Source organism: Oreochromis niloticus, linkage group LG20 (assembly GCF_001858045.2).
Source record: "Oreochromis niloticus isolate F11D_XX linkage group LG20, O_niloticus_UMD_NMBU, whole genome shotgun sequence".
Lineage (NCBI taxonomy): Eukaryota > Metazoa > Chordata > Actinopteri > Cichliformes > Cichlidae > Oreochromis > Oreochromis niloticus.
The window spans coordinates 27581861-27648145 of record NC_031984.2 but is presented as its reverse complement, the minus strand read 5'-3'; the positions used below and the strand labels follow the sequence as shown (position 1 = coordinate 27648145).

Below are 66285 nucleotides of genomic sequence, written 5' to 3'. Positions count from 1 at the left end.
TTGGCGCTGTATAAATAAAATTGAATTGAATTGTGTCAAGTCATGATTCTGTTCCCACATTCAGTTATTTCCTGTTTTATTCGGTAGCCCGTGTCTCCTGTGTCTAGTGTTTAATTACACTCAGCATTTTTTGTTATCGGATTTAGTTCAGCTGTGTGTTTTTCCTCAGCTGTCTCCACTCTGCCTACATGTATTTAACCCTCATGCTGTTTGTCCTGTTCTCCTGGAGTCCTGCTTCAGTCTGTTTTGTTTCTGTCCTGCTCTGATGTTGTTTTGGTTTACTGATGGCCAAATAAAGCTTTCTGAAGCTTTTACTGAAAAAGGTTTCATTACTTGAAACTTTTCAACACAGTTGTCTTTGGTGACATCTGGTGGCCTGAAATATGAAGAGCAGGTTGAATCACAACTTAAACTGCTTCATTATGATCGCTCACTCTACAGAGCCTGTTGCCAGTTTCTGTTTAATATCATGTGACGGTGCTGTGTGATATCGTTCTACCACTGTGGTGCTTTGAACAGGTCTATTTGATTAATAACTAGTTTTGATGAATAAACATTCCTTGTTTAAACATTGTCATGGTGTGGTCTCTCTTTGCTTGTGACTTCTTGACGTTAAACATTTAGTGAACTTTATGAGTTTATTTCTGCCTTCTGTGTCCTGCATCTGAGTCCACACTCTACCTGCCACACAGCAGACCACGACGGCTGTAACTAGAGAGCGTCGAGGAATCTGGCTGTTTATTTGAAGCAGCTACTGCAGTCCATGGAAACTGGTACAGTTAGCAAGTGGGATCAGTGTGATTAGAGGAGTGAAATCATTGAACAAAGTGAGGAAGCTGATCCACTTTGACTTCTGTTGTGGAAGTTTTCCACTTAAATAAAGCTGCGATGAGCGTAGCTAACATCTTTATCAAAGCACACACAGAACATGCACCAAGCTTGATGGAGAGCCTACTGACCATGGGGCAGGGTCAGCAGGTCTCACTGGCCTAGCATGGCTCTCAGTTAAATACCTTCCACAGGAACAAAAGGCAGTACACAGCTGTTTCACACCTTAAGGTTCACACTCCCTTGCTACCTCCAGAGTCCTCGAAGAGACAAAGACTCTCCCTCCTGTGGAGTGTCTGCTTCCCCCAACTCCTAATGACCCCACCATTTGTCTTACAGTATGAGTGTCAGACATGTTAAATCACCAGGCATTACAATAACGTGTTAATACATAAGGAAAGAATTCCATTACATCCCACCTTTGATTCTTAAATCAAGAATCACATTAATACCAGAATTCTTTCCTGACATTCTGTATATCACATCAACATTATGTACACTTAAGGAGTTTCACACTGTGTATCCTCACTCACTGTTCTCCACCACCCTTTGTTCATCTTTAATCCTCCCCACAATCTAAGCTCTCACATGCAAATGGCAACAACAATATACAGAGGAAAGGTCTTCTCCATAGTGTCAGAGTACTTTGCATGGCAAGTGAAACATCCTTAGGTGGTCATTCCCAGTCACAGTCATGGCTCCTGGTGTCTGTGCCATTACAGAGTCATAATTCCAACGTTTGTCTCCCTCTGTGCTGTCACTTTTGAGCTTGGCATGCTCTCTCATCCCTCGATTTCTGTTCCAACGCGGGTGTAGATTTAAGGCAGAGCACGTCGTACACCTTAGTTGTCTTCCTCAACGTCAACGTAGAAACTTTCATTTTATTTAAGATTTGCTGTTCAAAATCTCCTCGTGACAATCCTTTGGAAGCCCAGTGGTGCAGCCCACTGTTGTTTGTCTGCTGTCCTGCAGATGGTCCCTGCTTCTCACTGGTCCTGGTGAAGCATTCTCTCCTGGCATGGTCTGTATCTGCACCTCAGTCAATCCTTCATATCTCTCATGTCACGGTCCCTGAAATTAAAATGAAGCTTCCACGAAAACCCTCTTTTGCCCTATGTCAGCTTAGCACAATTAGACATGCACAATGAAGTTGTGCATTGTCTCTTAAAATTCACAGGGCTTCTCCCTGGAGTAGTTTCACTCCAGGCCCTGTCATAATGAAAAAAAAAAACATTAGCAGTGGTGTGTCCTGCTGTAATCATGTGATTAGATCCCACGATTAACCCTTTGCTGTGGAAAATAGATGTTATGCACACTTTCTCACAGTGACCTCTGCACTGCAACATACAAGGTCATGAATAACACCCGCTGGTAAATTCAAAGACATAGAAAGTGGCAATTAAAAGGTTAAATCAGCACGGCCTAAAAGCCCATGCAACCTGTTGCTGTCATCTTTCTGCTCCTGTAAAAGAAACATACATACATACATCCACCCTTTTGTCAGGTCAAGGTTTTGTCAGTCCAGTCAGTCCCATTTTATTGCTGACAGTGAACCTCGTGACGCAATAAGTTTCTACTGCCAGCAATGACGTCATTTCAAAAAAGAAAAAAGAATTAGACTGGATTACCTCGCTGAATCCTTTTGGCAGGACTTGTTTTCTGGTGTCCAAATAAGTGGCTTTCTCCCGAGCCCATTTTAATTTTTTGGAGAAACTCACTTGCGATTGTTCAACATGTTGTGTAGCGCTTTCGATCCCGATCTTGCAGGCCTGCTTCAAAAGAGAAATTGCCAAACAAAAATCTCAGTGCACTGTTAAAATCAGGCCTCTTTTAGAAGTTGTCTAAGCATGCTCTTAGAATGATAGATCAAACAAACTGATTGGCAGTTTCAAAGTGGTACCAAAGGAAAATGCAAAATCCCCAAACTTCATCCACCAGTCACACACCTCACACAACAATTCTATTAGATAATGAGTTTTGTTTTCCCCCATGTACCAGATGTGTGCCATGATAAGACCTCCCCCACCATCAGAAACAAGAAACTCAAGAATCTATAGTCCCACTCATCTGACCCCCCTGCAGCATTCTGTTCACCCTGCAATAATTCAATCATCCTTCCCAAATAATACTAGTTCACTAGTCTATGTATCACTTCTAACCCACTAAGTGAACCGGACAAGATGATGGTAACAGCAATGCATGCTTAAAATACTATTTGGTCTTCATGAGCTTCATTGCATGTGTGTTTGTGTTAGTAGGATCAATGCATTTTCTGTTTGTGTATTTTGTGTACCTCTCCTCTTTGCGGTGCTCCAGACACTTTTCAATTCTCCACGCAAGGCAGTCGTTTTTCTTCCAGTTTCCTAAACCCAAATTTCATTTCCCACACTAAACAGCCATGTTCTCCCTGCTCCTTCCACTGTGGTCTCATCTCATCTCTCCCCCTTGCAGCAGTCCAGTGAGAGTCAGTTGTCTTTCAGCTTTGTCCTGTGTTTTCCACTGTCTCATCTTGCCATTTTGTTCCAAAGTGGCAAATGTCCAACTCAGTCAAGTCTTTTCAAAGGTCCATTCACACACAGTGAAGTTGCAGCTCGTTCTAAATGCACATCCATCCATCCAGTCATGATGATGCCATTTTCTCCTTGCTGTCGCTGTCTTGCACAGCTGCTGCTGCTGCTGGACCTCACTGCTCAGGACACTGCTGTGAGCTCTTGATATCCATCTCGTTGTTCTGGAACTGCATTTCTTGTCTTCAGGGAGAGATTCTTGGAGCTTGTTTTCTCAGGTGACAACACATGGAAGTTAAGCTGTAAACAATTCAGCCAAACTTGGCTGAGTGTTTCTAATGATGTTAACCTATAATTTCTTCCGACTGCTGCACGTGGAAAATTGATCCGGGTCTGTTCCTCACCTGCAAGTGACACACTGAGACATTTGATCATTGTTCTCATTGCTTAAAGAAACACGTCTCCCCTCTCTGGTTCTGAAGTCCCTTTCTTAAAACCCAGAGAGATTGTAGTTGTTCTACATTGAAAATCACCAAACCCTCTTCCTATTTTTTTACTTATTTCATCAACAATTCTGCTAAAAGAAATTTTTGTGTGTCCACACTAGGGGAGCTGGTGGTCTGCAGGACCACCACCTTCCGCTAGTTGGAGACGAGACGACTTTTACACTCCTCTTTTTCTTTCTTGTTTTTGTTCCCCATTTTCAACATTTGAACCCAATTTTCACTGTTTTTTTTTTTTTTTTTTACACACACATCAACTTTTCCCACACAACCATTCTCTGCAATCTTACACACCACACATTTACTCAGTTCTTACCATACAGTCACACATTGAGTTTTGTCCCTGGCCGCCTGGTGAAACGTCTGCCGCTCTACTGGATCTAGATCCCATTTTACTACACGAGGCGTCCCCCGTGAGGCCCTTGCCTTCTACGGACCAAGGAACGAACACCACCACTCCGTGCACTATAGTATGCAGAAATGGACTCCGACAGCGTACCCGAACCGCTGTCCTGTGGCGTACTTGGATCGAACACAGGTCTGGCCGGCTTCTCCCCAACAGCGCGCTCGAGCCAATGTCCTTGTGATGGACCGTACCCAACACAAGCCTGGGGCCTCAAACCACCAGGATTTCCTCCCGGAGACTCGAACTCCGGGGCAACCAGCGTACTATTCAAAGAGGAATAGCAGATCACATGCGCTCACAGTGATCTGCACTGCCAGCAGTCCCTCACCTGCATCTTTGCCATCAATGTTGAACTTCACTGGCAGAGAGCTGGGCACTCCAGTGGTTTAAGGCCGGATCCACTTGCACGCACCTGCTGGCATCATGGGTGGGCAGCACCTTCACCTTGTAAGGGTGGACAAAAGGGAAGAGAAGAACAACACGCTCACAAATGAAAGGAGCCTCATTTACAGAACCCAGTAAACCACACAAAGACTTTCCATTTTAAAGCTGGCCAGAGTGCAACACTGTAACATGTAACACCTAGAAGGTTCAGATGGTTGCAGTACTTTGCTCATTTGGATCAAAAGTTTGGGGGAAAATCTTTCATTAAATCAAGTGATTGTAATGCTCTTGCTTCCGTGTGTAGTTAACCATCTATCATTTTAGATGTTTCATTAGCAGCCTGATGAAATTAGCTGTGTCGTTAGCCCACTTCAGCCATCCAAACAGATGACCATCTAAGGTGAATTATGCAGATCACTAGCACAGTACACAGATTACCACTTCTATTCCAGCCAGACTTGTGTTACTTCATTCTAATCATGCAGGAACAACAAAGATTATTCCTACTGGCTTTTAAAATGTGCTTCTCTATTCTAGAAAAACAAAACATGTTATCACAGGCTTTTGTTTTTTTCAATGACATCTGTGTTGGCTGTGTCAGTTGCAGGCAAACATTTATCATAATGGTTAGATATTAGGAAATAGCTTAAAATTAGTGCATATTTAACTTGTTACACTGCCTTGATGTTACCTGCATGGGATCTCCTCATCAGCATATGACTGTACCCTGGATGATGATATGTGAGAGCTTGAACTTGATTCGCTAACAGAAACTAGCTAGCTTAGCGCACATGTCTTGTGGCAAGATATATGCACCTAAATGATTTAAGTCATTGGCTGTTCTGCCAAATTGCCACCAACCTGCAACTTTGTGAGCTGACTGTTTCGGGATTTTTGTGTTTACACAACAAAAGAAAAGAAAAGATCTACAGATTCAGGCATTTCCTTACCTGTGGTAGTCGCGTAGAATGACGTCACTGACAATGGTTTAAGATGAAAACAAACTTTCTCAAACAAAAAAAAATTTAAAAAAACAAAAAAGAAGAAGTGAGTCGGCGTGTCATCTTTACCGAGCACCATACATGTTTTGCCTCACATTAAAATTATTATTTTTCCTTTTCAAAATAATTCGTGTTCAGAGAAGTCAAATATACCACATTTGCACTAATTCCACGGCCTGGCAGGTGGCGCAGAGCACTTGTCGCCGGCCCTGGCACCTTGAAGTACAGACGGGCGATGGTTCGAGTCTCACTCATGCCGAGTCCTGTCTAGAGCTTCGGTCTGCTAGGGGATTCCCGGTCTGCGCCGGAATCCCGACCTTTTTTGCCTTTTCTGTTTTCTTTTTTGTGGGTGTTGGGGCCTTTATTTACAAAGCTGGGACTATCTCCGTTGTCATGGCTACCAACAACAACGCCAGCTTGGGGGAGACCGGAGACCCGATAAGCACAGACTCATTCATCCTTTATCCACTTTCTTTTCACTGCTGCTGCTGCTGCTGCTGCTGTGGGAAACGCTGGGACTTGTGTGGCTATGCAGTTTTTGCCTTGTTGGGACCAGTCTTGAATTTTACACATTTGATAAGTGAAGACTGGATGTTTAGTGACCAGAGCTGGATAATCTGGACACAATCTGCAGCCTGCATCTCCAAATCACAAATGGCTTTAGATCTGATCTAAGATCTAGCAGACAGGCATGCATGTCTCAGGGTGATTACACACTAACACATTGTGATTAATCACACACATTTGTATACATTTATTCACAAGATTTTAAAAACAAACAAACAAAAAAAACCAAACTCAGGAGGGAGAGCCTGAAACCATTTACCGAAGTCACATTAGCAGCAGTGTTCAGCCTAAAAAATACACAAGTTACAAGTCGTGCATTTGAGTCATGCAGCCATATTATTTCTTAATTTATTCAATTATTTTCGAGACACTGTTAGTTGTTAGAAGCCAGTGTTTTAATGATAGGACATATATGACAGTAATGAGACAAAAACACAGATAGAATCGCAGAAAGCTTGTTTCTCTCCCGTTAGGCTATAGGCCCAGTTACCTTTGACTTTTCTGTGGTCAGTAGCCCTTCATGTCATATTCTGTCTCTATGTACAATATAGCATTACTAATACAATAACCTGTACGTCAATGAACTTCATTGTGTAATTGATGGCAGTTCTGAAAGTACTAGTCACTTAAAGGTTAAATTTCACATCTCAATTCTCATCTTTGAGTAACTAGAACTCCGAGCTATGAAATAAATGTAGTGAGGTTAAAGTATCAAATCAAAGTATCAAATTCTCTGTTATACTTGACATTTATTTTCTAAAAAAACACTTTGCTCTGCTGCCAAAATAATTTCCTCCTATAAAGGAGCAAAGTGAGTGTTAAGTGTCGTTAGCTGTGGTACTTTATCTCTTCTATGATGTTGCTGCAGGCTCTGGTGGAGGCCCAACCAGCCTCATGGTTTCTGATGAGACTGCCGTCAGCATGGTGATCAGTTGGGTACTCCCAATGCTCATGTCCTCCAGTATCACGTGTCCTACACAGCATTGACTGGAGCTGATAGCCAGGATCACACTGCGAGTGGGTCGTAGTCATCACATCTTCACCTCTTCTGGGCTTCAGCCGGCTGTCATGTGTCAGAATTCCAGAAATTCCATAAGTCCCAAAACTTGAAATGAGTTCTGACTGTGTTGGGATGATAGTGTTGTTTGTTGTCTGCAGGTGCTGGTCCCTGGTGGAGAGAAGCAGGTGATGCTGGAGTCACTGCAGCCAGATGCACGTTACAGCATCTTGGTCACCGCTGAGTACCACAACAGAGAAGGAGGCAGCGGTTCAGCTCAGGGCAAAAGTGGTGAGTCAAACAAGGGAAAGATGCCAAGACAGCTCAAGTGCAACTTCCAGTTAAGACCGACAGGCTTACATGCAAAAAGTGCAAATGTCCCATTACTTTACCCTTACAGGAGGATATGCATACTTGAAGGTTTCCACATATAGAAACATCAAGGTTTGTGGGCAGTATTGTTTCTACAGCACTACACGTACAGTCATTTTGGTCCAGAGACACAGATTCCTTTCTCTCAGACCACTCCAGTATCTGTGTGTCATGGAGACCAGTATCTGCCGTTGATGGATATCCTATTGTAATCCAGGATGTAAAAGGTATTCTGTAATCACGTCTACAGTGATGTGAAAAGGTGTTTGCCCCCTTCCTGGTTTCCTAGTGTTTTGCATATTTATCACACTTACATGTTTCAGATCATCATCACCTACAGTACTGTAGGTTTAAGTTTATTTATAGTTATTGTGTGTATATGTTGAGTTTAAAATTGCATTTTAACAGCATGCTGCAGCTACCAACAATGGAAATGCTGTTTTGTGTTAAAATGATGTCTTTCGTGTGTTATTGCTTTGCAGGGAAGCTGAGAGTGGACAGAGCTGCACAGAGGACCAACGATCCACTCTCAGCACTTCATACCTGACTGGCCACAGCACCACCCCTCCTCCCCCAGGGTGAGGGGGTCCTGACCCCGCCTGCACAGAGGGAGTTGTGAACATGCACTTCTGTGTCGGTGGGTTTAGGAGCCTCCTCACACACACACGGATGAAGCCTGTCACTGGAAGATGTCTCCATTGCATCAGCAGGACGTAAGCATTTGTACAATATTGCAGTTTGTGATGTTTTATACATGTTTTTATTGCTTCATTTCAAACTAGGAGATATAAAATAAACCAGTTTTCATAATATTTTCTGTGCATTTAGTTGTTTTCTTAATAAGTTATTCAGAACATCATTGCAACCTGTCAGCTTTTTATTGAGGATGTAGAAAGTTGCTGGTGGCCCGAGTGTGTACAGTGGGGTGTTGTGTTTGTCACATGGTGAAAGTGACCTCATGGGGAGCAAAAAGAACAACTGAACAATTTGGGGATTCACGGACTTTGGTAATCGTTAAAAAATGAAGAAAATTGTTCTGTGTGAACAAGAAGCTCAAATATAAACCATCCTGACACACTGACACAAATGATCTGCTATCAGTGTTTTCATGAGCCTGGGTGAAGCTAATTTGCACGAGTTTAACCTCCCTGTCAAAAACTTGCATGACTCTGCAGTACTGTAGCTTTCTCCTGTTTATTTATTCATTTGCTTATTGTAGAAGATTAATACGTTCAACAACCGATTCTTACTTGGCCTGAATGTTTGAATGTTTGCAGTTTCAGGTCCTACTGATCAGTTTTAAGTACTGTAGAAAGTGAGCAGCAATTTAATCAAATCCTGGGATGAAATGGGACAAAAGGGTAATGTGACAGCCACATTAGTTCCCTTCCCTCGTTTAACAATGTGTAAGCAGACTGCTTTAACCTGCAATTTACTGCATGTTGTTAGGCTGCATGGTGCAACCACAGTCTGCTAACCACCCGTGGTGATCGAAGGTTTTGAGCTCTTGCTCGAGCTACTGATGAAGCTTTGTCAATGCTTGTTAAGTTTCCCAACCACATTTCATCCCGATGGTCCAAGGCTTACATCTTTATGCTCACAAACGTACTTCTGTAATTAATCAGTAACCAATCTATTACTTTAAGTTACAGTTTGAGGGGCATTAACGAGCATAAATTAGATTTAACTGGATTATGTGTTTAAGAGACACAGACCTTCATCTTTAAGAGGCTCTTCTTAAATGTCTGATCATGTTTGTGTTTGTCTGCAGCATCACTGCAGCAGAGAGGGTATAACACAAGGCCACAGTCATGTGGTATTCTGTCCTGCTATTAAGTGAATAAAATACTGAAAAAAACATCTAGACACTAAATACAGTCACTGGCCACTTCATTAGTTACACCTTGCCAGTACTGTTTGGACCTTCTTTCACCTTCAGAACTGCCTTAATTCTTTGTGGCACAGATTCAACAAAGACCTGGAAAGATTCCTCGCAGATTTAGTTTCACATTGACATGATAGCATCACACAGTTGCTTCAGATTTGTCGGCTTTGCATCCATGTTGCAAATCTCCTGATCCACCACATACCAAAGATAATCTGCTGGATTGACATCCGTTATAAGATGAGTATACTGTGGTCATAAAACGATGGACATGGTCAGCAGCACAGCTCAGGGAGGTTGTACCTCTGGAGAGGCCTCTTCCTACACCTGAAGTTTTACCAGTGAAAAGAACAGAGGTTTCCTCATACAGTGTTTCATCAACAGAGGAGAATTGTTCCTCAGACTGTGCAAAAATTGCATTCATGGTTATCCTGCTGCGAGGGTGAGCTCTGAGATGGGCCCAAGCCATGCTTCCTCCTCAGCAGTCTTTATTTAACCTGATATGTCAAACCCAATTATTGTGGAAGACTCCTCTGACTCTGGAGAAGCAGTTCTGCTTCTTTCTTTTTTTAATGAGCAGTAATGATACTTGTAATAAATGTAGCCTTTCTGCAGCTCTGGAGGCCTGGATTGCTGAATTGGACACTGGAAATCCCACCCTTGAAAACCCGTAGCTGGTCAGGCCCCTGTAGCCGGAGCAGTGGAAGGTGGCGTAGGCCCTGCTAACTGTCTCCCAGCAGGTAATCCTGAGCAGACGGGAAAACATGATGGCTGGGTGACGGTCAGGAGGAAGCATAAACAGAAGCCCTGATGCGCCACCAACCTGTTCATGTGTCTAACTGTTTTCCCACTCAGCGACACACCCGCCAGGGATCAAACTCTGGTAATTGGTGATTCTTTTCTGAGACACGTGAAGACAGCAGCAACCATAGTCAATTGTCTTCCAGGGCCAGAGCAGGCGACACTGAGGGAAATTTAAAACTGCTGGCTGACGGTAAACCTGAATTCAGTAAAAATATAATTCACATCAGCAATAATGACACCCGGTTACATCAATCAGAGGTCACTAAAATCAATATTGAATCAGTGTGTAACTTTGCAAACACAATGTCAGACTCTGTAGTCCCCTCCCCAATCAGACCAGGAGTGACATGTTTAGCTGCATGTTCTCCTTAAATTGCTGGCTGTCTGACTAGTGTCCAAGAAATGATGTGGGCTTGATAGATAATTGGGAAACTTTCTGGAGGAAACCTGGTCTGGTTGGGAGACAATCCCACTTTGGATGAAGCAGCTCTTATTTCTAGAAATCTGGCAAATTTATGAATCCCCTGAAACATGATTATCCAGCGTTGGGACATGTAAGCAGAGTTGCAGTCTCACACACCTCTGCAGCTTCTCTCCTACTGTTATCCCCCTAAAACCCATCTCCATAGAGACTGTGTCAGCTCCCAAACAGACAAAAACTAACTAAAAACCAGCAAAAAAAAAAGACTTAAATGTAAAAAAATAAAATAAGAAAGAACAATACAGTATCCTCAACAGCACCAAGAGTTATTACATGACTTAATAATGGATCAACAAATCGATTTACTCTGCCTTACTGAAATCTGGTTACAGCAGGATGATTATGTAAGTTTCAATGAATTAACACCCCTGAGTCATACTAACTATCAGAGCCTTTGAAGCACAGGCCGAGGAGGCGGTGTGGCAGCAATCTTCCACACCAGCTTATTAATTAAACAAAGATCAATACAGAGTTTAATTTATTTGAAAGCCTGATGTTTAGCCTTGTCCATCCCAGCTGGAAATTTAGATCAAAACTTTAAAAAGCCCCCCGTAAGCTAGAACATCTTACTATTCATCACTGATTGAAGAAAGTAAGAACAACCCTAAGTTTCTCTTCAGCACTGCAGCCAGGCTGACAAAGAGTCAGAGCACTGTTGAGCCAACGATTCTTTTAACTTTAACTAGTAATGACGTCATGAACTTCTTCACAAATAAAATTTTAACCATTAGAGAAAAAAAATGACTCATGATCATTTCACAGATGTAACATTATCTGCAGCTACTTTGAGTATCATTGATATTGAGTCTTTTTCTCCAACTGATCTTTCTGAGTTATGGCTTATTGGCTTATTTGAAGAGTTTCAGCCAGTTTGTCCTAAAAAACACCTTGAAAAGACTTCAGTTAATCCAAAATGTTGCAGCAAGAGTACTGACAGGGACTAGAAAGAGAGAGGTGATGGCGATGGCGTTCATTTCGCTTTCCTTGAAGCTTGGTGCGAAATTCTGGCAGTAGACTGGAGCGAAGCAAAGAGTATGTAAAGGGACAATAAGAGGAAATGATGAAAGGAAGAAGAAAAATAAAAATGGTGGAAAAAAGGATCAGAGCCTAAATTCTAAAGCTGCAGCTTTGCATACTGGCAGCTCCAAGATCTCACTGACATGTAATCATAGACTGTATATAAACATAGGCCAGTGTGATGTTATTGATTTGTAGACTTTAATTTTGAACAAGGGCAACCTCTGGGTGCACTTCATCATGCTATTTATTAATCTCTGGCTCTCACAGCATGTCTTTTGTTCTGTCTTCCTTCTCTCAACTGGTCCCAGCAGATGGCTGCCCTCCCTGAGCCTGGTTCTGCTGGAGGTTTCTTTCTGTTAAAAGGAGTTTTTCCTTCCCACTGTTGCCAAGTGGTTGCTCATAAGGGTCATATGATTGTTGGGTTTTTCTCTGTATGTATTTGTAGAATGCACTCCACACACACACGGCTCGATACAGCGAGATGTTACGTTATTTCTGACTTTTTTGTGACAGTTCAGTCTAGACAGCACCCGTCTCAGCTTTTTACAGCCCCTCTCTCCTCTCCCGTCTCACTAAAAGGGGGAAAGAAGACTGTCATCAGACCAAACGCCACCAGCTGTTTTCTCACCTGCCTCCCCAGCACCACTCCTCCCCTGCAGCCGAACCACGGACCACACCTCCGCCACAGTATTGTTGTAGGGTCTACCTTACAATATAAAGCACCTTGAGGCGATTGTTGTTGTGATTTGGCGCTGTATAAATAAATTGAATTGAATTGTGTCAAGTCCATGATTCTGTTCCCACATTCAGTTATTTCCTGTTTTATTCTGGTAGCCCGTGTCTCCTGTGTCTAGTGTTTAATTACACCTCAGCATTTTTGTATCGGATTTAGTTCAGCTGTGTGTTTTTCCTCAGCTGTCTCCACTCTGCCTACATGTATTTAACCCCTCATTGCTGTTTTGTCCTGTTCTCCTGGAGTCCTGCTTCAGTCTGTTTTGTTTCTGTCCTGCTCTGATGTTGTTTTGTTTACTGATGGCCAATAAAGCTTTCTGAAGCTTTTACTGAAAAGGTTTCATTACTTGAAACTTTCAACACAGTTGTCTTTGGTGACATCTGGTGGCCTGAAATATGAAGAGCAGGTTGAATCACAACTTAAACTGCTTCATTATGATCGCTCACTCTACAGAGCCCTGTTGCCAGTTCTGTTTAATATCATGTGACGGTGCTGTGTGATATCGTTCTACCACTGTGGTGCTTTGAACAGGTCTATTTGATTAATAACTAGTTTTGATGAATAAACATTCCTTGTTTAAACATGTGTCATGGTGTGGTCTCTCTTTGCTTGTGACTTCTTGACGTTTGTAAACATTTAGTGAACTTTATGAGTTATTTCTGCCTTCTGTGTCCTGCATCTGAGTCCACACTCTACCTGCCACACAGCAGACCACGACGGCTGTAACTAGAGAGCGGTCGAGGAATCTGGCTGTTATTTGAAGCAGCTACTGCAGTCCATGGAAACTGGTACAGTTAGCAAAGTGGGATCAGTGTGATTTAGAGGAGTGAAATCATTGAACAAAGTGAGGAAGCTGATCCACTTTGACTTCTGTTGTGGAAGTTTCCACTTAAATAAAGCCTGCAGATGAGCGGTAGCTAACATTCTTTAATCAAAGCACACACAGAACATGCAACCAAGCTTGATGGAGAGCCTGCATGACCATGGGGCAGGGTCAGCAGAGTCTCACTGAGCCTAGCATGGCTCTCAGTTAAATACTTCCACAGGAACAAAAGGCAGTACACAGCTGTTTCACACCTTAAGGTTCACACTCCCTTGCTACCTCCAGAGTCCTCGAAGAGACAAAAGACTCTCCTCCTGTGGAGTTGTCTGCTTCCCCCAACTTCCTAAATAGACCCCACCATTGTCTTACAGTATGAGTGTCAGACATGTTAAATCACCAAGGCATTACAATAACGTGATTATACATAAGTGAAAGAAATTCCATTACAATCCCACCCTTTGATTCTAAATCAAGAATCACATTAATACCAGAATTCTTTCCTGACATTCTGTATATCACATCAACATTATTGTACACTTAAAGGAGTTCACACTGTGTATCCTCACTTCACTGTTCTCCCACCACCCTTTGTTCATCTTTAATCCTCCCCACAATCTAAGCTCTCACATGCAAATGGCAACAACAATTATACAGAGGAAAGGTCTTCTCCATAGTGTCAGAGTACTTTGCATGGCAAAGTGAAACATCCTTAGGTGGTCATTCCAGTCACAGTCATGGCTCCTGGTGTCTGTGCCATTTACAGAGTCATAATTCCAACGTTTGTCTCCCTCTGTGCTGTCACTTTTTGAGCTTGGCATGCTCTCTTCATCCCTCGATTTCTGTTCCAACGCGGGTGTAGATTTAAGGCAGAGCACGTCGTACACCTTAGTTGTCTTCCTCAACGTCAACGTAGAAACTTTTCATTTTATTTTAAGATTTTGCTGTTCAAAATCTCCTCGTGACAATCCTTTGGAAGCCCAGTGGTGCAGCCCACTGTTGTTTGTCTGCTGTCTGCAGATGGTCCTGCTTCTCACTGGTCCTGGTGAAGCATTCTCTCCTGGTCATGGTCTGTATCTGCACCTCAGTCAATCCTTCCATATCTCTCATGTCACGGTCCCTGAAATTTAAAAATGAAGCTTCCACGGAAAACCCTCTTTTGCCCTATGTCAGCTTAGCACAATTAGACATGCACAATGAAGTTGTGCATTGTCTCTTAAAAATTCACAGGGCTTCTCCCCTGGAGTAGTTTCACTCCAGGCCCTGTCATAATGAAAAAAAAAAACATTAGCCAGTGGTGTGTCCTGCTGTAAATCATGTGATTAGATCCCACGATTAACCTTTGCTGTGGAAAATAGATGTTATGCACACTTTCTCACAGTGACCTCTGCACTGCAAACAATACAAGGTCATGAATAACACACCGCTGGTAAATTCAAAGACATAGAAAGTGGCAATTAAAAGGTTAAATCAGCACGGCCTAAAAGCCCATGCAACCTGTTGCTGTCATCTTTCTGCTCCTGTAAAAGAAACATACATACATACATCCACCTTTTGTCAGGTCAAGGTTTTGTCAGTCCAGTCAGTCCCCATTTTTATTTGCTGACAGTAGAACCTCGTGACGCAATAAGTTTCTACTGCCAGCAATGACGTCATTTCAAAAAGAAAAAAGAATTTAGACTGGATTACCTCGCTGAATCCTTTTGGCAGGGACTTGTTTTCTGGTTGTCCAAATAAGTGGCTTTCTCCCGAGCCCATTTTAATTTTTTGGAGAAACTCACTTGCGATTGTTCAACATGTTGTGTAGCGCTTTCGATCCCGATCTTGCAGGCCTGCTTCAAAGAGAAAATTGCCAAACAAAAATCTCAGTGCACTGTTAAAAATCAGGCCTCTTTTTAGAAGTTGTCTAAGCATGCTCTTAGAATGATAGATCAAAACAAACTGATTGGCAGTTTCAAAGTGGTACCAAAGGAAATGCAAAATCCCCAAAACTTTCATCCACCAGTCACACACCTCACACAACAACATTCTATTAGATAATGAGTTTTGTTTTCCCCATGTACCCAGATGTGTGCCATGATAAGACCTCCCCCACACATCAGAAACAAGAAACTCAAGAATCTATTAGTCCCCACTCATCTGACCCCTGCAGCATTCTGTTCACCCTTGCAATAATTCAATCATCCTTCCCCAAAATAATACTAGTTCACTAGTCTATGTATCACTTCTTAACCCACTAAGTGAACCGACAAGATGATGGTACAGCAATGCATGCTTAAATACTATTTGGTCTTCATGAGCTTCATTGCATGGTGTTGTGTTAGTAGGATCAATGCATTTTTCTGTTTGTGTAATTTTGTGTACCTCTCCTCTTTGCGGTGCTCCAGACACTTTTCAATTCTCCACGCAAGGCAGTCGTTTTCTTCCCAGTTTCCTAACCCAAATTTCATTTCCCACACTAAAACAGCCATGTTCTCCCCTGCTCCTTCCACTGTGGTCTCATCTCATCTCTCCCCTTGCAGCAGTCCAGTGAGAGTCAGTTGTCTTTCAGCTTTGTCCTGTGTTTTCCACTGTCTCATCTTGCCATTTTGTTCCAAAAGTGGCAATGTCCAACTCAGTCAAGTCTTTTCAAAGGTCCATTCACACACAGTGAAGTTGCAGCTCGTTCTAAATGCACATCCATCCATCCAGTCATGATGATGCCATTTTTCTCCTTGCTGTCGCTGTCTTGCACAGCTGCTGCTGCTGCTGGACCTTCACTGCTCAGGACACTGCTGTGAGCTCTTGATATCCATCTCGTTGTTCTGGAACTGCATTTCTTGTCTTCAGGAGAGATTCTTGGAGCTTGTTTCTCAGGGTGACAAACACATGGAAGTTAAGCTGTAAAACAATTCAGCCAAAACTTGGCTTGAGTGTTTCTAATGATGTTAACCTATATTTTCTTCCGACTGCTGCACGTGGAAAATTGATCCGGGTCTGTTCCTCACCTGCAAGTGACACACTGAGACATTTTGATCATTGTTCTCATTGCTTAAAGAAACACGTCTCCCCTCTCTGGTTCTGAAGTCCCCTTTCTTAAAAACCCAGAGAGATTGTAGTTGTTCTACATTGAAAATCACCAAACCCTTCCTATTTTTTTTACTTATTTCATCAACAATTCTGCTAAAAAGAAATTTTTTGTGTGTCCACACTAGGGGAGCTGGTGGTCTGCAGGACCACCACCTTCCGCTAGTTGGAGACGAGACGACTTTACACTCCTCTTTTTTCTTTCTTGTTTTTTGTTCCCCATTTCAACATTTTGAACCCAATTTTTCACTGTTTTTTTTTTTTTTTTTTTTACACACACATCAACTTTTCCCACACAACCATTCTCTGCAATCTTACACACCACACATTTACTCAGTTCTTACATACAGTCACACATTGAGTTTTGTCCCTGCCGCCTGGTGAAACGTCTGCCGCTCTACTGGATCTAGATCCCATTTTACTACACGAGGCGTCCCCCGTGAGGCCCTTGCCTTCTACGGACCAAGGAACGAACACCACCACTCCGTGCACTATAGTATGCAGAAATGGACTCCGACAGCGTACCCGAACCGCTGTCCCTGTGGCGTACTTGGATCGAACACAGGTCTGGGCCGGCTTCTCCCCAACAGCGCGCTCGAGCCAATGTCCTTGTGATGGACCGTACCCAACACAAGCCTGGGCCTCAAACCACCAGGATTTCCTCCCGGAGACTCGAACTCCGGGGGCAACCAGCGTACTATTCAAAGAGGAATAGCAGATCACATGCGCTCACAGTGATCTGCACTGCCAGCAGTCCCTCACCTGCATCTTTGCCATCAATGTTGAACTTCACTGGCAGAGAGCTGGGCACTCCAGTGGTTTTAAGGCCGGATCCACTTGCACGCACCTTGCTGGCATCATGGGTGGGCAGCACCTTCACCTTGTAAGGGTGGACAAAAGGGAAGAGAAGAACAACACGCTCACAAATGAAAGGAGCCTCATTTACAGAACCCAGTAAACCACACAAAGACTTTCCATTTTTAAAGCTGGCAGAGTGCAACACTGTAACATGTAACACCTAGAAGGTTCAGATGGTTGCAGTACTTTGCTCATTTGGATCAAAAGTTTGGGGAAAATCTTTCATTAAATCAAGTGATTGTAATGCTCTTGCTTCCGTTGTGTAGTTAACCATCTATCATTTAGATGTTTCATTAGCAGCCTGATGAAATTAGCTGTGTCGTTAGCCCACTTCAGCCATCCAAACAGATGACATCTAAGGTGAATTATGCAGATCACTAGCACAGTACACAGATTACCACTTCTTATTCCAGCCAGACTTGTTGTTACTTCATTCTAATCATGCAGGAACAACAAAGATTTATTCCTACTGGCTTTTTAAAATGTGCTTCTTCTATTCTAGAAAAACAAAAACATGTTATCACAGGCTTTTGTTTTTTTCAATGACATCTGTGTTGGCTGTGTCAGTTGCAGGCAAACATTTATCATAATGGTTAGATATTAGGAAATAGCTTAAAATAGTGCATATTTAACTTGTTACACTGCCTTGATGTTACCTGCATGGGATCTCCTCATCAGCATATGACTGTACCCTGGATGATGATATGTGAGAGCTTGAACTTGATTCGCTAACAGAAACTAGCTAGCTTAGCGCACATGTCTTGTGGCAAGATATATGCACCTAAATGATTTAAGTCATTGGCTGTTCTGCCAAATTGCCACCAACCTGCAACTTTGTGAGCTGACTGTTCGGGATTTTGTGTTTTACACAACAAAAAGAAAGAAAAGATCTACAGATTCAGGCATTTCCTTACCTGTGGTAGTCGCGTAGAATGACGTCACTGACAATGGTTTAAGATGAAAACAACTTTCTCAAACAAAAAAAAATTTAAAAAAACAAAAAAAGAAGAAGTGAGTCGGCGTGTCATCTTTACCGAGCACCATACATGTTTTGCCTCACATTAAATTATTATTTTCCTTTTCAAAATAATTCGTGTTCAGAGAAGTCAATATACCACATTTGCACTAATTCCACGCCTGGCAGGTGGCGCAGAGCACTTGTCGCCGGCCCTGGCACCTTGAAGTACAGACGGGCGATGGTTCGAGTCTCACTCATGCCGAGTCCTGTCTAGAGCTTCGGTCTGCTAGGGGATTCCCGGTCTGCGCCGGGAATCCCGACCTTTTTTTGCCTTTCTGTTTTCTTTTTTGTGGGTGTTGGGGCCTTATTTACAAAGCTGGGACTATCTCCGTTGTCATGGCTACCAACAACAACGCCAGCTTGGGGGAGACCGGAGACCCGATAAGCACAGACTCATTCATCCTTTATCCACTTCTTTTCACTGCTGCTGCTGCTGCTGCTGCTGTGGGAAACGCTGGGACTGTGTGGCTATGCAGTTTTGCCTTGTTGGGACCAGTCTTGAATTTTACACATTGATAAGTGAAGACTGGAGTTTAGTGACCAAGCTGGGATAATCGGACACAATCTGCAGCCTGCATCTCCAAATCACAAATGGCTTTAGATCTGATCTAAGATCTAGCAGACAGGCATGCATGTCTCAGGGTGATTACACACTAACACATTGTGATAATCACACACATTGTATACATTTATTCACAAGATTTAAAAAACAACAAACAAAAAACCAAACTCAGGAGGGGAGAGCTGAAACCATTACGAAGTCACATTAGCAGCAGTGTTCAGCCTAAAAATACACAAGTTACAAGTCGTGCATTTGAGTCATGCAGCCATATATTCTTAATTATTCAATTATTTTCGAGACACTGTTAGTTGTTAGAAGCCAGTGTTTTAATGATAGGACATATATGACAGTAATGAGACAAAACACAGATAGATCGCAGAAAGCTTGTTTCTCTCCCGTTAGGCTATAGGCCCAGTTACCTTTGACTTTTCTGTGGTCAGTAGCCTTCATGTCATATTCTGTCTCTATGTACAATATAGCATTACTAATACAATAACCTGTACGTCAATGAACTTCATTGTGTAATTGATGGCAGTTCTGAAAGTACTAGTCACTTAAAGGTTAATTTCACATCTCAATTCTCATCTTGAGTAACTAGAACTCCGAGCTATGAAATAATGTAGTGAGGTTAAAGTATCAAATCAAGTATCAATTCTCTGTTATACTTGACATTATTTCTAAAAAACACTTTGCTCTGCTGCCAAATAATTCCTCCTATAAAGGAGCAAGTGAGTGTTAAGTGTCGTTAGCTGTGTACTTTATCTCTTCTATGATGTTGCTGCAGGCTCTGGTGGGCCCAACCAGCCTCATGGTTTCTGATGAGACTGCCGTCAGCATGGTGATCAGTTGGGTACCTCCCATGCTCATGTCCTCCAGTATCACGTGTCCTACACAGCATTGACTGGAGCTGATAGCCAGGATCACACTGCGAGTGGGTCGTAGTCATCACATCTTCACCTCTTCTGGGCTTCAGCCGGCTGTCATGTGTCAGAATTCCAGAAATTCCATAAGTCCCAAAACTTGAAATGAGTTCTGACTGTGTTGGATGATAGTGTTGTTGTTGTCTGCAGGTGCTGGTCCTGGTGGAGAGAAGCAGGTGATGCTGGAGTCACTGCAGCCAGATGCACGTTACAGCATCTTGGTCACCGCTGAGTACCACAACAGAGAAGGAGGCAGCGGTTCAGCTCAGGGCAAAAGTGGTGAGTCAAACAAGGGAAAGATGCCAAGACAGCTCAAGTGCAACTTCCAGTTAAGACCGACAGGCTTACATGCAAAAGTGCAAATGTCCATTACTTACCCTTACAGGAGGATATGCATACTTGAAGGTTTCCACATATAGAAACATCAAGGTTTGTGGGCAGTATTATTTCTACAGCACTACACGTACAGTCATTTTGGTCCAGAGACACAGATTCCTTTCTCTCAGACCACTCCAGTATCTGTGTGTCATGGAGACCAGTATCTGCCGTTGATGGATATCCTATTGTATCCAGGATGTAAAAGGTATTCTGTAATCACGTCTACAGTGATGTGAAAGGTGTTTGCCCCTCCTGGTTTCCTAGTGTTTTGCATATTTATCACACTACATGTTTCAGATCATCATCACCTACAGTACTGTAGGTTTAAGTTTATTTATAGTTATTGTGTGTATATGTTGAGTTTAAATTGCATTTTAACAGCATGCTGCAGCTACCAACAATGGAAATGCTGTTTGTGTTAAATGATGTCTTTCGTGTGTTATTGCTTTGCAGGGAAGCTGAGAGTGGACAGAGCTGCACAGAGGACCAACGATCCACTCTCAGCACTTCATACCTGACTGGCCACAGCACCACCCTCCTCCCCCAGGGTGAGGGGGTCCTGACCCGCCTGCACAGAGGGAGTTGTGAACATGCACTTCTGTGTCGGTGGGTTTAGGAGCCTCCTCACACACACACGGATGAAGCCTGTCACTGGAAGATGTCTCCATTGCATCAGCAGGACGTAAGCATTTGTACAATATTGCAGTTTGTGATGTTTATACATGTTTTTATTGCTTCATTTCAAACTAGGAGATATAAATAAACCAGTTTTCATAATATTTTCTGTGCATTTAGTTGTTTTCTTAATAAGTTATTCAGAACATCATTGCAACCTGTCAGCTTTTTATTGAGGATGTAGAAAGTTGCTGGTGGCCCGAGTGTGTACAGTGGGGTGTTGTGTTTGTCACATGGTGAAGTGACCTCATGGGAGCAAAAGAACAACTGAACAATTGGGGATTCACGGACTTTGGTAATCGTTAAAAATGAAGAAAATTGTTCGTGTGAACAAGAAGCTCAAATATAAACCATCCTGACACACTGACACAAATGATCTGCTATCAGTGTTTTCATGAGCCTGGGTGAAGCTAATTTGCACGAGTTTAACCTCCCTGTCAAAAACTTGCATGACTCTGCAGTACTGTAGCTTTCCTGTTTATTATTCATTTGCTTATTGTAGAAGATTAATACGTTCAACAACCGATTCTTACTTGGCCTGAATGTTGAATGTTTGCAGTTTCAGGTCCTACTGATCAGTTTTAGTACTGTAGAAAGTGAGCAGCAATTTATCAAATCCTGGATGAAATGGACAAAGGGTAATGTGACAGCCACATTAGTTCCCTTCCCTCGTTTAACAATGTGTAAGCAGACTGCTTTAACCTGCAATTTACTGCATGTTGTTAGGCTGCATGGTGCAACCACAGTCTGCTAACCACCCGTGGTGATCGAAGGTTTTGAGCTCTTGCTCGAGCTACTGATGAAGCTTTGTCAATGCTTGTTAAGTTTCCCAACCACATTTCATCCCGATGGTCCAAGGCTTACATCTTTATGCTCACAAACGTACTTCTGTAATTAATCAGTAACCAATCTATTACTTAAGTTACAGTTTGAGGGCATTAACGAGCATAAATTAGATTTAACTGGATTATGTGTTTAAGAGACACAGACCTTCATCTTTAAGAGGCTCTTCTTAAATGTCTGATCATGTTTGTGTTTGTCTGCAGCATCACTGCAGCAGAGAGGGTATAACACAAGGCCACAGTCATGTGGTATTCTGTCCTGCTATTAAGTGAATAAAATACTGAAAAAAAACATCTAGACACTAAATACAGTCACTGGCCACTTCATTAGTTACACCTTGCCAGTACTGTTTTGGACCTTCTTTCACCTTCAGAACTGCCTAATTCTTTGTGGCACAGATTCAACAAAGACCTGGAAAGATTCCTCGCAGATTTAGTTTCACATTGACATGATAGCATCACACAGTTGCTTCAGATTTGTCGGCTTTGCATCCATGTTGCAAATCTCCTGATCCACCACATACCAAAGATAATCTGCTGGATTGACATCCGTTATAAGATGAGTATACTGTGGTCATAAAACGATGGACATGGTCAGCAGCACAGCTCAGGGAGGTTGTACCTCTGGAGAGGCCTCTTCCTACACCTGAAGTTTTTACCAGTGAAAAGAACAGAGGTTTCCTCATACAGTGTTTCATCAACAGAGGAGAATTTGTTCCTCAGACTGTGCAAAAATTGCATTCATGGTTATCCTGCTGCGAGGGTGAGCTCTGAGATGGGCCCAAGCCATGCTTCCTCCTCAGCAGTCTTTATTTAACCTGATATGTCAAACCCAATTATTGTGGAAGACTCCTCTGACTCTGGAGAAGCAGTTCTGCTTCTTTCTTTTTTAATGAGCAGTAATGATACTTGTAATAAATGTAGCCTTTCTGCAGCTCTGGAGGCCTGGATTGCTGAATTGGACACTGGAAATCCCACCCTTGAAAACCCGTAGCTGGTCAGCCCCTGTAGCCGGAGCAGTGGAAGGTGGCGTAGGCCCTGCTAACTGTCTCCCAGCAGGTAATCCTGAGCAGACGGGAAAACATGATGGCTGGGTGACGGTCAGGAGGAAGCATAAACAGAAGCCCTGATGCGCCACCAACCTGTTCATGTGTCTAACTGTTTCCCCACTCAGCGACACACCCGCCAGGGATCAAACTCTGGTAATTGGTGATTCTTTTCTGAGACACGTGAAGACAGCAGCAACCATAGTCAATTGTCTTCCAGGGCCAGAGCAGGCGACACTGAGGGAAATTTAAAACTGCTGGCTGACGGTAAACCTGAATTCAGTAAAAATATAATTCACATCAGCAATAATGACACCCGTTACATCAATCAGAGTCACTAAATCAATATTGAATCAGTGTGTAACTTTGCAAACACAATGTCAGACTCTGTAGTCCCCTCCCCAATCAGACCAGGAGTGACATGTTTAGCTGCATGTTCTCCTTAAATTGCTGGCTGTCTGACTAGTGTCCAAGAAATGATGTGGGCTTGATAGATAATTGGGAAACTTTCTGGAGGAAACCTGGTCTGGTTGGGAGACAATCCCACTTTGGATGAAGCAGCTCTATTTCTAGAAATCTGGCAAATTTATGAATCCCCTGAAACATGATTATCCAGCGTGGACATGTAAGCAGAGTTGCAGTCTCACACACCTCTGCAGCTTCTCTCCTACTGTTATCCCCCTAAAACCCCATCTCCATAGAGACTGTGTCAGCTCCCAAACAGACAAAAAACTAACTAAAAACCAGCAAAAAAAAAAAGACTTAAATGTAAAAAAAATAAAATAAGAAAGAACAATACAGTATCCTCAACAGCACCAAAGAGTTATTACATGACTTAATAATGGATCAACAAATCGATTTACTCTCCTTACTGAAATCTGGTTACAGCAGGATGATTATGTAAGTTTCAATGAATTAACACCCCTGAGTCATACTAACTATCAGAGCCTTTGAAGCACAGCCGAGGAGGCGGTGTGGCAGCAATCTTCCACACCAGCTTATTAATTAAACAAAGATCAATACAGAGTTTAATTTATTTGAAAGCCTGATGTTTAGCCTGTCCATCCCAGCTGGAAATTTAGATCAAAACTTTAAAAAGCCCCCGTAAAGCTAGAACATCTTACTATTCATCACTGATTGAAGAAAGTAAGAACAACCCTAAGTTTCTCTTCAGCACTGCAGCCAGGCTGACAAAGAGTCAGAGCACTGTTGAGCCAACGATTCTTTTAACTTTAACTATAATGACGTCATGAACTTCTCACAAATAAAATTTTAACCATTAGAGAAAAAAAATGACTCATGATCATTTCACAGATGTAACATTATCTGCAGCTACTTTGAGTATCATTGATATTGAGTCTTTTCTCCAACTGATCTTTCTGAGTTATGGCTTATTGGCTTATTTGAAGAGTTTCAGCCAGTTTGTCCTAAAAAACACCTTGAAAGACTTCAGTTAATCCAAAATGTTGCAGCAAGAGTACTGACAGGGACTAGAAAGAGAGAGGTGATGGCGATGGCGTTCATTTCGCTTTCCTTGAAGCTTGGTGCGAAATTCTGGCAGTAGACTGGAGCGAAGCAAAGAGTATGTAAAGGGACAATAAGAGGAAATGATGAAAGGAAGAAGAAAAATAAAAATGGTGGAAAAAGGATCAGAGCCTAAATTCTAAAGCTGCAGCTTTGCATACTGGCAGCTCCAAGATCTCACTGACATGTAATCATAGACTGTATATAAACATAGGCCAGTGTGATGTTATTGATTTGTAGACTTTAATTTTGAACAAAGGGCAACCTCTGGGTGCACTTCATCATGCTATTTATTAATCTCTGGCTCTCACAGCATGTCTTTGTTCTGTCTTCCTTCTCTCAACTGGTCCCAGCAGATGGCTGCCCTCCCTGAGCCTGGTTCTGCTGGAGGTTTCTTTCTGTTAAAGGGAGTTTTCCTTCCCACTGTTGCCAAAGTGGTTGCTCATAAGGGTCATATGATTGTTGGGTTTTCTCTGTATGTATTTGTAGAATGCACTCCACACACACACGGCTCGATACAGCGAGATGTTACGTTTATTTCTGACTTTTTTGTGACAGTTCAGTCTAGACAGCACCCGTCTCAGCTTTTTACAGCCCCTCCTCTCCTCTCCCGTCTCACTAAAAAGGGGGAAAGAAGACTGTCATCAGACCAAACGCCACCAGCTGTTTTCTCACCTGCCTCCCCAGCACCACTCCTCCCTGCAGCCGAACCACGGACCACACCTCCGCCACAGTATTGTTGTAGGGTCTACCTTACAATATAAAGCACCTTGAGGCGATTGTTGTTGTGATTTGGCGCTGTATAAATAAAATTGAATTGAATTGTGTCAAGTCCATGATTCTGTTCCCACATTCAGTTATTTCCTGTTTTATTCTGGTAGCCCGTGTCTCCTGTGTCTAGTGTTTAATTACACCTCAGCATTTTTGTCATCGGATTTAGTTCAGCTGTGTGTTTTTCCTCAGCTGTCTCCACTCTGCCTACATGTATTTAACCCCTCATTGCTGTTTTGTCCTGTTCTCCTGGAGTCCTGCTTCAGTCTGTTTTGTTTCTGTCCTGCTCTGATGTTGTTTTGTTTACTGATGGCCAAATAAAGCTTTCTGAAGCTTTTACTGAAAAAGGTTTCATTACTTGAAACTTTCAACACAGTTGTCTTTGGTGACATCTGGTGGCCTGAAATATGAAGAGCAGGTTGAATCACAACTTAAACTGCTTCATTATGATCGCTCACTCTACAGAGCCCTGTTGCCAGTTTCTGTTTAATATCATGTGACGGTGCTGTGTGATATCGTTCTACCACTGTGGTGCTTTGAACAGGTCTATTTGATTAATAACTAGTTTTGATGAATAAACATTCCTTGTTTAAACATGTGTCATGGTGTGGTCTCTCTTTGCTTGTGACTTCTTGACGTTTGTAAACATTTAGTGAACTTTATGAGTTATTTCTGCCTTCTGTGTCCTGCATCTGAGTCCACACTCTACCTGCCACACAGCAGACCACGACGGCTGTAACTAGAGAGCGGTCGAGGAATCTGGCTGTTTATTTGAAGCAGCTACTGCAGTCCATGGAAACTGGTACAGTTAGCAAAGTGGGATCAGTGTGATTTAGAGGAGTGAAATCATTGAACAAAGTGAGGAAGCTGATCCACTTTGACTTCTGTTGTGGAAGTTTTCCACTTAAATAAAGCCTGCAGATGAGCGGTAGCTAACATTCTTTAATCAAAGCACACACAGAACATGCAACCAAGCTTGATGGAGAGCCTACATGACCATGGGGCAGGGTCAGCAGAGTCTCACTGAGCCTAGCATGGCTCTCAGTTAAATACCTTCCACAGGAACAAAAGGCAGTACACAGCTGTTTCACACCTTAAGGTTCACACTCCCTTGCTACCTCCCAGAGTCCTCGAAGAGACAAAAGACTCTCCCTCCTGTGGAGTTGTCTGCTTCCCCCAACTTCCTAAATAGACCCCACCATTTGTCTTACAGTATGAGTGTCAGACATGTTAAAATCACCAAGGCATTACAATAACGTGATTAATACATAAGTGAAAGAAATTCCATTACAATCCCACCCTTTGATTCTTAAATCAAGAATCACATTAATACCAGAATTTCTTTCCTGACATTCTGTATATCACATCAACATTATTGTACACTTAAAGGAGTTTCACACTGTGTATCCTCACTTCACTGTTCTCCCACCACCCTTTGTTCATCTTTAATCCTCCCCACAATCTAAGCTCTCACATGCAAATGGCAACAACAATTATACAGAGGAAAGGTCTTCTCCATAGTGTCAGAGTACTTTGCATGGCAAAGTGAAACATCCTTAGGTGGTCATTCCCAGTCACAGTCATGGCTCCTGGTGTCTGTGCCATTTACAGAGTCATAATTCCAACGTTTGTCTCCCTCTGTGCTGTCACTTTTTGAGCTTGGCATGCTCTCTTCATCCCTCGATTTCTGTTCCAACGCGGGTGTAGATTTAAGGCAGAGCACGTCGTACACCTTAGTTGTCTTCCTCAACGTCAACGTAGAAACTTTCATTTTATTTAAGATTTTGCTGTTCAAAATCTCCTCGTGACAATCCTTTGGAAGCCAGTGGTGCAGCCCACTGTTGTTTGTCTGCTGTCCTGCAGATGGTCCCTGCTTCTCACTGGTCCTGGTGAAGCATTCTCTCCTGGTCATGGTCTGTATCTGCACCTCAGTCAATCCTTCCATATCTCTCATGTCACGGTCCCTGAAATTTAAAAATGAAAGCTTCCACGGAAAACCCTCTTTTGCCCTATGTCAGCTTAGCACAATTAGACATGCACAATGAAGTTGTGCATTGTCTCTTAAAAATTCACAGGGCTTCTCCCCTGGAGTAGTTTCACTCCAGGCCCTGTCATAATGAAAAAAAAAAAACATTAGCCAGTGGTGTGTCCTGCTGTAAATCATGTGATTAGATCCCACGATTAACCCTTTGCTGTGGAAAAATAGATGTTATGCACACTTTCTCACAGTGACCTCTGCACTGCAAACAATACAAGGTCATGAATAACACACCGCTGGTAAATTCAAAGACATAGAAAGTGGCAATTAAAAGGTTAAATCAGCACGGCCTAAAAGCCCATGCAACCTGTTGCTGTCATCTTTCTGCTCCTGTAAAAAGAAACATACATACATACATCCACCCTTTTGTCAGGTCAAGGTTTTGTCAGTCCAGTCAGTCCCCATTTTTATTTGCTGACAGTAGAACCTCGTGACGCAATAAGTTTCTACTGCCAGCAATGACGTCATTTCAAAAAAGAAAAAAGAATTTAGACTGGATTACCTCGCTGAATCCTTTTTGGCAGGGACTTGTTTTCTGGTTGTCCAAATAAGTGGCTTTCTCCCGAGCCCATTTTAATTTTTTGGAGAAACTCACTTGCGATTGTTCAACATGTTGTGTAGCGCTTTCGATCCCGATCTTGCAGGCCTGCTTCAAAAGAGAAAATTGCCAAACAAAATCTCAGTGCACTGTTAAAAATCAGGCCTCTTTTAGAAGTTGTCTAAGCATGCTCTTAGAATGATAGATCAAAACAAAACTGATTGGCAGTTTCAAAGTGGTACCAAAGGAAAATGCAAAATCCCCAAAACTTTCATCCACCAGTCACACACCTCACACAACAACATTCTATTAGATAATGAGTTTTGTTTTCCCCCATGTACCCAGATGTGTGCCATGATAAGACCTCCCCCACACATCAGAAACAAGAAACTCAAGAATCTATTAGTCCCCACTCATCTGACCCCCCTGCAGCATTCTGTTCACCCTTGCAATAATTCAATCATCCTTCCCCAAAATAATACTAGTTCACTAGTCTATGTATCACTTCTTAACCCACTAAGTGAACCGGACAAGATGATGGTAACAGCAATGCATGCTTAAAATACTATTTGGTCTTCATGAGCTTCATTGCATGTGTGTTTGTGTTAGTAGGATCAATGCATTTTCTGTTTGTGTAATTTTGTGTACCTCTCCTCTTTGCGGTGCTCCAGACACTTTTCAATTCTCCACGCAAGGCAGTCGTTTTTCTTCCCAGTTTCCTAAACCCAAATTTCATTTCCCACACTAAAACAGCCATGTTCTCCCCTGCTCCTTCCACTGTGGTCTCATCTCATCTCTCCCCCTTGCAGCAGTCCAGTGAGAGTCAGTTGTCTTTCAGCTTTGTCCTGTGTTTTCCACTGTCTCATCTTGCCATTTTGTTCCAAAAGTGGCAAATGTCCAACTCAGTCAAGTCTTTTCAAAGGTCCATTCACACACAGTGAAGTTGCAGCTCGTTCTAAATGCACATCCATCCATCCAGTCATGATGATGCCATTTTTCTCCTTGCTGTCGCTGTCTTGCACAGCTGCTGCTGCTGCTGGACCTTCACTGCTCAGGACACTGCTGTGAGCTCTTGATATCCATCTCGTTGTTCTGGAACTGCATTTCTTGTCTTCAGGAGAGATTCTTGGAGCTTGTTTTCTCAGGGTGACAAACACATGGAAGTTAAGCTGTAAAACAATTCAGCCAAAACTTGGCTTGAGTGTTTCTAATGATGTTAACCTATAATTTTCTTCCGACTGCTGCACGTGGAAAATTGATCCGGGTCTGTTCCTCACCTGCAAGTGACACACTGAGACATTTTGATCATTGTTCTCATTGCTTAAAGAAACACGTCTCCCCTCTCTGGTTCTGAAGTCCCCTTTCTTAAAACCCAGAGAGATTGTAGTTGTTCTACATTGAAAATCACCAAACCCTCTTCCTATTTTTTTTACTTATTTCATCAACAATTCTGCTAAAAAGAAATTTTTTGTGTGTCCACACTAGGGGAGCTGGTGGTCTGCAGGACCACCACCTTCCGCTAGTTGGAGACGAGACGACTTTTACACTCCTCTTTTTTCTTTTCTTGTTTTTTGTTCCCCATTTTCAACATTTTGAACCCAATTTTCACTGTTTTTTTTTTTTTTTTTTTTACACACACATCAACTTTTCCCACACAACCATTCTCTGCAATCTTACACACCACACATTTACTCAGTTCTTACCATACAGTCACACATTGAGTTTTGTCCCTGGCCGCCTGGTGAAACGTCTGCCGCTCTACTGGATCTAGATCCCATTTTACTACACGAGGCGTCCCCCGTGAGGCCCTTGCCTTCTACGGACCAAGGAACGAACACCACCACTCCGTGCACTATAGTATGCAGAAATGGACTCCGACAGCGTACCCGAACCGCTGTCCCTGTGGCGTACTTGGATCGAACACAGGTCTGGGCCGGCTTCTCCCCAACAGCGCGCTCGAGCCAATGTCCTTGTGATGGACCGTACCCAACACAAGCCTGGGGCCTCAAACCACCAGGATTTCCTCCCGGAGACTCGAACTCCGGGGGCAACCAGCGTACTATTCAAAGAGGAATAGCAGATCACATGCGCTCACAGTGATCTGCACTGCCAGCAGTCCCTCACCTGCATCTTTGCCATCAATGTTGAACTTCACTGGCAGAGAGCTGGGCACTCCAGTGGTTTTAAGGCCGGATCCACTTGCACGCACCTTGCTGGCATCATGGGTGGGCAGCACCTTCACCTTGTAAGGGTGGACAAAAGGGAAGAGAAGAACAACACGCTCACAAATGAAAGGAGCCTCATTTACAGAACCCAGTAAACCACACAAAGACTTTTCCATTTTTAAAGCTGGCCAGAGTGCAACACTGTAACATGTAACACCTAGAAGGTTCAGATGGTTGCAGTACTTTGCTCATTTGGATCAAAAGTTTGGGGGAAAATCTTTCATTAAATCAAGTGATTGTAATGCTCTTGCTTCCGTTGTGTAGTTAACCATCTATCATTTTAGATGTTTCATTAGCAGCCTGATGAAATTAGCTGTGTCGTTAGCCCACTTCAGCCATCCAAACAGATGACCATCTAAGGTGAATTATGCAGATCACTAGCACAGTACACAGATTACCACTTCTTATTCCAGCCAGACTTGTTGTTACTTCATTCTAATCATGCAGGAACAACAAAGATTTATTCCTACTGGCTTTTTAAAATGTGCTTCTTCTATTCTAGAAAAACAAAAACATGTTATCACAGGCTTTTGTTTTTTTCAATGACATCTGTGTTGGCTGTGTCAGTTGCAGGCAAACATTTATCATAATGGTTAGATATTAGGAAATAGCTTAAAATTAGTGCATATTTAACTTGTTACACTGCCTTGATGTTACCTGCATGGGATCTCCTCATCAGCATATGACTGTACCCTGGATGATGATATGTGAGGAGCTTGAACTTGATTCGCTAACAGAAACTAGCTAGCTTAGCGCACATGTCTTGTGGCAAGATATATGCACCTAAATGATTTAAGTCATTGGCTGTTCTGCCAAATTGCCACCAACCTGCAACTTTGTGAGCTGACTGTTTCGGGATTTTTGTGTTTTACACAACAAAAGAAAAGAAAAAGATCTACAGATTCAGGCATTTCCTTACCTGTGGTAGTCGCGTAGAATGACGTCACTGACAATGGTTTAAGATGAAAACAAACTTTCTCAAACAAAAAAAAAATTTAAAAAAACAAAAAAAGAAGAAGTGAGTCGGCGTGTCATCTTTACCGAGCACCATACATGTTTTGCCTCACATTAAAATTATTATTTTTCCTTTTCAAAATAATTCGTGTTCAGAGAAGTCAAATATACCACATTTGCACTAATTCCACGGCCTGGCAGGTGGCGCAGAGCACTTGTCGCCGGCCCCTGGCACCTTGAAGTACAGACGGGCGATGGTTCGAGTCTCACTCATGCCGAGTCCTGTCTAGAGCTTCGGTCTGCTAGGGGATTCCCGGTCTGCGCCGGGAATCCCGACCTTTTTTTGCCTTTTCTGTTTTTCTTTTTTTTGGGTGTTGGGGCCTTTATTTACAAAGCTGGGACTATCTCCGTTGTCATGGCTACCAACAACAACGCCAGCTTGGGGAGACCGGAGACCCGATAAGCACAGACTCATTCATCCTTTATCCACTTTCTTTTCACTGCTGCTGCTGCTGCTGCTGCTGTGGGAAACGCTGGGACTTGTGTGGCTATGCAGTTTTTGCCTTGTTGGGACCAGTCTTGAATTTTACACATTTGATAAGTGAAGACTGGATGTTTAGTGACCAGAGCTGGGATAATCTGGACACAATCTGCAGCCTGCATCTCCAAATCACAAATGGCTTTAGATCTGATCTAAGATCTAGCAGACAGGCATGCATGTCTCAGGGTGATTACACACTAACACATTGTGATTAATCACACACATTTGTATACATTTTATTCACAAGATTTTAAAAACAAACAAACAAAAAAAACCAAACTCAGGAGGGGAGAGCCTGAAACCATTTACCGAAGTCACATTAGCAGCAGTGTTCAGCCTAAAAAATACACAAGTTACAAGTCGTGCATTTGAGTCATGCAGCCATATTATTTCTTAATTTATTCAATTATTTTCGAGACACTGTTAGTTGTTAGAAGCCAGTGTTTTAATGATAGGACATATATGACAGTAATGAGACAAAAACACAGATAGAATCGCAGAAAGCTTGTTTCTCTCCCGTTAGGCTATAGGCCCAGTTACCTTTGACTTTTCTGTGGTCAGTAGCCCTTCATGTCATATTCTGTCTCTATGTACAATATAGCATTACTAATACAATAACCTGTACGTCAATGAACTTCATTGTGTAATTGATGGCAGTTCTGAAAGTACTAGTCACTTAAAGGTTAAATTTCACATCTCAATTCTCATCTTTGAGTAACTAGAACTCCGAGCTATGAAATAAATGTAGTGAGGTTAAAGTATCAAATCAAAGTATCAAATTCTCTGTTATACTTGACATTTATTTTCTAAAAAACACTTTGCTCTGCTGCCAAAATAATTTCCTCCTATAAAGGAGCAAAGTGAGTGTTAAGTGTCGTTAGCTGTGGTACTTTATCTCTTCTATGATGTTGCTGCAGGCTCTGGTGGAGGCCCAACCAGCCTCATGGTTTCTGATGAGACTGCCGTCAGCATGGTGATCAGTTGGGTACCTCCCAATGCTCATGTCCTCCAGTATCACGTGTCCTACACAGCATTGACTGGAGCTGATAGCCAGGATCACACTGCGAGTGGGTCGTAGTCATCACATCTTCACCTCTTCTGGGCTCAGCCGGCTGTCATGTGTCAGAATTCCAGAAATTCCATAAGTCCCAAAACTTGAAATGAGTTCTGACTGTGTTGGGATGATAGTGTTGTTTGTTGTCTGCAGGTGCTGGTCCCTGGTGGAGAGAAGCAGGTGATGCTGGAGTCACTGCAGCCAGATGCACGTTACAGCATCTTGGTCACCGCTGAGTACCACAACAGAGAAGGAGGCAGCGGTTCAGCTCAGGGCAAAAGTGGTGAGTCAAACAAGGGAAAGATGCCAAGACAGCTCAAGTGCAACTTCCAGTTAAGACCGACAGGCTTACATGCAAAAAGTGCAAATGTCCCATTACTTTACCCTTACAGGAGGATATGCATACTTGAAGGTTTCCACATATAGAAACATCAAGGTTTGTGGGCAGTATTATTTCTACAGCACTACACGTACAGTCATTTTGGTCCAGAGACACAGATTCCTTTCTCTCAGACCACTCCAGTATCTGTGTGTCATGGAGACCAGTATCTGCCGTTGATGGATATCCTATTGTAATCCAGGATGTAAAAGGTATTCTGTAATCACGTCTACAGTGATGTGAAAAGGTGTTTGCCCCCTTCCTGGTTTCCTAGTGTTTTGCATATTTATCACACTTACATGTTTCAGATCATCATCACCTACAGTACTGTAGGTTTAAGTTTATTTATAGTTATTGTGTGTATATGTTGAGTTTAAAATTGCATTTTAACAGCATGCTGCAGCTACCAACAATGGAAATGCTGTTTTGTGTTAAAATGATGTCTTTCGTGTGTTATTGCTTTGCAGGGAAGCTGAGAGTGGACAGAGCTGCACAGAGGACCAACGATCCACTCTCAGCACTTCATACCTGACTGGCCACAGCACCACCCCTCCTCCCCAGGGTGAGGGGGGTCCTGACCCCGCCTGCACAGAGGGAGTTGTGAACATGCACTTCTGTGTCGGTGGGTTTAGGAGCCTCCTCACACACACACGGATGAAGCCTGTCACTGGAAGATGTCTCCATTGCATCAGCAGGACGTAAGCATTTGTACAATATTGCAGTTTGTGATGTTTTATACATGTTTTTATTGCTTCATTTCAAACTAGGAGATATAAAATAAACCAGTTTTCATAATATTTTCTGTGCATTTAGTTGTTTTCTTAATAAGTTATTCAGAACATCATTGCAACCTGTCAGCTTTTTATTGAGGATGTAGAAAGTTGCTGGTGGCCCGAGTGTGTACAGTGGGGTGTTGTGTTTGTCACATGGTGAAAGTGACCTCATGGGGAGCAAAAAGAACAACTGAACAATTTGGGGATTCACAGACTTTGGTAATCGTTAAAAATGAAGAAAAATTGTTCTGTGTGAACAAGAAGCTCAAATATAAACCATCCTGACACACTGACACAAATGATCTGCTATCAGTGTTTTCATGAGCCTGGGTGAAGCTAATTTGCACGAGTTTAACCTCCCTGTCAAAACTTGCATGACTCTGCAGTACTGTAGCTTTCTCCTGTTTATTTATTCATTTGCTTATTGTAGAAGATTAATACGTTCAACAACCGATTCTTACTTGGCCTGAATGTTTGAATGTTTGCAGTTTCAGGTCCTACTGATCAGTTTTAAGTACTGTAGAAAGTGAGCAGCAATTTAATCAAATCCTGGGATGAAATGGGACAAAAGGGTAATGTGACAGCCACATTAGTTCCCTTCCCTCGTTTAACAATGTGTAAGCAGACTGCTTTAACCTGCAATTTACTGCATGTTGTTAGGCTGCATGGTGCAACCACAGTCTGCTAACCACCCGTGGTGATCGAAGGTTTTGAGCTCTTGCTCGAGCTACTGATGAAGCTTTGTCAATGCTTGTTAAGTTTCCCAACCACATTTCATCCCGATGGTCCAAGGCTTACATCTTTATGCTCACAAACGTACTTCTGTAATTAATCAGTAACCAATCTATTACTTTAAGTTACAGTTTGAGGGGCATTAACGAGCATAAATTAGATTTAACTGGATTATGTGTTTAAGAGACACAGACCTTCATCTTTAAGAGGCTCTTCTTAAATGTCTGATCATGTTTGTGTTTGTCTGCAGCATCACTGCAGCAGAGAGGGTATAACACAAGGCCACAGTCATGTGGTATTCTGTCCTGCTATTAAGTGAATAAAATACTGAAAAAAAACATCTAGACACTAAATACAGTCACTGGCCACTTCATTAGTTACACCTTGCCAGTACTGTTTTGGACCTTCTTTCACCTTCAGAACTGCCTTAATTCTTTGTGGCACAGATTCAACAAAGACCTGGAAAGATTCCTCGCAGATTTAGTTTCACATTGACATGATAGCATCACACAGTTGCTTCAGATTTGTCGGCTTTGCATCCATGTTGCAAATCTCCTGATCCACCACATACCAAAGATAATCTGCTGGATTGACATCCGTTATAAGATGAGTATACTGTGGTCATAAAACGATGGACATGGTCAGCAGCACAGCTCAGGGAGGTTGTACCTCTGGAGAGGCCTCTTCCTACACCTGAAGTTTTTACCAGTGAAAAGAACAGAGGTTTCCTCATACAGTGTTTCATCAACAGAGGAGAATTTGTTCCTCAGACTGTGCAAAAATTGCATTCATGGTTATCCTGCTGCGAGGGTGAGCTCTGAGATGGGCCCAAGCCATGCTTCCTCCTCAGCAGTCTTTATTTAACCTGATATGTCAAACCCAATTATTGTGGAAGACTCCTCTGACTCTGGAGAAGCAGTTCTGCTTCTTTCTTTTTTTTAATGAGCAGTAATGATACTTGTAATAAATGTAGCCTTTCTGCAGCTCTGGAGGCCTGGATTGCTGAATTGGACACTGGAAATCCCACCCTTGAAAACCCGTAGCTGGTCAGGCCCCTGTAGCCGGAGCAGTGGAAGGTGGCGTAGGCCCTGCTAACTGTCTCCCAGCAGGTAATCCTGAGCAGACGGGAAAACATGATGGCTGGGTGACGGTCAGGAGGAAGCATAAACAGAAGCCCTGATGCGCCACCAACCTGTTCATGTGTCTAACTGTTTTCCCCACTCAGCGACACACCCGCCAGGGATCAAACTCTGGTAATTGGTGATTCTTTTCTGAGACACGTGAAGACAGCAGCAACCATAGTCAATTGTCTTCCAGGGGCCAGAGCAGGCGACACTGAGGGAAATTTAAAACTGCTGGCTGACGGTAAACCTGAATTCAGTAAAAATATAATTCACATCAGCAATAATGACACCCGGTTACATCAATCAGAGGTCACTAAAATCAATATTGAATCAGTGTGTAACTTTGCAAACACAATGTCAGACTCTGTAGTCCCCTCCCCAATCAGACCAGGAGTGACATGTTTAGCTGCATGTTCTCCTTAAATTGCTGGCTGTCTGACTAGTGTCCAAGAAATGATGTGGGCTTGATAGATAATTGGGAAACTTTCTGGAGGAAACCTGGTCTGGTTGGGAGACAATCCCACTTTGGATGAAGCAGCTCTTATTTCTAGAAATCTGGCAAATTTATGAAATCCCCTGAAACATGATTATCCAGCGTTGGGACATGTAAGCAGAGTTGCAGTCTCACACACCTCTGCAGCTTCTCTCCTACTGTTATCCCCCTAAAACCCCATCTCCATAGAGACTGTGTCAGCTCCCAAACAGACAAAAAACTAACTAAAAACCAGCAAAAAAAAAAATGACTTAAATGTAAAAAAATAAAATAAGAAAGAACAATACAGTATCCTCAACAGCACCAAAGAGTTATTACATGACTTAATAATGGATCAACAAATCGATTTACTCTGCCTTACTGAAATCTGGTTACAGCAGGATGATTATGTAAGTTTCAATGAATTAACACCCCTGAGTCATACTAACTATCAGAGCCTTTGAAGCACAGGCCGAGGAGGCGGTGTGGCAGCAATCTTCCACACCAGCTTATTAATTAAACAAAGATCAATACAGAGTTTAATTTATTTGAAAGCCTGATGTTTAGCCTTGTCCATCCCAGCTGGAAATTTAGATCAAAACTTTAAAAAGCCCCCCGTAAAGCTAGAACATCTTACTATTCATCACTGATTGAAGAAAGTAAGAACAACCCTAAGTTTCTCTTCAGCACTGCAGCCAGGCTGACAAAGAGTCAGAGCACTGTTGAGCCAACGATTCTTTTAACTTTAACTAGTAATGACGTCATGAACTTCTTCACAAATAAAATTTTAACCATTAGAGAAAAAAAATGACTCATGATCATTTCACAGATGTAACATTATCTGCAGCTACTTTGAGTATCATTGATATTGAGTCTTTTTCTCCAACTGATCTTTCTGAGTTATGGCTTATTGGCTTATTTGAAGAGTTTCAGCCAGTTTGTCCTAAAAAACACCTTGAAAAGACTTCAGTTAATCCAAAATGTTGCAGCAAGAGTACTGACAGGGACTAGAAAGAGAGAGGTGATGGCGATGGCGTTCATTTCGCTTTCCTTGAAGCTTGGTGCGAAATTCTGGCAGTAGACTGGAGCGAAGCAAAGAGTATGTAAAGGGACAATAAGAGGAAATGATGAAAGGAAGAAGAAAAATAAAAAATGGTGGAAAAAAGGATCAGAGCCTAAATTCTAAAGCTGCAGCTTTGCATACTGGCAGCTCCAAGATCTCACTGACATGTAATCATAGACTGTATATAAACATAGGCCAGTGTGATGTTATTGATTTGTAGACTTTAATTTTGAACAAAGGGCAACCTCTGGGTGCACTTCATCATGCTATTTATTAATCTCTGGCTCTCACAGCATGTCTTTTGTTCTGTCTTCCTTCTCTCAACTGGTCCCAGCAGATGGCTGCCCCTCCCTGAGCCTGGTTCTGCTGGAGGTTTCTTTCTGTTAAAAGGGAGTTTTTCCTTCCCACTGTTGCCAAAGTGGTTGCTCATAAGGGGTCATATGATTGTTGGGTTTTTCTCTGTATGTATTTGTAGAATGCACTCCACACACACACGGCTCGATACAGCGAGATGTTACGTTTATTTCTGACTTTTTTTGTGACAGTTCAGTCTAGACAGCACCCGTCTCAGCTTTTTACAGCCCCTCCTCTCCTCTCCCGTCTCACTAAAAAGGGGGAAAGAAGACTGTCATCAGACCAAACGCCACCAGCTGTTTTCTCACCTGCCTCCCCAGCACCACTCCTCCCCTGCAGCCGAACCACGGACCACACCTCCGCCACAGTATTGTTGTAGGGTCTACCTTACAATATAAAGCACCTTGAGGCGATTGTTGTTGTGATTTGGCGCTGTATAAATAAAATTGAATTGAATTGTGTCAAGTCCATGATTCTGTTCCCACATTCAGTTATTTCCTGTTTTATTCTGGTAGCCCGTGTCTCCTGTGTCTAGTGTTTAATTACACCTCAGCATTTTTTGTTATCGGATTTAGTTCAGCTGTGTGTTTTTCCTCAGCTGTCTCCACTCTGCCTACATGTATTTAACCCCTCATTGCTGTTTTGTCCTGTTCTCCTGGAGTCCTGCTTCAGTCTGTTTTGTTTCTGTCCTGCTCTGATGTTGTTTTGTTTACTGATGGCCAAATAAAGCTTTCTGAAGCTTTTACTGAAAAAGGTTTCATTACTTGAAACTTTTCAACACAGTTGTCTTTGGTGACATCTGGTGGCCTGAAATATGAAGAGCAGGTTGAATCACAACTTAAACTGCTTCATTATGATCGCTCACTCTACAGAGCCCTGTTGCCAGTTTCTGTTTAATATCATGTGACGGTGCTGTGTGATATCGTTCTACCACTGTGGTGCTTTGAACAGGTCTATTTGATTAATAACTAGTTTTGATGAATAAACATTCCTTGTTTAAACATGTGTCATGGTGTGGTCTCTCTTTGCTTGTGACTTCTTGACGTTTGTAAACATTTAGTGAACTTTATGAGTTTATTTCTTGCCTTCTGTGTCCTGCATCTGAGTCCACACTCTACCTGCCACACAGCAGACCACGACGGCTGTAACTAGAGAGCGGTCGAGGAATCTGGCTGTTTATTTGAAGCAGCTACTGCAGTCCATGGAAACTGGTACAGTTAGCAAAGTGGGATCAGTGTGATTTAGAGGAGTGAAATCATTGAACAAAGTGAGGAAGCTGATCCACTTTGACTTCTGTTGTGGAAGTTTTCCACTTAAATAAAGCCTGCAGATGAGCGGTAGCTAACATTCTTTAATCAAAGCACACACAGAACATGCAACCAAGCTTGATGGAGAGCCTACATGACCATGGGGCAGGGTCAGCAGAGTCTCACTGAGCCTAGCATGGCTCTCAGTTAAATACCTTCCACAGGAACAAAAGGCAGTACACAGCTGTTTCACACCTTAAGGTTCACACTCCCTTGCTACCTCCCAGAGTCCTCGAAGAGACAAAAGACTCTCCCTCCTGTGGAGTTGTCTGCTTCCCCCAACTTCCTAAATAGACCCCCACCATTTGTCTTACAGTATGAGTGTCAGACATGTTAAAATCACCAAGGCATTACAATAACGTGATTAATACATAAGTGAAAGAAATTCCATTACAATCCCACCCTTTGATTCTTAAATCAAGAATCACATTAATACCAGAATTTCTTTCCTGACATTCTGTATATCACATCAACATTATTGTACACTTAAAGGAGTTTCACACTGTGTATCCTCACTTCACTGTTCTCCCACCACCCTTTGTTCATCTTTAATCCTCCCCACAATCTAAGCTCTCACATGCAAATGGCAACAACAATTATACAGAGGAAAGGTCTTCTCCATAGTGTCAGAGTACTTTGCATGGCAAAGTGAAACATCCTTAGGTGGTCATTCCCAGTCACAGTCATGGCTCCTGGTGTCTGTGCCATTTACAGAGTCATAATTCCAACGTTTGTCTCCCTCTGTGCTGTCACTTTTTGAGCTTGGCATGCTCTCTTCATCCCTCGATTTCTGTTCCAACGCGGGTGTAGATTTAAGGCAGAGCACGTCGTACACCTTAGTTGTCTTCCTCAACGTCAACGTAGAAACTTTTCATTTTATTTTAAGATTTTGCTGTTCAAAATCTCCTCGTGACAATCCTTTGGAAGCCCAGTGGTGCAGCCCACTGTTGTTTGTCTGCTGTCCTGCAGATGGTCCCTGCTTCTCACTGGTCCTGGTGAAGCATTCTCTCCTGGTCATGGTCTGTATCTGCACCTCAGTCAATCCTTCCATATCTCTCATGTCACGGTCCCTGAAATTTAAAAATGAAAGCTTCCACGGAAAACCCTCTTTTGCCCTATGTCAGCTTAGCACAATTAGACATGCACAATGAAGTTGTGCATTGTCTCTTAAAAATTCACAGGGCTTCTCCCCTGGAGTAGTTTCACTCCAGGCCCTGTCATAATGAAAAAAAAAAAACATTAGCCAGTGGTGTGTCCTGCTGTAAATCATGTGATTAGATCCCACGATTAACCCTTTGCTGTGGAAAAATAGATGTTATGCACACTTTCTCACAGTGACCTCTGCACTGCAAACAATACAAGGTCATGAATAACACACCGCTGGTAAATTCAAAGACATAGAAAGTGGCAATTAAAAGGTTAAATCAGCACGGCCTAAAAGCCCATGCAACCTGTTGCTGTCATCTTTCTGCTCCTGTAAAAAGAAACATACATACATACATCCACCCTTTTGTCAGGTCAAGGTTTTGTCAGTCCAGTCAGTCCCCATTTTTATTTGCTGACAGTAGAACCTCGTGACGCAATAAGTTTCTACTGCCAGCAATGACGTCATTTCAAAAAAGAAAAAAAGAATTTAGACTGGATTACCTCGCTGAATCCTTTTTGGCAGGGACTTGTTTTCTGGTTGTCCCAAATAAGTGGCTTTCTCCCGAGCCCATTTTAATTTTTTGGAGAAACTCACTTGCGATTGTTCAACATGTTGTGTAGCGCTTTCGATCCCGATCTTGCAGGCCTGCTTCAAAAGAGAAAATTGCCAAACAAAAATCTCAGTGCACTGTTAAAAATCAGGCCTCTTTTTAGAAGTTGTCTAAGCATGCTCTTAGAATGATAGATCAAAACAAAACTGATTGGCAGTTTCAAAGTGGTACCAAAGGAAAATGCAAAATCCCCAAAACTTTCATCCACCAGTCACACACCTCACACAACAACATTCTATTAGATAATGAGTTTTGTTTTCCCCCATGTACCCAGATGTGTGCCATGATAAGACCTCCCCCACACATCAGAAACAAGAAACTCAAGAATCTATCAGTCCCCACTCATCTGACCCCCCTGCAGCATTCTGTTCACCCTTGCAATAATTCAATCATCCTTCCCCAAAATAATACTAGTTCACTAGTCTATGTATCACTTCTTAACCCACTAAGTGAACCGGACAAGATGATGGTAACAGCAATGCATGCTTAAAATACTATTTGGTCTTCATGAGCTTCATTGCATGTGTGTTTGTGTTAGTAGGATCAATGCATTTTTCTGTTTGTGTAATTTTTGTGTACCTCTCCTCTTTGCGGTGCTCCAGACACTTTTCAATTCTCCACGCAAGGCAGTCGTTTTTCTTCCCAGTTTCCTAAACCCAAATTTCATTTCCCACACTAAAACAGCCATGTTCTCCCCTGCTCCTTCCACTGTGGTCTCATCTCATCTCTCCCCCTTGCAGCAGTCCAGTGAGAGTCAGTTGTCTTTCAGCTTTGTCCTGTGTTTTCCACTGTCTCATCTTGCCATTTTGTTCCAAAAGTGGCAAATGTCCAACTCAGTCAAGTCTTTTCAAAGGTCCATTCACACACAGTGAAGTTGCAGCTCGTTCTAAATGCACATCCATCCATCCAGTCATGATGATGCCATTTTTCTCCTTGCTGTCGCTGTCTTGCACAGCTGCTGCTGCTGCTGCTGGACCTTCACTGCTCAGGACACTGCTGTGAGCTCTTGATATCCATCTCGTTGTTCTGGAACTGCATTTCTTGTCTTCAGGGAGAGATTCTTGGAGCTTGTTTTCTCAGGGTGACAAACACATGGAAGTTAAGCTGTAAAACAATTCAGCCAAAACTTGGCTTGAGTGTTTCTAATGATGTTAACCTATAATTTTCTTCCGACTGCTGCACGTGGAAAATTGATCCGGGTCTGTTCCTCACCTGCAAGTGACACACTGAGACATTTTGATCATTGTTCTCATTGCTTAAAGAAACACGTCTCCCCTCTCTGGTTCTGAAGTCCCCTTTCTTAAAAACCCAGAGAGATTGTAGTTGTTCTACATTGAAAATCACCAAACCCTCTTCCTATTTTTTTTACTTATTTTCATCAACAATTCTGCTAAAAAGAAATTTTTTGTGTGTCCACACTAGGGGAGCTGGTGGTCTGCAGGACCACCACCTTCCGCTAGTTGGAGACGAGACGACTTTTACACTCCTCTTTTTTCTTTTCTTGTTTTTTGTTCCCCATTTTCAACATTTTGAACCCAATTTTTCACTGTTTTTTTTTTTTTTTTTTTTACACACACATCAACTTTTCCCACACAACCATTCTCTGCAATCTTACACACCACACATTTACTCAGTTCTTACCATACAGTCACACATTGAGTTTTGTCCCTGGCCGCCTGGTGAAACGTCTGCCGCTCTACTGGATCTAGATCCCATTTTACTACACGAGGCGTCCCCCGTGAGGCCCTTGCCTTCTACGGACCAAGGAACGAACACCACCACTCCGTGCACTATAGTATGCAGAAATGGACTCCGACAGCGTACCCGAACCGCTGTCCCTGTGGCGTACTTGGATCGAACACAGGTCTGGGCCGGCTTCTCCCCAACAGCGCGCTCGAGCCAATGTCCTTGTGATGGACCGTACCCAACACAAGCCTGGGGCCTCAAACCACCAGGATTTCCTCCCGGAGACTCGAACTCCGGGGGCAACCAGCGTACTATTCAAAGAGGAATAGCAGATCACATGCGCTCACAGTGATCTGCACTGCCAGCAGTCCCTCACCTGCATCTTTGCCATCAATGTTGAACTTCACTGGCAGAGAGCTGGGCACTCCAGTGGTTTTAAGGCCGGATCCACTTGCACGCACCTTGCTGGCATCATGGGTGGGCAGCACCTTCACCTTGTAAGGGTGGACAAAAGGGAAGAGAAGAACAACACGCTCACAAATGAAAGGAGCCTCATTTACAGAACCCAGTAAACCACACAAAGACTTTTCCATTTTTAAAGCTGGCCAGAGTGCAACACTGTAACATGTAACACCTAGAAGGTTCAGATGGTTGCAGTACTTTGCTCATTTGGATCAAAAGTTTGGGGGAAAATCTTTCATTAAATCAAGTGATTGTAATGCTCTTGCTTCCGTTGTGTAGTTAACCATCTATCATTTTAGATGTTTCATTAGCAGCCTGATGAAATTAGCTGTGTCGTTAGCCCACTTCAGCCATCCAAACAGATGACCATCTAAGGTGAATTATGCAGATCACTAGCACAGTACACAGATTACCACTTCTTATTCCAGCCAGACTTGTTGTTACTTCATTCTAATCATGCAGGAACAACAAAGATTTATTCCTACTGGCTTTTTAAAATGTGCTTCTTCTATTCTAGAAAAACAAAAACATGTTATCACAGGCTTTTGTTTTTTTCAATGACATCTGTGTTGGCTGTGTCAGTTGCAGGCAAACATTTATCATAATGGTTAGATATTAGGAAATAGCTTAAAATTAGTGCATATTTAACTTGTTACACTGCCTTGATGTTACCTGCATGGGATCTCCTCATCAGCATATGACTGTACCCTGGATGATGATATGTGAGGAGCTTGACCTTGATTCGCTAACAGAAACTAGCTAGCTTAGCGCACATGTCTTGTGGCAAGATATATGCACCTAAATGATTTAAGTCATTGGCTGTTCTGCCAAATTGCCACCAACCTGCAACTTTGTGAGCTGACTGTTTCGGGATTTTTGTGTTTTACACAACAAAAAGAAAAGAAAAAGATCTACAGATTCAGGCATTTCCTTACCTGTGGTAGTCGCGTAGAATGACGTCACTGACAATGGTTTAAGATGAAAACAAACTTTCTCAAACAAAAAAAAAATTTAAAAAAACAAAAAAAGAAGAAGTGAGTCGGCGTGTCATCTTTACCGAGCACCATACATGTTTTGCCTCACATTAAAATTATTATTTTTCCTTTTCAAAAATAATTCGTGTTCAGAGAAGTCAAATATACCACATTTGCACTAATTCCACGGCCTGGCAGGTGGCGCAGAGCACTTGTCGCCGGCCCCTGGCACCTTGAAGTACAGACGGGCGATGGTTCGAGTCTCACTCATGCCGAGTCCTGTCTAGAGCTTCGGTCTGCTAGGGGGATTCCCGGTCTGCGCCGGGAATCCCGACCTTTTTTTGCCTTTTCTGTTTTTCTTTTTTTTAGGGTGTTGGGGCCTTTATTTACAAAGCTGGGACTATCTCCGTTGTCATGGCTACCAACAACAACGCCAGCTTGGGGGAGACCGGAGACCCGATAAGCACAGACTCATTCATCCTTTATCCACTTTCTTTTCACTGCTGCTGCTGCTGCTGCTGCTGTGGGAAACGCTGGGACTTGTGTGGCTATGCAGTTTTTGCCTTGTTGGGACCAGTCTTGAATTTTACACATTTGATAAGTGAAGACTGGATGTTTAGTGACCAGAGCTGGGATAATCTGGACACAATCTGCAGCCTGCATCTCCAAATCACAAATGGCTTTAGATCTGATCTAAGATCTAGCAGACAGGCATGCATGTCTCAGGGTGATTACACACTAACACATTGTGATTAATCACACACATTTGTATACATTTTATTCACAAGATTTTAAAAAACAAACAAACAAAAAAAACCAAACTCAGGAGGGGAGAGCCTGAAACCATTTACCGAAGTCACATTAGCAGCAGTGTTCAGCCTAAAAAATACACAAGTTACAAGTCGTGCATTTGAGTCATGCAGCCATATTATTTCTTAATTTATTCAATTATTTTCGAGACACTGTTAGTTGTTAGAAGCCAGTGTTTTAATGATAGGACATATATGACAGTAATGAGACAAAAACACAGATAGAATCGCAGAAAGCTTGTTTCTCTCCCGTTAGGCTATAGGCCCAGTTACCTTTGACTTTTCTGTGGTCAGTAGCCCTTCATGTCATATTCTGTCTCTATGTACAATATAGCATTACTAATACAATAACCTGTACGTCAATGAACTTCATTGTGTAATTGATGGCAGTTCTGAAAGTACTAGTCACTTAAAGGTTAAATTTCACATCTCAATTCTCATCTTTGAGTAACTAGAACTCCGAGCTATGAAATAAATGTAGTGAGGTTAAAGTATCAAATCAAAGTATCAAATTCTCTGTTATACTTGACATTTATTTTCTAAAAAAACACTTTGCTCTGCTGCCAAAATAATTTCCTCCTATAAAGGAGCAAAGTGAGTGTTAAGTGTCGTTAGCTGTGGTACTTTATCTCTTCTATGATGTTGCTGCAGGCTCTGGTGGAGGCCCAACCAGCCTCATGGTTTCTGATGAGACTGCCGTCAGCATGGTGATCAGTTGGGTACCTCCCAATGCTCATGTCCTCCAGTATCACGTGTCCTACACAGCATTGACTGGAGCTGATAGCCAGGATCACACTGCGAGTGGGTCGTAGTCATCACATCTTCACCTCTTCTGGGCTTCAGCCGGCTGTCATGTGTCAGAATTCCAGAAATTCCATAAGTCCCAAAACTTGAAATGAGTTCTGACTGTGTTGGGATGATAGTGTTGTTTGTTGTCTGCAGGTGCTGGTCCCTGGTGGAGAGAAGCAGGTGATGCTGGAGTCACTGCAGCCAGATGCACGTTACAGCATCTTGGTCACCGCTGAGTACCACAACAGAGAAGGAGGCAGCGGTTCAGCTCAGGGCAAAAGTGGTGAGTCAAACAAGGGAAAGATGCCAAGACAGCTCAAGTGCAACTTCCAGTTAAGACCGACAGGCTTACATGCAAAAAGTGCAAATGTCCCATTACTTTACCCTTACAGGAGGATATGCATACTTGAAGGTTTCCACATATAGAAACATCAAGGTTTGTGGGCAGTATTATTTCTACAGCACTACACGTACAGTCATTTTGGTCCAGAGACACAGATTCCTTTCTCTCAGACCACTCCAGTATCTGTGTGTCATGGAGACCAGTATCTGCCGTTGATGGATATCCTATTGTAATCCAGGATGTAAAAGGTATTCTGTAATCACGTCTACAGTGATGTGAAAAGGTGTTTGCCCCCTTCCTGGTTTCCTAGTGTTTTGCATATTTATCACACTTACATGTTTCAGATCATCAAACACATTTTAATATTAGACACAGATAAGACAAGTTAATACAAAATGCAGTTTTTAAATGATGGTTTCATAGATTAGGGAGAAAGATTATCCAAACCCCCCTGGTCCTGTGTAAAAACAAAATGCCCCTCTTGTTAAATCACGAGTTAACTGTGATTAACCAATTTTGGACACCTCAGTTCAGTGTTACTAAACACACTCAGGCCTGATTAATTTCAGACTTGTGAATCAGTTAAATAGAACCTGTCTGACAAAGTGAAACAGGCTAAAAGACCTAAAAAAGCAACACATCGTGTCACCAGCCATCCTCCTGGTCCTCAGCGTTAATGCCCACTTAACTGAGTCCTTCAGTGGAAAGGCTCAAGCAGATGAAGCCTAATATAACAAGATGAGACTGACAAATATTCTATTTGAATGTTTAAAAAGAAAAATATCACAGTATCTATGCTTTCACTGAGCATATACCTGCATCAATGATGAACTCTCAAGGCTGAAAAGTCCTGGCCTCGGTCAGCCACGGTCCACTCACACGCACACGGCTCACATCACCAATCCCTGACTGCTTGATCATAACAGCAACTGGGCTGCTGGGAACATGACGGCCGTTCTTCTTGATGTTAACAAGGTGCTCACCAATCTCCTTGGGAGCAAAGGAGATTCCTAAGACAGACAGACAAAACAGATGTTAACAACACTTATTCTTGTGTATGCATGCAGCCCGTTTCAATTGCTCCTGCTTCTTTCTCCGTGCTTTAACTTTTATTACTTTCCCCCTCTGTCTTTTACTTAGGGATTAATAAAGTATTTGGATTCTGATGAGTCTCATTGTTTAGCAAACTTCTCAATTATCAGACGGACACTCACCGATGTGAGCGTTACGCAGCATCTTCAGCAGGCAGGGCTCCTCTGGGTCTGAAGGTGTTGTAAGAGAGGCTGTCAGCTGGCTGAGGTCACGCTCTCCTATGTCCAGTGGAATATCTGCAGCCGAGCCCACCTTGAGTGAAGTATGTTGGCTGGAAGGCTTGGAGGCCTGTCTTTGCCACTCCAGGGTCAGAGACCTTCACCTTGTTTGGATGACAGCCTGCTCCGATAGTCATCTGTGGGCACACAGGGCAGCATTACACTTTTGCTATGAACAGTAACTCTGGAGCTCTGTGGAGTGTGCAGATGATCCCATTACTGTCTAAAAATGGATAACAAAACCGAAGGAGTGCTGAATCATTGACAAATACAGAGTAACAGGTGTTAGCCAGCATGGCTAACTAGGTAGCAACAAGCCTCTAACACAGTGTGTATGCTAGCGGCTAATCTAGCGAAGAAATGAACAGAGTGCTTTTAGGTGTTGTAGAAGGATAAGATGATAAGCTGTGTCTCTTTTCAGAATGACCTGCTTGTATTTACCTTAATTGAAGGAGTGGGACTAGGTAGGTGTGCTGAAAAGAGGTGTAAACATAGTGACCCTGCCAGCAGGTTTCCAAGCTTCTGCTTCTGTATTGGCTTCCCTTCATTGGCTCCCTGTTAAATCCAGAATTGAATTCAAAATCCTGCTCCTCACATACAAGGTCTTAAATAATCAAGCCCCATCGTATCTTAATGACCTTATAGTACAATATCACCCCACTAGAGCACTTCGCTCTCGCACTGCAGCCTTACATCCTCCAGCAGCACATCAATAAACAGATTACTGGACTTCATGGCAAACTTTTTGATTCTATTTAATATGCCACCTTCCTGCCGCTTGAGGCCAGTCTCCTGTCGTTAAGACAAAGGTAAGTCGGTTTGAACATGATAACTTTCTAAACAACTTCCTTGTTACAGTTTTTGATTTGCACGTACAGCCAACCTTATTAGCCTTGGTTCATTACAGACCTTTTATTAAAAGTAGTTTTTGTGTGTTTCAGGTACTGCACTCACAACGACTGAATGAAACTGCACTCCAACCACTGTGACCTCGTTTGTGTGGACACAGAGAGACCTTCTGTCATACGCATCTTCCCTGATGTGGATTTCTGGGAACCACGTTTAAAGCAAGAACAAGACTTCTTTCTTAAAGTGTGTCTTCCTGAACTTGTTGGGAAATACTTCTCCAAACAATGTGCTGCTCTAAATAGCCTGTAATGTTTCATTTTGTGGTTCAAGATTGATGCCAGCTGTGTGTTGCCATGTAAATAGTTTGCATTTCATTTTTATGTACTTGCTAAGTACATGTGATAAGATCAAGAATAAAAAAAAAAAACATGTATACTATTCTTTTCTGTTTTATTGAAACTACTTCACACAAAGTACAATTATTTACAATGAACTACACATGCAACACAACAGCTTTATGAATACTCAACAAGAGCAAGTTTCATTTGGCGCTGGTTTGACAACCACACTGGGGCACATATTCACCAAAACACAGCAAACCTTAACAATCTTATCAAGCAGTGTTGTGTTTATTTCTGCTCTGCCCTGTTCATTGCACACACAATGCTTCGTCTGCCCTTTAGCTTCTGTGATGCTGTCTGTCCGATCGCCACTGTCCACATTTGCAGCTGGTACCTCAACCTCCACTTGTCCAACACAACTGCTGTCCACAGCTATGACCAGTGTTGGGACTAACGCGTTATTAAGTAACGCGTTACAGTAACTACGTTATTATTGTGGTAACAAGCACGGTAACTAGTTATTATGCCAAAACCAGGAACGCGTTACTCGTTACTGGGATTTAGATAGGCTCGTTACTCGTTACTTCGTGTGGTGGATATCGCGGAGCTTCCACAGATTCAATAACATTAGCAAGTGGTGGAGGCCAGCAGGTGGATGAAGGAAAAGGGAGGCAAGAGGAGAGACCCGAAGCGGCCGCCGGTCCGAGTGTCAGGTGAACTGAACTTCAGGTAAGAAGTTATGACCTGCAGTCTATCGGAGTCAGATATAAACCAAGTTTAGGTGGAGTTTATTTTCGGTATGCTGACATTTTCGTACTGCGTGCTAGCTAGCATGACGGAGTTTCTATACAGCTGTGTGGGTGCTATGTTACTGATGTTGAACTTTATTTTGTTCATACGGTTAATTATTAGAGTTGCCAACCGTGCCCTAAAAAACAGAATCGTCTGGTATTCAGAGAAAATATTACGCGTTTCGTACTGAGGTGAAAAGGAACACAGTTTGTCCCGGACTTCAGCTACAATGAAAAAGACACAAAGCTGAAGCTGCACAGCTGCCTCTTCTTCTCTCATTCTCTCCCGTTTCTACTTCAATCACGAAACTGATCAATGATCAGCTGATCGGCTTTTCTCTCTTGTTTATTCTATCGCCCACTTTGCGCCAGAAAGAGGAAACCAGCGGATGTCGCACTAAACAACAGCAGCACGTTTAAGCTTGATCAGCTGTTGTTAGAATTTATTTAATATTAATTTCTAGTATCAGCTGATGTTTGCTGGAGCCACAGCTGTAAAGCTGCTGGTCATGATATCGGTTTGTATATCTGGTGAGAGGGAAACATGCAGATGAAACCAGGAGATGTCCTTACTGAATCATCAGAGCTGAACAGGTGATGGAGAAACAGGTTTACCTTTTAGGGGACATGAATGAGTTGAAGGGAAGTTATGAGCTGTTTCTGAGAGACAAATAACACCAGCATCCTTTTCTACGTAGCTGACAGCTGGTAACTGTGCAGGGGCGGGTCTAGCAAAGTGTTGCCAGGGGGGCAGGTAGGGCACTAACAGGGAGAGGGGGGCACAAGGAAATACTTTTCTTTATTATTCTCATTTAAAATGTCTCGCTTTAAAAAAAAATAATTATCTGAGTCTTACAACAAACAATTGATAGACTGATACATATATACCATCAGAACAGTGTACATCACTGTCACAACAGTGTTTGTTTTCATTCAAAGGCTTTATGATTTTTCCTATAATGGTGGGCCGGTCTCTAGTCAAAATGCCCGGGACGATTTTTTTGTCCCAGTCCAGCTCTGTATGCAGCTCATCTGCAGTCTGGTGTTACCTACATCTTCCTATTCAGAAGGCAGAATTTCCAAGTTCTGAGTACAATCAAAAGCACCACGACTGCAGTTTTTGTGTTGGATGTAAAAAGCAGGCTAGAATCATGGCGGTGGTCAACGACGGTCCAGGCGTGGGATTTCTCTCATGGAAATGTGCACATTATTTTTTCCTTTCTTTTGGTAGGTGGCACAGTGCACTTGTGGCAAGTAAGCTAGAAGACTGACAATCTTGCTGGGTATCCAGTTAGGGAAGCAACACATTAACAAGAGAATTCTGAGTAAAACCAAAGTTACTTTCCCTAGTAACTAGTTACTTTGAAAGTAACGAGTAACTTGAAGTAACTGAGTTACTTTTTTAGAGAAGTAACTAGTAATGTAACTAAGTTACTAATTTAAAGTAACTTACCCAACACTGGCTATGACATTGTAATTTTGTTGTTGTTCTTCTGTCAGATCTTCATCGATTACTTCTGCACGGGGCACACCTTCAGACTCTGCAGCTGCATAAAAGCCTGTAAGATAAAATTAGTGCACATGACAGGTGTGTGATTCATCTGGAAGTTATGTGCGGATTAGTGTACAATGAGAGCAATTTAGTATGTTTTTAGAGGCCCATGAGCAGTGTTGGTGCCCAGTCTGGATTTGTTACATCCATTTCATATGCTGGTTTGCCTGCAATAATGCTAAATCATAAGCTACTCAGTGACATGATGACATGACGTGGTTCTGCAGCATCACACATTAGCATGTTTTATCTCATTATCTATGACCTCAGCACATTGAAAATAACACTAAAAGCATTTTAATAGTGATATGAATTAATTTAGAACTCACCGGAAAGAAGATGCAGAGACCAAACCAACAAAAAGCTGGGGATTGCATAGAACTCGATCCGCTCGTCTCACCGCTGCAATGCAAGCCTGACGTCTTTGTTTAGTAATATCGGATACATGGGATCCCTCACGTTGCCTCCAGGTTGAAAAACGATGAAAAGAGAGCCCATTATCCAGCTTCTTGCCTTCACGATCGTGTGATCAAACGTTGCAACTGATAACACAACACGTACGAACCATAGCTGAAGCTGTATCCTGTGTCTAGCCTACTGTCATGGCGGAAGGGGGCGTGGCCCACCTCCAGTGACATCACGCTCCAAAGCCCTATACTTGGCCCAGTACTCTTCTTTGAGCCACTCCAGGGCCGCCTCACATCCCTGTCGCAACGACTTCAGGGATGGAGGAGTCTTCCAGTGAGTGGCCCTGTGCCTCACATCTACCAACCACTCTGGGATCTTTAGCTTTTTAGCCCCGTCTTCATCGTCCGGGACTTCCTCTTCTTTTTGCCCTCTGTGATGAGGCTGACAAACCTCACAAAGGCCATCCCGTACATCAGCGCCATCTCTTCCTCGTTTAGCGGTCCGGACTGGTCACGCACCTGGCAGCGAACCAGCAATTTTTTTTTTTACAATGTTTTACTATGACCCTGATGAAGGCCACAAGCCGAAACGCGTTGGTTAATTATTAAAGTTATTCTTCTTTCCTTAAGTGTTGCTGGAGTTCCTGCTTTTTTAATTCTTCCATCTTCTCCATGCACCTTGGAAGCAGGTGAAGTTGTGCCAGGATTTTTTGAGCGAACCAGATCCGCCGTGCAATCAATCTCCACAGAAGATATCTTAGGACACCTGTCCCTCCAAGCCGATATCCTCTGTAATGCTAACTTTTGCAGAGAGGAGTCCCTGGAGAACAAGTTGTGGCAAACCTGATCCCCCTCTGCTTTGTTCAGCCAGGATTGACAGAGCTATCAATCTGTCAATCCTTTCCGTGTCCGGGCCGGGTGAGGTTTCCCGTGTTGAGTCAAATTAAGCCGCAGGCTCCACTCCTGGTGGAGTGGAGCGTAAATGCACACAAGTCCACTAAACAAACAAAACTGAACCACAAATTCATCAGACCTCATGTAAGTTTCACCATGCTCTAACTAAAATTCACTGAAAGAGCCGCAAAAGAAGACCACAAAAACGACCACAATTATCTAGAGAATCTAAAGAACAGCACAAATTCCAAAGCATGTAAAACACAAGAGCTGTGTCGAATGTTTCACTTGATTTATACGTTGTTTATTTATACCTCGAGCACCCTTTTTTTTTCCTTTTTTTAATTGTTTATTTGGGGGCGGGGGGTTGATTTCCTTTTTTGTTTACCTACTTGTATTTGTATACATGAGTTGTAAAAGATTTTTCATGCCCTTTCTATATCTGCATTATTATGTATATTTGTTGTTTACTTGTTCAATTTAAAAGTAAAAAAAAAAAAAAGAAAAAAATATTGGCTCAAAAAGTATTTTTAGGTCTGTAAATAAAATTAAATAATTTCTGCTGTTTAATACCTAAAAAATTCAACTGACATGGTGTTCAATGTGTGCCAAAATTGGACATACAACGTCTGGATATTTATGTATTGGCAGTGCTGTAATTTTTCACTGTTCCACTTTAGAAACATCACACTTTGCACAGATGATGTTTATATGTTGGTTACTGAATTTCTGGAATGAAATGTCTGCAGCTCAGACACAAGCATTTCACTACATGTTGTACCCTGTATGATTGTGTATGTGACAAATAAAGGTCGTTTGTTTCTGTGTTTGTTGTGAAATGTGAACTGAACGCATGTTTTATATGCTAAAAAATAAATAAAAAAACCAGGCAATGATAAAATCTACTTAATTTTTCTGTTCCAGTCTCAGTACGTTTGACACAGTAATATCTGCTGCAATATTTACACCTCTGATGACATTTCAAAAGTGTTAGCTTTATTTTGATACCAAGATTGTATACACAGAGTTTGTAATTGCACTCAATTAATTTGGGGCATTTCATTTTTGAGCAGGAAGCTCAGAAAACCTTTTGGGGCTTAGGTTAAAGAACTGGACCACTACAGGTTTTAGAAAACCCATCCAGAATAATTTTGTCCATCTGGACCCATGCAGAGACATCAAAGGTCAAAACGTCTGTTGCCCTGTGTCGGATAGGTGTGGGTTTGCCCTGCTCACACAGTCCCACCCACAACTACCCACTGTGAGCCCATGCAAGTGTAGTGAATTAGATTCTGGGGTAGGATTTTACATGATGTCCACGAATGCAGCACTAACTTCATCACCTTCCCAGCTGACGATTAGCGGCCTCATAAGAAACAGCTGCGCTTCACTACCAGACTGAGGCATTTGGCAGTCTTGTTCCATCCAAGGTGGCTGAGAGCATTAGGCAGCTAAGCACTGCAGATCTCTCCAGGAAAGCTACTCATTTTAGTATTGCCCTTTAGAGAGTGGTAAGTGGGACTGTTGCGTTTATCATACTGTGGCATATAGTAGGGTGAATCTTGACGACTGTTTCCCTCTTTTGTTACAGGATTGTGCTATACTGCTGCTGTCTTGTTTGTTATGTGATGCTTTTATAAAGAACAGTAACTTGGCATGTATTTCTTTTATGTAGATCTTTTACTAATTTGTTTAACGTTTTATGCTTTGTTTTATTGCTTTAGTGGAGGTGCGGCCGCTTGTTGAGGGGCTAGGCACGTGAGGTGGAATCCCCTCCCCAATGCATGAGAGTGTACACACCGGGCAGACTGCACCATTTAGATTTCAGTGTGAGTGACGGTGAGGTTTGCAGTGGAACTACATGGGTGAGTAATTGGTGGCACCCTTGGGTAGTGATGGCCAGATGAAGCTTCATGAAGCACTGAAGCTTTTCATCCAATTGGTTCACTCCAGCGCAAAGCTTCGTGAAGCTTCATTTGCTCTAGTAGGACATCTAGTGGACGTAAAAATATTAGTTGGCATGAATTTGAAGCGTGTGGTATTTTGCACACAGCCTGTAAATGTCAGCAATAAAAGGAGTGTGTAAAACATCTATATTGTAGTGATGGCAGTATACTGTGTATATTTATACTGGCAGTATGGGAAATGATTATTTGGAAATGCTTGAAATGGAAATGATCATTTACTGTGAGGTGAGGTGTGGTTGGGGTATGGACAGTGGTTGTGCTTTTGTAACGTTGAGGTATGGACAGCTACACACTGAGGCTTTGTGCCTCAGTCCTGCCTGTTCACATTTTATTCTGTAAAAACTAGATTTTCACTGCTTTTATGACCTTTTTAGTGGGGAGAACATAGCTAGGATTTAATGATTTAACAGATCTTTTAAATCCTTTGTCCTCCACAATGCTAAATGGCTGGGAGTCCTCAATCACCATGCTAACCAGGTCTTCATCTATTTGAGATTGTTCTCCTGAGGAAAGACAATAAAAACAAAGCACAAATATAAATATCACACACGTAATTTATTGCAGTTGTATAATATTGTTATATCATTTAGTAACATTACTGCATGCTATATTATCATGGCATTTGATGGCTCACCTGGTCTTGCTCCACAGTCGGTGTTCCCCTTATTCTTATGCAAAGCTCTGTAGTGCCTGAGCATGGATGAGGTGTTGTTATATCCCAGCTCCCTGGCACATAGCAAACACTTCACCTTGTACAAAAGTAAAGACAGATTAACATAAATTGTATTGCACCATCAGTATTATGAAAATACATCTTCTGTAGAAATTTACATACCTTGTTGGGAGGAATAAAATCAAAATGTTCCCACACAGGGGAGGACATCCTCCTCTTCTTAGCTGGCTCCATCCTCTCCTGACTTTCTCTCCTCACTCTCATAAACCTCCAAACTGTCTCCAAAATCTCACTAATCGCAGCTCTCCATCAAACACCCAAATTTTGAATGAAGTCTAAGGGGTTTATATCGCTGTCATAGCTCGCGGAAAAGTTCGAACCGCTTCATGAACCAGTCACGTGGTACAGCCGGGCAGCGAGGCTTCGGACGTCATCATTTTCAGCTCCCATAAATGAAGCAAGCCTCGATACGCGCTTCGCGGAAACGCCCCCTCCATTACTCGACACACGCTTCGAAGCCTCGATACAGAACGTCCCATCACTACCCTTGGGCAGTTCTCTGTGTGGGTTGCCTCCTCAAGTGGCTGGTCTCCAGTATTTTGTTTAGTTATCTTTTTATCAAGCTGTGATTGTTTTAGGGTAGCATCGTGGTAGGGAGTCTGGTCATTTTAATCATCAGTTGTTAGTTCATTAAAACACTTTATCTTGCCGTCTCAATCCTGCTACCTTAGGTACCTTTCTGATTTTACAATTCTGTGCTTTTAGTAGTTCTTAATAAATTGATTTGTAAAATTCATCTGTCTCACCTCTGCTGTTAATAACAAGTCTGTGGGCTTTGGTAGCCAGTGCAACAGTTACATTGGCTAAAGAAATCTTTCCTGGGGTGTAACTCCCTCCCCAGGTGGTGTTGTCAACATCTTAGTCACCGTCCCCGGTTATCCCTCATTCGCGCCACCACACAAGTAATAACGTTTTGGCACATTACTTATGATAAGAACCCACCATGAGGTGAAATACAGTTGTGGAGAAGATGAAACCAAAGCACCTGTTTGATTACACTGTCAGAAATATGAGGCTGGGAGGAGGTGACTGATGCAAAGCCCCAGGAAAAAGGAAAGTTAACGATTTTTTTTTTCATTCCAAAAAATCATTTATACAGTTCAGTGGTCTATACAGACAGACTGAAGAGAGACACATCTGATACCAATACCAGTGCTGGTATGTCAATATTATAAATATTTGGATCAAGCTGCCCACCTACAGACTCATTGACAATAGATTTGTTTGCCTTGAAATGGAACCTTTAATCTCCATATTTTGACTTTTTCACAAAGTATCAAGTTTAATGTTGAAATAGAATAAAATAAACCTTTTTATCCCACAAATGAGAAATTTGGGTACTTGCTTTACACAGCAAGAGGAATATGAAATATAGAAGGAAGATGCAGGGTGGTTCTATATACATACACACACAAATAAAAGTGTACAGATATTTACACAAGGGGTGAATGATCCTGGTGAAATGTACAAACAAGCTGCAAGTGAGCAGCAACAATTTAAAAACATTTGATATGTCCATTAAACACATGAGTCAGATAACCATGTTAAACTAGATTATAGAGTCTGACAGCTGCTGGTAAGAATGACCTTTGGTAGCGCTCCTTCCTACACTGTGGGTGTAGAAGTCAACTGCTGAACGAGCTGTTCAGTGCTTCCACAGTCTCATGCAGGGGGTGGGAGGGGCTGTCCATGATGGATGTTAGCTTATCTGCTCAATGAACTTCAGCAGACAGGACAGAGCTGGGCCTCTTGACCAGTCAATGATGAACTCTGCAGAGTTCATCATTGACTGGTCAAGAGGCCCAGCTCTGTCCTAAGATGGACTAAACAGATGAGGGTTAACGCTTGTGTGTATGCAGCCTGTTTCAGCTCCTCCTGATTCTTTCTCCATGCTTGAACTTGTATTACTTTCCCCCTCTGTCTTTTACTCAGGTATTAATAAAGTATTTGGATTCTGATGAGTCTCATTGTTTAGCAAACGTCTCACGCAGCATCTTCAGCAGGCAGGGCTCATCTGGGCCTGAGGGTGTTGTAAGAGGCTGTCCCCAGCAGGTGGCGCCAGCGTGCCCGCGGGGTGAATGTCAGCCGCAAACGAAGCCGAAACGAACGCCGGCGTCATTTCCTGGATGCTGTTCGAATAGCAACGGTAAAACTCGAAGCTCTGAACGCGGTCCTCTGTCATATAAATCTCTGCGTGGGGCGAGCGGCTTTTCCCGGTGAGTGAGAGATTGAGCGCGCACAATGAATAAAAAGGACTCTGAGAAAAAGCGCTATGTGGTACCTTGGTTTAACAAAGCGGAGTGGGAGCAGGTTCGAGACAACCTTTTTTCCATGGACCCCTCTCTGCAGAGGTTTGCGTTAGACAGGATATTGGCGTGGAGGGCCAGGTGCCCTAATAGTTTACCCCTGGCCGTGGAATCAACAGCGTACCTCGTGCGTTGCCAGATGCGGGACCGCTCCGGACAGCTTACCGGAGAGGACTTGATCATGATGTACGCGATCGCCCTGGTAAGATTTGTTACTCTTACCTTGGAGTCCCAGCAGAAAAGGGGCAAGACGCTGAGGCAACAGGCTAAAAACTTGAACATCCCCGAGTGGGTGGTGGATCTAAGGCACGCAATTGTGCATTACAAGTTTCCTTCTTTGAATTTCTGCCGAAAGGCATGTAAGGTGGTCCTGGAGTGGCTCCAGCAGGAGTTTTGGTCCAGACAGCTGGGAAGAGCCCCCGATGAGCGCTGGGACTTGCAGTCGCATGGCGAGGATGAGGATGAGCTCGTTGCCAGGCAGAAAGAAGTGGACGCCTACAGAAAAGCTCGGGAGCTGCTGATCTCTTATGAGAAGGACCAGTACCAAGCTTTTGATGATGGGTCTTTTGAAGACAAGGAGAAGAGCTTGTGGCAGGCCCCCTTAGCAGACATGAGCTGGTTACTGGGTGAGATCAAGCAGTTTGCACTGGAGTCCAGCGAGCTGTTGGTTGATGTGCTGCTGGAGGACAGATTTCTTGTTCCCACCATGGAGCAGCTGGAAACATTAGGCTGTGCAACCTCTGACAGTGCCAGTCCCACTGAGCCCAGAGTCCCACAAACCTTCCTGCGCTTTTGGCTGCTCCTGCTGAAGATGCTTAACTCTCCATCTTTCATTCACCTCTTCCTGGAGAAGCTCTTTGTGGAACTGAAGCTGCTCAGCAAAGAGCCCGACGGTCACAGGTGTTTCTATATTTCTGCATGGATTACAGAAGTGCTCCTCTGCAACAACAACAAATTTGATTATCATTTTGAGACGCAGGACAGGATTTTTATCAACCGCATCCAGCTGAGGTGGCAGCAGCTTCTCTCTGCATGTCTGGATGCCCCCTGCATCAGCACACCTCACCTGATCCAGCTCATCCTGGATGACATGGAGCACCCCCCCCCTCAGGAAACCAGAGAGAAGCTGTTCCAGCTCTGCTCCATCTACACACAGACAGAGCGCTCCGAGGACAGCACACCTCTGCAGAAGCAGCAGCCCATATATACTGTGGAGATGCTGCTAGACAAGATGCAACACTCCCGGCAGGATGCCCGTCCCTTGCATTCCTCACCGATGGACTCGGAGAGAAGTGAGGAGCGCAAATGGGCAGACCTGCTGGCTGAAAGAGCACTTGCCCTCAGAGGTTCTCCGTGGCAGGTGTGCACTGATAATGTCTCATGGAAGAACTACCCCCTTGGTAAAGCTCCTGGACAGTCGGACGACCCGTCGTGCCTCATGGTGGACAATTATACGATAATGACTGTGTCTAACCAGCCATTGGAGCTTGAGAGCAGCGCGACACATGGCAGCATCCCCGGGGCCTCGGCTCCAGCCCGGCCAGCTGAGGGCCTCCGCTGGAGCAACAGCGACCTCAACAGACTGAAATGTGGACTGAAGCTGTTTTAAGTCTCATTCCAGCCTCCGCTGATTCTTGTTGTGCTAGAAGCAGTTCAGGAGACAAAATGTTCTGATTTAACAAAATGAAATGTTCGATTCCTGTGTTTTGAATTAAACCATGCTCTTTGCAAGTGTGTGTGTGTGTGTGTGTGTGTGTGTGTGTGTGAGAGACATTTAGTAGACCAAACAATACATCTGAATCCTGAAAACTGATCATCTGATGAACTGACACTGAAAATGTGTCGTAGTTGTGGTCATTTGGGCCAGGTGGAAGCCTTTATGTTCTTTGTGTTTATTGTTAGTAGGTGGCAGAGAAAAAGTTTAACACATTCTCTGCACGCTGGAGCTGAAAGTGAAATAAGAGTTTATTAATCCCTGAGGAAATTGTGTGGTTACAGTCGCTCCGAGACAATAAGAGCAGTAACACTGAACAAAATTAAATAACACATTACACAGTTACAAAATATAAGGTGTAGCTGGAATATATATAAAAATATTAGCTCCATTACAAATGTCCAAAATATTGCAGAGGACAAATATATATCATTGGCATTTTAGGCTAAACCAGGGGTCGGCAATCCTAGGCACGCGAAGGGTTAACTGATGGCACGCACGACCATAGCTGTACTGGCCATTTGCGCGGTGGCCCGATGATTTTTTTTTTTTTTTTTTTTTTTTTTTTTTTTTTTTGGAAACGGTATAAACGATGAAAGGTGGTAGATTGGCCGGTGTGTAAAAATAACTCAGTAGTTTGGTGGTGACTATGGCGGAGCTTCCACAGATTCAGTAAAATTAACAAGTGGTGGAGGCCAGCAGGTGGATGAGGGAGAAGGGAGGCAGGCGGAGCAGAGACCCTAGGCAGACGCTGGTCCGAGTGTCAGATGAACTGAACTTCAGGTAAGAAGTTATGACGTGCAGTCTATCTGGGTCAGATATAAACCAAGTTTAGGTGGAGTTTATTTTCGTTGTGCTGAGTTTTTACAGTCAGTTACAATAACTGGTACTGCGTGCTAGCTAGCATGACGGAGTTTCTATACAGCTGGGTGGGTGCTATGATTTTACTGATAGTGAACTTTATTTTATCCATAAGGTTAGTAGAGTTGCCAACTCTCCCCGTACAAACGGAATCGTCCCGCATTCAGAGAAATTATTACGCGTTTCGTGTTGAGCTGAGAAGGAACAGTTTGTCCCGTACTTTAGCTAGAATGAAAAGAAAGCTGGATTTATTCTGTCGCAGTGTTGGGGAGTAACGGAATACATGTACCGCCGTTACGTATTCAGAATACAAAATATGAGTAACTGTATTCCGTTACAGTTACCGTTTAAAAAGGTGGTATTCAGAATACAGTTACTTTGTTGAAATAAATGGAATACACGGCGGTACTTTCCTGTTTCATATTGTCGCGGGTCAGGACTGTTTGGGTTTGTTTGACAGCTACGTTCTGTTGTTCCAGGCGGCAGCGTTACGGTTGCCATGGTTACGGGGTGACGCTCTCTCTCTGCGTGTTTCCTGGGTGAGAGAGCGCTTTTTTGTTGTTGTTGTTGTGCTAAGCTAAAAGGCAGAATGCTACAGGCATAGCTCTAAAGCATGTAGCCTGATGGGCAGTGTAGTCCGTGCTGCAGGGAGAATGGACTGCCATACACGTTATGTGTCTGTGAGCGAGGGAGGGAGAGAAAGGAAAAGTCCGAGCTGTCACGGAGCAAAAACGGGAGCTGGAAGCATGTAAATATAATAATAACCACAGCAGCCAAGAAGAGTGCCTGACGAGCCCATTTGTAAGTAAGCTATTAAGACTCAACTGTACACTGTGTTCGTGTTTTCCTCCGGAAAAAATAAGTTCCGTTGGAGCAGCCTTTCAACGCCTCTCTCTGTCTCCCGCAAGCAAAGTTGACCCAGACAACAAAGTAAAGCTAGTTTTCGGCTACCAGCCCGACACGAACCCACCGTATTAGCCAGAGGTCCCTTTACTACGTTTCGTACTACGTACCTTCAGTAACAGTAATAAATCACAGCAATAGGACATTCATGTAGTTGTAAACAGCATGATAATATATTAAGTATTCCAAAGTATTCAGAATACGTTACTCTCATTGAGTAACGTAACGGAATACGTTACAGAATACATTTTGGGGCATGTATTCAGTATTCTGTAGTGGAATACATTTTAAAAGTAACCTTCCCAACACTGTTCTGTCGTTACGCTGCACAGCTGCATAGCTGCATCTTCTTCTCCTGTCATTCTCTCCTGTTTCTACTCAATCATGAAACTGATCAATGATCAGCTGATCGGCTTTTCTCTCTTGTTTATTTATCGCCCACTTTGCGCCAGAAAGAGGAAACCAGCGGATGTCACGTTAAACAACAGCAGCACGTTTAAGCTTGATCAGCTGTTGTTAGAATGTATTTAATATTAATTTCTAGTATCAGCTGATGTTTGCTGGAGCCACAGCTGTAAAGCTGCTGGTCATGATATCGGTTTGTATATCTGGTGAGAGGGAAACATGAAGATGAAACCAGGAGATGTCCTTACTGAATCATCAGAGCTGAACAGGTGATGGAGAAACAGGTTTACCTGTTAGGTGACATGAATGAGTTGAAGGGAAGTTATGAGCTGTTTCTGAGAGACAAATAACATCAGCATCCTTTTCTACGTAGCTGACAGCTGGTAACTGTGCAGGGGCGGGTCTAGCAAAGTGTTGCCAGGGTGCCAGGTAGGGCATTAACAGGGAGAGGGGGGCACAAGGAAATACTTTTCTTTCTTATTCTCATTGTGAACATCATGAATGTCACACCCTCCCACTGAGGTTCATCGCTGACAGAGGAAGAGTCACAAAGGTGACAGAGCTGTCTGCAGCCTTTCCAGAGCCAGCGTTACATCTAACAGTGACTGCAGTGTAAAGACAATTGTTTCAATTTGTAAGAAATCAGGTTGTTTGTGAAACTGTTCCTTTAAAATAGCTTACAGCACTTTCTGTACTCCAAACTCTCTCATACAGTATAGTGTGCAGATAAACAGGCACGATACATGTTGTGTGTTTGAGATGCTCTTTGTGATTATTCTGTGAAGTGGGTTTCAGTATGTCTGTGGCTTCAGTTCACAGTGGGTGGGACAAGGATGGGTTTAAAAAGGAGATTAACCAGCAGTGGTGAGGGAGAGGTGGTATGTAGTGGGAGTGGGCAATTTCAAGAATAAATGCTGATCTGGACAGGCAGAATTAGTGTTGGTAAGCTTTAACGTTCTGACCTCGCAAAACACACGTCTACTTTTATACTTTTTATACACTGTTTGATCTGTTTGATCAGCGGACATCAGAGCAACTGGCACATCACTTTTTAACACTGGTAGATTATTTCAGCAAAAGAAGTTAAAACATTGCTCTGATTCTATATTGACTTGTAACACAACAACATGATCTACAGATATTTTGTCAGATTGTCTTTAAAATTCCACACGTGAGGCTGTTAAAGCCACAGCACGTGATCCTCATTTACGATTAAAAACTGGTCACGTGGAATACTTAAGAAGAATGGGCTCTTTCTCGTCACACAACCTCACAGAAAATTGCAATCAAACTGCACAGTTCAGCAGCTGAAGCGCTGCACATAGTCAGGCCCATAAATAGTGGAAGAGTGGATGTCTGAAATCCAGGGATGTGCAAACGGCCTGCTGTGAAATCCTCCCTGAACCACCTCAGCAGTTTTGCTGAGCTCATTAGGAGTTAGCAGAGGTAAAGTCCAGGCTTGGTCTACTTTTTATACTCTTTCGTATTTTTCCTAGTTCCTCTTCTTTCCCTTATCTTTACCCCATATTTTTGGAACCAGGATCATATTTTTAAAGGTTTTGTTCTTTTGGATATAAAAGCGTCATTATGTGCATGCACTAGACATTATCATAAAAGAAGCACTCACAACAGTACCCATGTATGTAGTGAAGCCTGGAGCTGCGCATGTAACGTGCCCCACTTGCCTCACATCCTGCTGCACCACTGCCTGCTGTTTCAGCCCATCCACCACCCCAGCATCCACCTGTATGCTCCTGGAGTTTCATGAGTAACATATTTGTAGGGAGTGATCCACCCGAAGACCAGGCACCGAGCTCAAACTGTATTCTGCTGCTGTGATTAATAAGTGAAATTAACTTTGTTCCATTTTATTCTTTTTTTTTTTAATTTTCTTTTACAAGTTGATTTCTGTTGTAATTTCTGGATAAAAGGTAAAAGTATTACAATTTTGATATGAGTAAAAATGTCCTGTGTTTGGTTTTCTCAGCTGAAGCAGACCTAGATGTAGTTTGTGAAGCCTGTCTACCCTACCTGAGCTCCAGACAACCCATCAGACTGCAAGAAGCCTGTTTAAGGTAAGTCTTTATAATAATGTAATATAAGACTTTTAGCCCTTTAGCCCAAACTTTAGTAAATCAGTTTGTGGGCTTGATTTAAATATCACCCTCACTCATTTTGTCCCTTGAGAAAGAACTTCCAGAAATACGCAGATGTAGTTCAGCAGTGGTGGCTAAAACCGACAGGAGCAGTTAAGCTAACTTCAGGTTGGCACACAACAGAGCTAACTAGCAATAGCCACAAGTAAAACACATGCTTTAATATACTTAAGTGTTTTCCTGCTTGGAGGTGATTTTAAAAAACAAACCCGAAGAGAAAGGCAGTGTTGAGTTAATGAGCTTATAGTTAAACTGTTGGTCCGCATGTTAAAGCCAGCAAAACTGGTTCAGTCTGTCACTTTGGATTATAGGAAGGTGTTTTCCATACAATAGATATTACATACAAAGCAAGACACAGCTCAGAACTAATCCCGTTCCCATGTTTCTTTCCCTTTCCTGCACAGTGTGTTCCGACACTTAATCCAGGTGGATCCGGACACCTTCTGGTTTACTCTAAATGAGCTGCACTGCCCGTCCTCTTACATCCCACACCACCCCGACCTCCTGCCGGTGCAGCTGAACGGCACGGGCAGGCCAAGAGACGAGTTCTCGGACAACGTGTTCAAACTGCTCAAGGAGGAGTTTGGCTCCGTTACTGAGACAGTTAAGCAGCCAGTCAGCTAACGAGCTGCTGGTTGATGAAATTGACTCACCTCACAAACGGATGACTTATTGAACCACGACTCCAACAGGTCAATTATCTGAAAGAAAGTCTGTCAGCTGTGCCAAATAGTTGATCACCTAGCCTAGCTCTGTGTAATTAAGAGCTACTCTGTAATTTACAAAATGTTACTTAGTCATCACCTTCATTATCTAACCTCCTAGCTTCTGCTAGCCCACAATTAGTACTTACTGTACATTAACATTAGGTGAAAATGGAGCTCTACTGAGTTATGTTTGATTAAAAAGAGAAAACAAAAACTACAGTATTGGACATTTTTGGCTCTTCCCTTATTTTCCTGAGGAGGGAATCACAGCAGATGGATCCAAACACATTTTTACATCAAGTGACCTTCTTGATGTAACCCTCTCATTTATCCAGGCTTGGGACCAGCAGTAAGAGTATACTAGCTTTGGAAGCCCTGAGGGTGGGTGTCTCCTCCACCAAGGAGCCACTAAGAAAATACATGAAAATTGTATAAATATGGTTACAGCTGTTGGTTTTTTTTTTTTTTTTTTTTTTCCAAAGTACAAAAGCCGGTATTGCCACATAAAAGATTTCATTTTTGCATGATGCAATGTGCATAAAGTTAAAAGGTTAAATTGGCTAATAAAACAAATTTCATTTGATTCAATTTTATACATGTGCATGAATTGACTTGTAAAGCCCTTTGGTCAGCTGTGTTACCTTTAAACGTGCTATAGAAATGACATTGGACAATGGAGAAAGGATCAATTGAACCCATTCATAACCATTCATGGCCAGCTCGATCCAAGCTCTCCTCGGTAGCCATGACAACGAAGACGTCCCACAAATCCCGCTCGGCGCAAGCAAAAGGGTTTGTTGCACACCCCGCAACTAAATCTAATCATCTAAGGGTGTTTACTCACTTTATTTCACTTCCATGATGTTATTAATCTCTCTCCTACAGTTTACATAATCTGATGAATTCTGCAAATTAGTCGATGATGTCATTTAGCCACTTTTGATGACTTTTTGGAAAGTCAATACCGATTTTCCTTACTGAGAAGCTGGTAACACTGTTTGAAGCAGACAAACACTGCCAGGGTTGTGGTTGGCACGGCTGACTGAGTAACACTTTATGACCAGCTAGTGACAATGGCACTAGCTGGTGACAGTGAGAGCCTTTGGAGATCCCAAAGGCTGCTCCAGAAATGATTAAAGTATATTTAAAATATTTGTTCAGTTCTTTTCCAAACCCCAGCAGCTGTCTGTTCTAAGTTTTGAGTCTCTACTAAAATAAAAATAAAAGCATTGTAACCTGTTTGTTTTTATTTAATAAGCAGCGTAGCTGTACACTATTATTATTAAGAGAGATTAAGCTTGTGTTTCTGTCATGCAGTGATTGTGCTTAACTGTATGAAGCTTATTAAACATTATGAAATATATCACATGTAAAAGCCAATTCTGCCAAAGTGCTTAAAATACTTGTTTAAATGATCTTTTTTTCTTAAAGAAATCTACTTCATCATGTGTAATTTTTTATATCATGTGTATTTTCCATCACAACCTGCTGTGGTTTTATTTTTAAATGTTTTTATTGTTCCGTGCTGCAATGTGAATGTAGAGATTTGTGAATTTCATCAGTAATAAATGTTTTTGGACCCTTTAAGGCTGAAAGCGTTTGTCACACTCATACCACAGACGTCTAACGTCATCTTGTCGGCCACACTGACTAAAGAACAAACAAACAAACAGCCCACCTGTAGCATTTCTACACATTGACCTCCACAGAAGTGTCAGTGTTAAAGGACCTACATGACATAAAGCAGGTCATTTTAATGTTGCTGCACACTGTTGCAGTAATGCAGTGGTTCCCAAACTTTTTTCGCTGGGCCCCCTTTGTTTTACAAGAAAAATGTTGGCAGGTAGTAAGAAAATAAACTACTAACGCAGCTGTTTCGTCCACTCGTAAACGGAGTTTCGAATCACCGAAAACGGAGATTTTTTAAAACTCATTTTTTGCGTTTATGTGTGGACCAGGAATACAGAGTTTGTCATGCAACGTCAAAGGTATGTGCGCCACGTTATTGTTTACATGAGATGAATTGCAGAATAGTAGATAGTCAGATTAACAGTATTTTGTCTCTATCTTCAGGTTTTACACGCTTACATATAAACAGGCAGTTACTGTCCCTCTATTTAGAAAGGCAGAGGCGTCACGGTGTAATTATTTTACATGTAGTTGTTTTTTTTCCTGTGTAATAATATTCAAGATTGCTATCAATAAATTTTTCAAAAAAATGCCTCTCTGTGCAAAATGGGTTTAAAAACAAACAACTGCGGGATACTGTTTGTCTGTGATTTGAACAGCCCAACAAACCAATTCTGCAGGGGAGACCTACCTTGGCACTTGTGCAGGTGAAACCAAAGGGAAGATATGCTTCACTATATTTTCTAGTCTTTGGGTTAGAATGAAGTTGGTTTGGAAACATATTGAGCTATGCTTCATCTCCTGCTTTGCGTTTGTGTAGGCGCCCGTGCTAGCAGTGTCCAAGCGTTGTTTTTATTTTATTTTTTTTCCCTTTTCATGCCGCGCCCCCCTGCAATGGCTCTGCCCCACACTTTGGGAAGGTCTGTGTTAAACATTTTTCCTCTGCCACCTAATAAAAATATTAAAAAAGAACACAGAGGCTTCCACCTGACCCAAATGACCACAACTACCACATATGTTTAGTGTCAGTTCATCTGATTATTAATTTTTAGGATTCAGATGTGTTGTTTCTTCTATTTAATGTCAGACACTTGCAAAAAAGTTTGTATATTGGAAAACTAAAACACTGAAACGCTAAGTTCAAGAATCAACAGAGAATACAGTGCTTAACCATTTTAATTTGTTAAATTTGTAAGAACATTTTTTGAACATTTTTTCTGCTTCAAAATTGCTTTAGCAAAATAAGAGTCAAAGCATGACATCTCTCTTGATGTTTGTAATCCAGATGGAAGCCCTCAGCTGTCCGGGCTGGTGCCTGAGGCCCCGGGGATGCTGCTACGTGTAGCCTCATCCTCCTGCCGCTTTAAGTCAGCTTCCTCATCCTCTCCTCCCAACTGCCTGGACCAGAACTCCTGCTC

The 66285-nt window shown here is 42.6% G+C and overlaps 2 protein-coding genes and 3 long non-coding RNA genes across 6 annotated transcripts in view; 1 reads left to right on the top strand and 4 right to left on the bottom strand.

Moving 5' to 3' along the window:
• Positions 1–28992: 28992 nt before the first annotated feature.
• LOC109196199 (uncharacterized) lies at positions 28993–31029 on the bottom strand. Its single transcript, XR_002057691.2, has 3 exons — positions 30895–31029; positions 30689–30742; positions 28993–29786 (listed from the first exon to the last, which is right to left on the bottom strand). It is a non-coding gene; the product is annotated as an uncharacterized LOC109196199 (long non-coding RNA).
• A 10635-nt stretch (positions 31030–41664) lies between these two features.
• On the bottom strand, positions 41665–44029 carry LOC109196198 (uncharacterized). Its single transcript, XR_002057690.2, has 3 exons — positions 43570–44029; positions 43363–43416; positions 41665–42459 (listed from the first exon to the last, which is right to left on the bottom strand). It is a non-coding gene; the product is annotated as an uncharacterized LOC109196198 (long non-coding RNA).
• A 1163-nt stretch (positions 44030–45192) lies between these two features.
• Positions 45193–46856, bottom strand: LOC112843345 (uncharacterized). Its single transcript, XR_003215648.1, has 3 exons — positions 46557–46856; positions 46158–46352; positions 45193–45231 (listed from the first exon to the last, which is right to left on the bottom strand). It is a non-coding gene; the product is annotated as an uncharacterized LOC112843345 (long non-coding RNA).
• Positions 46857–52865: 6009 nt separating this feature from the next.
• Positions 52866–58689, top strand: LOC100699262 (ribosomal biogenesis protein LAS1L-like). 2 transcript variants are annotated; one of them, XM_019349678.2, is made up of 3 exons: positions 52866–52997; positions 53211–53315; positions 56848–58687. In XM_019349678.2, exons 2-3 carry the CDS (start codon positions 53271–53273, stop codon positions 58099–58101), a joined length of 1299 nt encoding a protein of 432 aa, XP_019205223.1. In that variant the 5' UTR covers positions 52866–52997; positions 53211–53270; the 3' UTR covers positions 58102–58687. The 2 variants fall into 2 exon arrangements, with proteins under 2 accessions (XP_019205223.1, XP_025757718.1); XM_025901933.1 differs by lacking the exons at positions 52866–52997; positions 53211–53315 and adding an exon at positions 56016–56694 and having other exon boundaries at positions 56848–58689.
• Positions 58690–66031: 7342 nt separating this feature from the next.
• Positions 66032–66285, bottom strand: part of LOC112843342 (ribosomal biogenesis protein LAS1L-like) — a 764-nt gene continuing 510 nt past the window's right edge. The window contains exon 2 of the mRNA XM_025901936.1: positions 66032–66285. This exon is cut by the window's right edge and continues 312 nt beyond it. Within this exon, the coding sequence (XP_025757721.1) occupies positions 66163–66285 (123 nt within the window). The 3' untranslated portion in view covers positions 66032–66162.

Coding starts and splice junctions, on each gene's coding strand:
- LOC100699262 (XM_025901933.1), top strand. CDS start 56,428: ATGAATAAAAAGGACTCTGAGAAAAAGCGCTATGTGGTACCTTGGTTT. Junction 56,695..56,847: donor TGATGTACGCGATCGCCCTG/GTAAGATTTGTT, acceptor TTCTGCCGAAAG/GCATGTAAGGTGGTCCTGGA.